We start from the raw sequence: 72089 nt of genomic DNA, 5'->3' as shown, positions 1-72089 counted from the left end.
TAGAGTGAGGAGACCTGTTGGTTGACCAACTGAAGGAAACGACGCCTCTCCTGCTTTGCTTACTTTTGGCCAGCATTCGTCTTCGGCTTACAGTAGCGTTTGCAGCTCTATTGGAAATCGAATTTCTATGTCCGTCCATAAAAAGCATCAACTTCTAGTGCCGCCATCCACCACAAGAGTAGGTAACCTGCTCGCTCTTTTCTCTATTGGGGGATCTAGGTATATCTTCCAACTCTCCTTCCTGCACACTGGCATACAAAGCAGCCTCATAAACTGCATTTTGTAACTGAACCTCCACAGTTTTCAAACCTAAGGGTGGATCAAAAGGCACCGGTATTCTCTAATCTAACTTGAATTCAGATCAATAATCAAGGGGCACAAGAAGAAGGCAAGAGCGCGGTTCCGGCTAAAACCAACTCTGCGAGGAAAGCAGAACTCAGCGGTGACTGATCCGCTCGAACCACACTACTTACTTAGGCTCACTTACGAGAGCTCCCCTGACTCTGATCTCTGATCTAGTAGATGCGAGAAATCAATCCAACTCCATCTGATCTTATGATCTTTGCAGAGGACAAAGGTACTAGGGATATTTCCTCCATTTATATTCGTAAGAAAGAACTCCCACTATTCGTTTGTATCAGCCGGGTCTTGGTGAATCAAAAAAAGGCGTAGATAATGCGCATTGCTTTTGAGTTCGATTTGAACTAACTAGTTTCCACGGTTCTCCAGGAACCTACCGTTTGTTTGGAGTATAGCCAAGTGGTAAGGCATCGGTTTTTGGTATCGGCATGCAAAGGTTCGAATCCTTTTACTCCAGATTATGAAGACCCGATCGGATTTGTCAAGAACGAGCTAACAACTACAGGGGAAGCGGCTCAGTATCAACATACCACCTGCCCGTCTTATCAATGACAATCATCCGTTTGGATGAGGCCATTCTAAGGGTTGTTTAGGATTGGTATCTGCTCTCTTCCCACGGAGTTCTTGTCCCCATGACCAGTATCAGCAGAGGCAAGACCTGTAAGCATCAAGCCAGCCAAGAAGTAGAAGTTGGTAAAGATGGCACAAACAAAAGAAGAAAGGAACTTGGTTGGTGATCTTACATACGGGAGGCCTTCTATAGAGTGAGGCAAATAGCGATTTTGCTATAGATACTGGGATCAGAAAATGGTAGTGGATGTGGACGCCGAACAGGTGGCACGAAATGCTCGTTCAACGGACGGAGTCATACCACCGCCTCCTCCTGCAAACGAGCAAGTTCTAAGCTTTATCGATCTTCTCCGGCTCACGAAACTCTGGTCTAATGCCCGCCTTTAGAAAGGACCTGTTTCTTCCTATTATTCATATCCGCTAGGGGTACGAAGGAGAAGGAGACCGGATGCGTTAAGCTAGTTGGTAAGAGTTCTTGTCATTATTGATAGTGGCCCTAGAGAAAGAGCTTACGCTGATTGTTCTAACTTCATTCATATTTGATTCCGCAACTGAGACCTTTTCCACATCTGTGCCAGGAGGGCAAGCGGTCAAAGCAGAAAGGGTTCTCGCTTCTCCGTCTGGAAGGACACCAAATGGACCAAATCCTATCGATCTTTCCTTACGACTCGACTTCAAAAAAAAGGCCGCAGAGGGCTAAAGGCAGTATCTTTAGTCTACCCAACTCCCTTGCTGCCTATTTCCTTTTATACGGTCATTCCGTGGGGCCACAAGCACCATCAATTGCATTATCCCCGGTACCACACATCACTCCAATCAGAATAAGCGGGAATGCTGGTTGGAAAGACAGAGAAATAGAATAATGAGAATCATATGGTCTGCTTGGGAAGATAAGCGAAGAAAGCTCTAAGGTTTCCCTTCCTGCATTCGGAGCTTATCAATTCGTCCCACGCTATATAGTGAAGCAAAGCTATCTATAAATCGAGCATATCTTTTATCCGGAAGGTAGTGGGCTTTCACCCGTACTCGCCCTTCCACTTCACACTTACTAAATTAGGCTGAGTGTATGCGCACATGAAAACAAACAGAAAACGAGTGAGCACTTTCTTTCTATAGACAACGGTCAAGTCTGCGATCCAAACAGTGATGAAAAGAATTCTCAAATCATTCGCGGATGGACGTGAAAGAAGGAAGAACCAAATGGCACTGCTTCCTCAAAGCGAGCTTCGGGTACCCGATCAAGGGACTAATGAAACACCAGTACATGTCATACAGAAGCTCCACTCATCCCTCCGCTAGCCCAACCTAAGTTTCTATCGGACTGAGCTATTCTTCAATCCAGTGCCCTAATCCTTTCGAACTTGGGTCCAGAAAATAGTGCTATTGTACAACCTGGGGAAGTCAAAGCACATTCTAAGTGGGCCGCATGGGTCGGCCCTTTCACCTCATTCTTTTCCGTTTCCACGCTCTGAAACCGGGTTCTTTCACTTCAATCTCTCTCATAATCAAGCTGAGATATGATGCTGTTTCATCCTAGAATTTTGAGAAATCCCTTGTTGGCTGGGACGGACCCTTAGTATAAGATAAGTCAACACAACAGGTTGTGTCAGTTTCTCAAAAGACATGGGCTCGCCTTTCGGGGTGACTAGCTGCATTCATTGGTTTTCTTTCTTCCACCAACTTCACAACCATCCTTCGTTGATGACAGGCAAGCTCAACCACAGTTTCCGTAGTTTGGTTCAATTCATTCGGCATTTCCATTTCCAATTGGTAAGTTCTATTTTCTCCGACCCAAGGAAGAAGATCACAAGCGGGAGTCCCCTCTAGGAAGAGATGCTTTCCAAAGGCCGTACGCTACTGTTGAATGGCCAAATAGGGATTGAAACAGAGTAAATAACTAGAGTATCCCGTCGTAGTGGTAGCTGCATTTACGCGACCGGGTCCGAGCCACGGGACAAGACCAAATTGGATTGGATTTGTCACATCCGCGGATGGAAGACCGTAGATTTCTCACTTTCCCTACTCGGAGAGCACGTGTATGTAGTCCGCCTGTATCTACTTATTTATTCGGAGAGCGCCATTAATAGGATTCAGAAGTCGTACAAGCTATGGCGGAGCCGTTTACCAATGCACCCAGTTCTCCTCATATTTGATTCTTTTTTTGGTATCATTGGTTCCACGTACGTCTTTTGGGCGAGCTTTCTTCACTGTCATCAAAACCAACGCTCAAACCGAAGCTTTCCGAGCAGTTGTTTATTTCTCACTTTAGCTGCTGTCGTTTTCCTCTTCCGAATTAAGCGAGTGAAAAACAAGGGGATCAGAAGAACAAACAATAAGAATGAGGGATTGAAGTCCGTTTCCTTCGTATCGTATTTCAACGGATCGGGTAGTTCTAGTCTTTTTTGATTACTCCTTCCTTTTTCCCATCATTTGACATAACATAATTAAGAAACTGTTTGATGGTCAACGGAACGAGTAGAGAAGAAAAATGCCCTTATTCCAAAGGAAGTGAGTGCCAAAGCGAAAATAGAGTAAAGAACAAAAGAACGAAATGCAAGGGTTGCATCCGCTGTTTCAAGTCCGGACGGTTCCTCCGCTAGGTTATTGAGTTGGCTCCCCCGTTATTCTTCATCAGACAACGCACACTTAATGGAAAAATGAGGTATCTTTTTGGAAAACTTCTCTACTTACGACTTTGTTAGCGCTTTGAGGGCTTCACTATGTTCTCTGAAATCTTGTATAAATAAGAAAGAAGTCTTTCTCAGGAGATGACTCTGCTGATACCGAGTTTCAATGCAAAATGGCTCCCGCTTCTTCTGAAAGAAAACAGGGGAAAAATCAATATGGAGCCGTCAGAGGCTTATCTGGCCGATATGACTTCCTGAAATTCTTTCCAGATAAAAACCTAAAATGGAGGGGTTGGGGCTTTGGCTCCAGGCTCAAACTCTATCTTGTGGTAGACTGCCCTCCTAGGGAGCGCTTGGGCAACTAACTTGTGGGGCATGACATCCCAAATTCATCATTTACATTAGGAATTTCCTGACAAAAAGTCTTATGTGTATTGGATCCGCTCTTCTGTTAGCATGAACACATGAATGAGATTCTTCTTATTCTTCCTAACATGAAATTTTGCATAGAATGATTGTTCATGTTCACGCCGCTGAGGTTGTTCCCACCATTGAAGTAAGAGTCTGGGTGTGTTTTTCTTACTAATACGGAGAGGGTTCCGAATGATAAAAACCAATCCAAAACTTCTTCGTTTCGTTGGTAGAACCCACGCCAACTCTTTTCTCTAAATAATAGAGAGATCTTTTGATAGTCTCACTTCTATCAATGCAATGAAAGAACTATCCCTTCCTATTTGTTTGTCCTAATGAGACAAAAAAGAGCCTCCTTCTTTACCACTTTAGGGGATGGGGGTGAAGGGGGGTTTACATACAACCGGGGCAAAGTGGTTTATGATTGAATCTCAGAGGCATTCTTATCATTTGGTAGATCCAAGTCCATGGCCTATTTCGGGTTCACTCGGAGCTTTGGCAACCACCGTAGGAGGTGTGATGTACATGCACTCATTTCAAGGGGGTGCAACACTTCTCAGTTTGGGCCTAATATTTCTCCTTTATACCATGTTCGTATGGTGGCGGGATGTTCTACGTGAATCCACGTTGGAAGGGCATCATACAAAAGCTGTACAATTAGGACCTCGATATGGTTCTATTCTCTTCATAGTCTCGGAGGTTATGTTCCTTTTTGCTTTTTTTTGGGCTTCTTCTCATTCTTCTTTGGCACCTACGGTAGAGATCGGAGGTATTTGGCCCCCAAAAGGGATTGGGGTTTTAGATCCTTGGGAAATCCCTCTTCTTAATACCCCTATTCTCCCTTCATCCGGAGCTGCCGTAACTTGGGCTCATCATGCTATACTCGCGGGGAAGGAAAAACGAGCAGTTTACGCTTTAGTAGCAACCGTTTCACTGGCTCTAGTATCCACTGGCTTTCAAGGAATGGAATATTACCAAGCACCCTCCACTATTTCGGATAGTATTTATGGTTCTACCTTTTTCTTAGCAACTGGCTTTCATGGTTTTCATGTGATTATAGGTACTCTTTTCTTGATCGTATGTGGTATTCGCCAATATCTTGGTCATCTGACCAAGAAGCATCACGTTGGCTTTGAAGCAGCTGCATGGTACTGGCATTTTGTAGACGTGGTTCGGTTATTCCCATTTGTCTCTATCTATTGGTGGGGAGGTATATGAAAGAAGGGAACGAATAAGTGGATTGAGGAATAAAAGCTCGAAGACAAAGAGAACTTCTCCGGGTACTCAAGATATTGTGTTTGGAGAGGTGTAGATTGTAGATTCCAGCCGAGAAGACCAGGAAAAGATAAGGATAAAGAATGTCATATATCTCAGGAGCTAGATCACTTCCCGATGAACAAGTCAGAATTGCCTCAACAAAAATGGATGGAATTGGACCGAAAAAAGCCATTCAGCTTCGTTATCGATTAGGTATCAGGTGCATAAAAAGGAAATCAAGTTTGGGAAATGCCACCAAGGAAATGATTTATGGACCATAGTCATTGCTAGATCTCTTATTGCTTTATTTTCCTGCATCCGGACAAGAAGATCTATTTCTCCCTTCGGGGTGACGCTAGCTGAACTTACTTAGAAATGGTCAATTTTGCCTGCCTTGGAGTAATGATTCCACCATTGGATCTTAGAAACGGAGAAGTCGAGGTCGAAGCCTATCATCAAGGCTATCTACAAATAAAGCATAATCGGAAATGAGCAAATACAAATAAACAAGATCCGGAAGAGTTTCCGCTTTCGCACGCACCTGGACCGCTGGATTATGTTGAAGAATAAGACCTCGCCATGGCAGACTCTAGCTTAAAGGTAATGAGCTGATGAAACCAGAGCAAGAGAGGCACCGAAGCAACTCGAGAGATACTTTCTTTGAAATCGGGATTTTGGGGGTCTCAATGGAAGGCAAGGTAGCGCTACTGAATCCCCGTCGTACTGAAGCTGCTCCTCTCGCTCTCGATAAAGACAAGGAGGTCATGAAGGAGCTGGAGGGGAAACGTGGGGAGGATGGGCTGGAACCTGAAAACGCTTGCTTGCGCCCCACCCCGGCCCTATCTTGCTCCAGCTTTACGGGGGTGATCGACGACGGCCACGCCGGGGAGATGAACGTCTCTTCAGGTATGAGATTATGTGGGAGACTTGAGCGCGTGTTGGACTCGCCCTACTATGGACATGAGATACATCTGGTCCCACTACCCCGTGTCATATTTAAAAGCTGGATCTTGTTGTTCATGGCCCCATTTCTCACTGCACTTAAAACAGAGCCCCCGGGTGTGTCGATATGTATGGAGGGCCGAATTCTTGTTGGCGTTGAGTGTACTAAGTCTAAGATCTGCTTACCCGTGTGTCCTAAGATACTGCTGCTTTCCTTGTAGCCATGTCTGAAGCAAACAGTGCCTGGGTAAGCTAGTTGATCCCACCCGAGAGCTCTAGCGATTCGTATAAGTGTTGGTTTGTCGACTAAGCAGTCGCCTTAGGAGCACGTCGTCAGTATCACACTTGTTATTCGCAAAATCTACCTTCCAAACGATTTCCAGAGGATCGAGCAAGAAAAGGAGATAGTCAATCTCTGTTTGAACCCGGTTGCTTTCTGCGCAGAGATGTTTGCTCGTGTCTGTCTTCCGGGTCATCTATAGAGGCTTCTGTTTGGATATAAAAACGGACGTATAGGTAGCTTTTAAGGTGATGTATCGTCTGCGGTTCTTCCCGCTGTACATCAATCGTTCACTAAATCGATGAGGAAGGTGAAAGTAGGGCCATCGACTGGGAAGCAAGCATGAAGGAAGAACTCTGGACTTTGGTTTCAAGCTGAACTATTTACTTCTTCTTAAACAATTTATTGCTTTCCATTCCACTGCTTCTGCACAAAGCCAACGAGCTTCAAACTTATTGCTACTTCCACTCCGTGAAGATTCTTGGTCGTCGTAGTAACACGTATCAAGCACCAGTTGAAAGACCCATTCTAGCTTAAAATCAGTCTTCTACATGATTCCTTATTTAGGAGCTTCCTGTGGTGAATTGGGATACCTAAGTATTTGAAAGCTACGGATACACCAAAAAGGTGGGCATATTGAGTCTCGAACTGCTTGCTTTATGCGGCTCAACTATTGCCAGTCAGTACGGATGCATTGGTACTCCGATCCGATATCATAACTTTATTCAATCTCATATCCAGATCCAGATTGGGAGCACGGTCGCGAGTCTGCACCTAAGGTGCCTCGCCTCTCGTGGGGAACGTATTGCATTTTATGCATTCTACCCCGCTTCAATGATTGCTATTGCCCCGCTTTTCTGACTCTTCTCTGCTTCTGAACTTGCCTGCTCTGTTTCTTCAGGTTCAGAGTTAACACCTTCAGGCGATCTTCCAAACTATAATTGTATTTGCCAACTGGAATTCGGGAAGTAGTAGCAACGACGAGATTTCTTGCATTTTAGTACTCGAAAGGATGGATAATTCAATACTGAACTGCCCGAATCAACCTGAATCAAAAAATGATTTCTCGAATTTTAGTATAGAAAGCAGATCGAAAACCCCTATTTAATTAGTTCTTTCGAGTCACTCACTGAAGAGGGAAAGAAAGATCAGGGGAAGAAGCGGGGTAGAGGAATTGGTCAACTCATCAGGCTCATGACCTGAAGACTGCAGGTTCGAATCCTGTCCCCGCCTTATCACACGTCAGACAGATACCCAGGATCCGAGTCCTGATCACCTGTTTTTTAATCCCTGTTGTTATGGAAAGTGTTGCTGTGTCAAATCAAGATTATGTGGGTGTTCAGCTTATTAAGCAATTCGTTCGTCCTCAATAGCTCAGTTCAGTAGAGCGATCGGCTGTTAACTGATTGGTCGTAGGTTCGAATCCTACTTGGGGAGATTTGATTCATTCTTTAATGTAAGAATAAAGAATGGAATTAAAGGGCTTTCTTTGACCCTTAGGAGTAGAGTAGGTAACCCGTTTGCTATCCTTATTTCTATTTCTATTGCATTTTCTATCTCATCGTATCACATTGTGTTCTACGATTCCACTTCGACAAAAGGAAAGAGCATACCTAAGTTCAATAGCTTTACGTCCGCTATCCCGATCATGATTTTCCTACCCTCAGGGGGAAAGTAAAGGCCCTTTCTTACTCGAAAGCCGTTCCAATCAAGGCAAGAGCCAGAAGTAGACCGACTTGTAGATCGGGTAGCAATAGGCTATGACATAGCTCACTTTACCAAGAACATAGGGCGTAAGATCAAGAGGTTCTTCCACCGAAAGATGGGGATCCTGTCTCTCCACAAGGGTTCCCTTTCTATCGAACTGGCCTTGGCGAGTCGCTTTAATTCCACTGGAGGGTTGTAGCTAGACCAATTCTCTACATTGTTATTATTGTCCTCCCGACCGATCGATCACATCCTAAACTCTGTATGTCAAGCTAAGAGTAACCATAGTCTCAGCAAATAGATAGTCTCCTTCCTTTGTTACCGGTCTTCTTATAATGCCGGGCCACGCCCAGAAGTTTCCCTAAGTGACATGGCTAATAGGAATATTACAGATTTACTCAGCGTCCATTTTTTATTCCCGTCCATATCTGTTACGGTTTGTTTCCTAGAGCAGCACTTAGGAGCAGTTGGAAAATAAACCACTTTCAACACCCGGGCGCTAAGAGACATAGGATCTTGTAGAATCCGCCAGGCTTGCCTAGCCAAGATAGCCAGATTCTCAATTTCAATGTCTCTAAATCCCATGCCTCCCTTATACTTCGGCATCGTCATCAAGTCCGACGAGACCCATGCCGTCTTCCTTCCTTTCTACTAAACAGAATTTGACCCTATTTCAGTACCACTTGATAAGCCCGGATCTGTCTGACCAATAGGAGATAGGTAGAAGAACAGCGCTAAGGATAGTTACTGAAAGGCAAGGCTTATATGAATGTGCTTTCTAACAGTCTTAGTCGATTGAAAGAAAGGATTGCTATCCAAGCACGATAATAAGAATATAGATAGAGCCTCTATAACTCGAGCAAATGCCATGAGTGAGACTCTAGGACTTTCAGCGTTCATCCTATTTATGATAAAGCGTGTACTGATGTAGTCGGCGAGCATCCCATGCTAGAGCAGAAGAGGTTCTTTCTAAATCGGAGTATCGGGACTCATTGAACTTCTTGCACATAAGATTCAAATTAGAGTGTTGAATTCAGATACCGTTTTTGGGATCGATCTTCCTTTCGGGTCATATATGGATGTTATCGAGAATGAATACCGCCCTGAGGTAGTGTTGTTTCTCTTTCCAGAGCAGTATAAGAAAATATCGTCGTTACTTTTCAGGTTGCCCGTGGTTGTGCCTGAAGTTGACGGTCGGTATACTCGCCAAGCCTACCACTGTGAGATATGTGCTCTAAATGGGAGGTATGGACAACCGCATGAGATTTATGTAGTGCATGAGTTGTTGTGGGGGAGTCAACCGATCTCTAACCAGATCTAGAAAAAGAGGTAGCTATGGTCGAGTATCCGATCTCTAACCAGCCTTCGGTGCCTCTCGAATAGGATTTGTCGTAGACATGTGCCAATGACGCTTCCTCGTCACATGTTGATACAAGTAAGATTGAGGGTAGAACCTTTCCCCTCGCGCAGTAGCGAATTCTATAAACGGATTGTTCTATTTCTAAATCATTTTAGGAATGAATGAGAATTGTGTATGCATTGTACCTCGCCTTAAAGGTCTATTTTCTCAGAAAAGCGGTTTGAACATATAGAGAATATGTTTTCTAGCACGAGCGAAATGAACATCACTGATCCAATACAAGATCAGACAGATTCAAACACCCGGCAGAAAAAAACCTTCTCTGGACATTGTATTGTAACAAGACTCCCGTCTAACCAATATAGTTCCACTCTTCATGGCAGTCTGCTTGCCGCACTTCTGATGTTAAGATCCTTCAATCTTTTTAAAACAGAGGAGGGGGATGGCTCGTACCACCGCCGGCAACCCAAACTACAGATAAGGAGGTTGCAGCCTTAAATCATAAACAATAATAACGTTGAAAGCAGGCGGACTATCTGCAGTATAGCGATTCTTTATTGTGGCAAACCCTTAGAGAATCAAAGTGGTTTCAAACCGCACCTATAATAGACTACACTATACATTGTCCCGCCCTTAAGTGAAGGATGTGGCATACCTTGATTGGTAATAGCCTACATGCAGGCTGTGTGGAGAGAAGGCTGACGTTAGATGACGACTCTAGTATAGTCTCAGAATACAGAATTCTCGACAAATTACGCCTCGAACTATATGTCCGAATTCCCCCTCAACGAATTATGTGGCACCCTTTAAGAGTATAAATCTCTTGCTTATAAATTCCAGGTGTAAAATAGCTCGTAAATTCATTAGGTAAAACATAGTTTTATAATATGCCCTCTTTCAGTATTGTATAAGGGGTAGTGTTACAGGTATAATCACGTTTGTAGTGATAAAGGTTGCAATCATGATTGCTAGTCCAATCGAAGCCATACGTTCTTTTTGAGCCAGATGCTCCATATCATATTGATTAACCTCAACTATTCGGCAAAAAGGTTCACAAGAAGGTTTATAATTGTTATAAACTATCTCCACGACATCTTCAGTCATCCAGTATGTGATTTTATTATAACCCTCTACTACGGAACTATAATGTTTGAATGGCTCGAACAAGTGGAGCTTCGTATCCTCTAGTGGTAGAGTAAGTGGATCTTGTGCACTAAATTTGTACCAAACAACTACCCCGATCCCTAATAAAACGAGGATATGGAAAGTGCAGAAACTACCCCCCTCGAATTTATGTGCATATGCCCTTGTTGTAACTTGAACTAATAGTCTTGTGTACCCTTCAGCAAATAGGGATTTCACCCCAGAACCATAATATGTGTTATGGATCTCATTCCACGACAGAGTTAACTTGTTTATACTCACTAAACCTAAAGAATTCATTATTCTATTCAAATTATTAACCGAATAATACCTATTTCTAATGGTAGACCACGGAATGGTCGAAGATGCAGGCCAATTTGCAAAAAAGGGCAGGGTTTTGTCAAACAATAACGATTTCTTAGGCGCCTTTACTATGCGAGTATTCGGTCTATCAAAAATAGTGTAATCAAAAGCACTTCCAGCTACGCGATGACTGATATCAAACCGGTATTTAGTAAAATACTCCCCTAAATACAGATAGATTATATAAGCTATCACGATTTCAGTTTCATATAGAGCAGCCCAACCTTGTATAGCACCTCCGAGAGCACACAATAAATCGATTAACGAAGCCCATGTCGCACTAATATCGACGATTTGATAATGTTTCAGAGCAGATATACATTGACAGCTAATTCTGTGGATTAAACTGTTGATCTTTGAACAACGACCGAAGATATTATTCATCTTCCCTAATGAAGTAGCGGAAGTATCTGACCCAGTTGAACCGTCATCACCACCGTCTGCCCCCGATCCAAGGACGATTCCTATAGCAATCAAATCCTCTTTACTAATTATAGCAAAACCTTTACCCTTTTCACTAGAAGTCGATTTGATCTCCATCTCTACTTCTTCTATGTCATCTCGCTTATTAGACGCTGAATGATTACTATCAATAATATATACCTCATCATTAGATATTGAATCTATATTATTCACATCGTAAGCGATTAATAACTTGAATATCCACCGCTAAAAAGGGGATAAAATGAAGGAAACGAAAGCGAAATGACTCAAAAACTGTCTCCCCACTCTGTTTATGAGACCCGTATACCTATGACGAATACTCAACCACCACTATATAAGAAAACACCTCTTTCTGCTTCTGGTAGTTATGCCAAGTATTTCAGAAATCTACTTATTGATAATAGGAGAGTTTATGAACCGTATGAGATGATACAAGAAATGGGGGCATTTAATGATTTCAACGGTTGGCTGAAGAAACTAAGCACGGCTAAACCGAAGTGCTGCGGCGTGGAGATTTCTAGTGCGTCACACTCGTTATCTTTGAGTGGGTATAGTGGTTATGAACGAAAATTCATTAGGTTTATGAAGGAGCGTAATCACGATTTCATTTATAAGACTAGCTGTTTCGATTACACTGAAAGGGCAAATCCTCATCTAGGAAATCCTGATGTCGTGAGGGAAATCAATTTTAATGAGAGAAAGTCTTGGCAGGAATTCGGGCGGAACCCAACATTTATATGGCATATGGCATATTTGAATCATCTCATGTGTTTAAGAACGATGAAGGAAATATTTTGGGATAAAGGAGTCTTTGATCGTCGTATTCCTGAATATAACACAGCGATACAACACTTGCATAACGAACTATCACACCAATTGCACTGGTTCCGGACGCATAGGGGTATCAATGCTCTAGCGATGAAGACTAAAGCCCTTGTCATAATGGATAATACGTCTGTGGGTTACAGATACGTGTATGGGAATCTACTCGCAAGTGTCCAGTTAGGCTGTTGTGGGACTATGACATTGTTGAGTATCACACAAGGTGATGCTGCGATTCTGGAACTCATATCAGGGATGGGTAATTTCATGGAAATTATGAGAAATTCTGAACCATTTCTAGGGTGGGCGACGGGTGGATCGTTATTAATTTCGTGGGAGAATATGCATTCAGATCTTATGGATCCTCCCACTGTAGGGGATGACATCCCTCATATCATATACGACAAAAACATCAACGACGGCCCCTTTGATGGCGGGATCGAAGATGGGGAGGGCGGCATACCTCTCCCTCCAGCAGCAGATGGTGGGGGTGAGGGTCCCGTGCCCGATAGCAATAGTAATAATGTGGGTTGGGGGAGTATTCTCATCGGATTTGGTCTAATAATTGGTGGAGTATGCATTGGGACTGGTGTAGTTCCTCCAGACCTAAATCTCTCAGAAATTCTCAGCAACATATTGAAAGGAGGGAACGAATAATAAAATGATTATGAGGCAAAAACAGATGAGGATGCAGTTTCAAATTCAATCAATTAAGATAGGTATTTCAGGAATAATTAGTATGGGAATGGATGGAAGCAATTCTAGAGTTTCTGATATCTTATATAGCATAAATAGGAATGGTAGAAGGAGCTATTGTATATACCTGAATAGTAGACCCGCATATCGGTTAGCGTCAACAGTAGAGACAATGTATAATAGCGACCCAAAGGGATGGGAGAGTCGGGGAGTCCTCCGTTTCCGTATGGAGCGCGCCGTTAAAGCAATTTTAGCTAATCGTTATGTGTTATCAAACATAGAGTGTTGTTCTCTAACAAAAATTCCTCACGCCTTCGAGGCTCTCCTCCACGGTGAATATAGACGAGGGTATTCACACCAATATTATGATGCGGAAACCCAAACTACTAATGTTTGGAGAGCGGGGTGCGGCGTAGATTTACTAGTATTGATGGCACTATCAAAACGTCTATTGGAATTGATAGGTCACCCGCACAACGTTTACGAGTTGGAAGATCTTGAGGAAGCTCACTATTCTTATATTAGTAAGATGTCAACGAATGTAAGAAGAGTGTACAAGATCGACTTCTCATTATGGAATGTGAAGAAGTATACTCTTCAGAAAGTTGTGTTAAGCTATGTAGATGGGTTGAGTAGCATGGAAGAAGCGCTGATCGGAATGTTGTTAAACAACCCCTTTTACTATCAGGATAAAGGGTGGGATGCGTCATGGGAGTATGTCCCAGAGATAGGAGAAATCTCTCGGGTGCTATTTCACGTTTACTTGAGGGCGCAATTTGACTCGAAGATATGGAAGGCATATCCAGGAGTTAGTTACTCACGGTTGGGTAGCGAAGTGATTATAGTAATCAAGGATGAAACATATATCGATCTGGAATCGTTGTTAGAAGATGTAGGTATTCCTGGGAAAATCGACTATCTCGATGAGGAGAATAGTACAACCCCTTGTCTGGTTTGTACCCCACATGAAAGAAAAGTCATCGTTTTAGCGGATGGGTGTATTGAAGTGGAGAACAGCGAGGATTATCTGTGATAGAAGGCTTCGTTACAATCCTAGCTATGCCATAGGGGTAAATAGCAATGTCGCACGTGTTTTTGCTGTTGTTAGATCCACGGCATAGATCTAAAAGATGGCTCCACATGCACAGAGGGTGGTATACCACTTCGTAAATAGAAGAAAGAATGGGAAGATTTGAGACGAACCACATTTCCAAGAGATTGATGTCTACTCCGTGTCCTGTAACCTCGAATCTAGTGGAAAAAGAAAAAGCTAGTTCCACTTCAACGCTGTTATCTGCATCGGGCGATACTCCTTCAACGAGAGTGAGTCGCTTAACACGGAACCACTTTCAGAAGCTTTATTGAGTTCGAGTTTTGATAGTTGCGAAGATCCGAGTTCGGCTACTTACGAAGAAGGGGAGACTACCCTATTCCTACCCCCACAGACAGACTAGCTAAGCGTGGTAGTTGAGTGAACAGGCTATCAAGAGATTTATGCCCTCTATCTGATAGTGGTAAATAGAAGCCGTAGGAATTTCCCCATCTATATACATTCGAACCGCTCTTCGTCATATTTCACTCTTCTAGAGGATAAAATACAACGATTTACTCACCCTATTCAGACAGTACCTAAACATGGAAGAGAGAGTCGATGATGCCTTCCCGTCAACATCCTGCAGCAATCGGCATAACGTCAAACAAGTGTTGTCGATTTGGCAGCGCTCGCTCGTAGGAAGCAAAAACGATCGCGTGCCTCATCCTTTGTCATGACTCTATTCCTAGGTCAAGGGCAAAACGAACCCTATGAGGACATAAGCACAAACCGACTTACCTGGGAGTGTATAAAACCGGGCCCCCGTTTTACACCATAACTCGAGTACCCGATAAATGGAAGGGATAACCTTCCTATGTCAGATGGAGTGTATAGATGACGGGAGGTTGGAGGGCTTGTTAGCACGCCTAGTGTACGGCCTTGTTGAGAAAGGTATAGATCGCCCCTTCTGATCTTTACGGTTATATGTTGACATCACCATTCACAATGTTATTATATATCTTTACCGGATAACTCTTACGGGCGAGGGCATTATTGATTTCAACCTAATAGGGCTACTCTAAAACCTACCGATTTATCATTTATCCTGCTCGACGATCAAAGACACATTAAAAACATCTCAATAAATCCCTTCTTAATACGAAAAAGAAAAAGGGGTGATGATGTGAGGGAAACGATAAAGGATGAGAGAAACGCATGTAGGATTAGGTTAGAACCTACATATAGACCCTGTACAGAGCTGTGCATTCATAATAATAATGTGGTTTACAAGGACTGCGCTCCTATCACCTTCATGCAGAGAGTCAGCGTACCAAAGACATAACTAGCAATACACTAAAAATCAATTACGGTTGTTTAGTTAGCGATCCTACTATCAATCAGACGTATTTGACTCGATTGACGGATTCGCTACTTCGACCTCCCCCCCTTCAACTTCTTGACACGAACAAGAATAAGTTTTCAGGATGTTGCTAACCGTGAAATTAGGTGTTTTCATTTCTGCAAAGTTTTCCTTATAAAAGAGGTCCATCTGGAAATTCATCCAATAGCGTTCTTGCGCTTTTTGCATTATAGCTGCGTACAGCATAATATCATGCATCATATAGTTCACATATTCCTGTTTTTTCTCTACTAGATTGTGTATTGACATCGTCTCGGTGTTACAAGCTTTAGAACTGTGTTGTCGGCAAAACATATCAAGCAACTCATCTTCCTGGATATAACATAAAAGATCATTAAAGTCCCGCACTTTGAAAAGTAATCGGTTATTAACTGCTGAATACACCCTCATATTGGAGATATTATTATATCTCGTAAGCGTTGAACATTTGAACTCATGTTTACGATGTATCAAACAATTCCTTAGTATACGATAACTATCATCTCTATCGAAATTCGTTAAATAAACGTGAATACTCCTTCTTTCATTTTTCACTCTCCTAGTTAAACCGGTCAACAAACTATATACTAACCGTCTACCTCCCTCGGTTAGACACTTAGCGAGAAGAGTTGAGTCATTAGCGGAAGAAAACATATGACTATCCTTCAAAACAGATACTTGATTACCTCTAACCTTCATAACAGTTGAGTAGTCAGTGGAAAACATATGATTATCCTTCAAAGCTAGAGGTTGATTAGCTCTAACCATAACGAACGCACCTGAATGTGGTATCTTAAACTGCTGATATCTATCTCTATATAAAAGTGTAAGCATATTAACAACAATGACTGGTTTGAGAGTTGGAACGTCCGGAACCTGCTTAACCTTCTTCACTTTTCGATTATAGTGAATTTTACAAGGAGAGAAGTCATTCTCATTCCTCTCCGCGACTATTTGATTATAAATCGACCGAATAGAGGGAATTGTGTTGCGCGTGTCTGGATATCCGCTCCAAATACTAGGAACCCTCATCCGATTAGAAAGTTTTAGATTAGAGTTCTGAATCGTCAGAGTCTCTTCAGCTGGAAGCTTCAGTTGATACTTATCCTATAGCTTAGTGATGTAGGGGTTTTTCCGAGTATCGGCTGTATTCGTTTTCTTTGGCCTTCTCGGTATACTAGAGACTAGGGTTTGTAGTCTTTCTGATATCTCCAACGAGTCATAAAGCATCTTATAAAGATCTGATGAAGATAAGCACTCACTAATCTCCTCTCTTTTCGAATGGGGCGCTAAAAATCTAAGACCCACTTTATAAACAGGTTTCTGATGATACTTCTCAGCAACTTGGATCATCTCTCTATACACTATATTGATTATATAATCAATCGGGAGGATTTGAGAAGGATCCGATTCATCATAGAGCCAGATGCTCGTTGATGTAGGAAGGGTATCATCAATTTCTGGACAGGAGCCTTTTTCCAAGTATAGCACTGGCACGATGGAAGCTGTCGTAAGATCGCCCTCCTTCGGGATTGGGATTCTTGGATAGATATATTTCTGTAATAGTATATAACATGCAACTGTATGTGCAACCCAATGATTAACCAATGGATAAACAGGTTTATACTCTACGCTAGCTATTGCAATCATACCTTTGACTGTATAATATTTCCATGACGTCAGATCGAAACGTTCGCTGAGTTCAGTGATAGCCCCAGTATCAATATTCAGAATACTAGTACAATAGTACCGGAATCTAAGACTTCGTCTCTGGAATAAGTCATTCATGGTATCACCTTATCCTTCTAATTTTGTGGCCGGTTTTGTGGTAAGCGTGATAGATTGAATCAACAAGCAGTAGTGTGATCTGCTGCTTGCGGTCAGTACTACGTGTGATCTCAATCATATTTCATGATGAAGATACCTCTAATGTTCCCACTAGATCTTAGACCCGCTAACCTCCACTCTTGCCTTTCAGTTTATTTCCCGCGATCCTAATCTTTAGTTCCACTTCTGACTGGATGGGAGAAGACCCTCCAAGGTGAGCTGGTTTCGGCCTTCTTTGTGAGCAGCTCCTAACTCGCTCGACGGGGTATGATCGCTACTGTTGATAGGTCGATCGGAAAAGAATAAGTTCCAGGACTGAACAGAAAGAAAGTACTCTAACACTTTCTTCGCCATTCTTTTCTATGAGGAGCTCTATTTTGCTAATAAAAATGTAATGCTACCTCCCTACGGCGATTCATAACTAGAAGAACTCGTTGGCACAACCGGACCTTATTAAAGGCCTCGGCCGTCTGATCGACTGAAAGATCTTATCTTGGAGTTCTAGTATGGGTCGTCGGCCCTTTCTCCTCCTCAGTAGGTGCAAACCCTGGTTCTGTAAATGATTATAACTGCCTTGGAGCTAGATAAGCAAACCTTCTTCTGTTTGAGTATGATGGATGTTACACCCACTGCCAGATACAAGCAAAAGCTTTCCAGCTAAGCTAGGAGTCAGAACGAACTCATGAAGCTATCCTTCTTCTTGGATCTCAAGATTCAAATGGAATTTTATCACCCCGGATTTTGGCTTTAATTTCCACTTTATACTTGAGTTAAGCAAGGCACCAGCATGGGAGAGAAGATAGCCCCTCGGGATCGCTTACTAGCCGGCCTGCTTGATTTATTTATGAGGTATCCAGATGGCACTGCACCGGCGAGGGAAAGGGAAGCTGATGAGAGGTAAGGGAAAAGTCCATTTAATGAATAGGTTCACTACAGACTGTACTATCTCTAGACCCCCTCTCTATACTCCCTCATAATATATGGATCCCCCGGATAATATTGATCCTCCAACAGCTGACATATCTTATCTAAACTCCCGGAAACCTGGGCATGGCTTTTTCGAACTTAGTTGATTTCGCAAGAAGCAACTTGAAAAGCACAAAGACTACATCTAAACAAACCTTACGTCTTCGTTCGGCTCATTCTTGCTTATCTCACCCTATTTCCTTACTTTAGCTTAGAAGTAGGCATATGGGAAGTTACACAAAGATGACTTATCGGTTGGCCTAAGCTTACTCGATTCCATTCTTTCCAATATCATATACGCCTAGTGAAATGCATCTATCTCCTCTCCTCCCCTTCTTTCTTTTTATCCATTTTATATACCTAGTCGAAGACTACTTCAGATTATAGGGCGGGCTTTTCTACCCATTGACCGGGACCGATCACTGTGTTTGACCGCTCTTGGTATTCAGACCTTGGACTTTTTCGCTAGGAGCTGATCCATTCTTTAAGAGCTCTATACATAAAGAGAAGGCGTATTCACTTAAAGGACTGTGAAATCTACCCTATGCCCCGAAAAGTCTAGGCACCTAAATAAAGTAAAGATGGGATCCCTGACCAATAGATTAAGCTATCCAATGAGTTAGGAACCTTTTTTCTTCCCCCTTCTCTTCTCCTCTTTGCTCGAGGGAATACGACGAGCACTCATCTCCAGCATTCAGGTGGTCCTATCATCTCTATTTCCTCCCGACATTTCCTTCTCTAGTCAGGGAAGCCATAATCAGTCAGTAAGAAGTATATCTATAGGGAGTTTCTAATAAGAGAACTGGATGTGCGAAACTTGTGTCAAGAGGGGTGTAGAAAGGAGAAAAAGCATAGTTCAAACTAGCCTCATCACAAAAAAAAGCCCATGATCAAATGTCTTCTTTGAGGTGGCACAAAGACGAAAGTAATTAGTTCAACAAGGCCGATGATAGAAGGGCTGGGCCTAATTAATTGTTCTGGTATAGAGATGAATGAGAGGATGGAGATAGCGCATTGAATGGTTTGAGGAAGTAGTTAAACAATGATAAAATTTTGCACAGATAATGCGGGATGAAAGTTCGATATGTTCCTAAAAATATGCTAATTTGAAAGGTAGGAATTTTTATGGTGACCTATGAAATATGAACTCGAAAATGCCAACCTCGAGAGGAGTAGGCGATCTCACTGCGTAATGCGAAAGTGCCCGTCTGGTCGAAGTAAGAAATAGCATTAGATACTGGTCAAACAGCAGACCCGAGCATATGGAGGACAAGTGGAAAGTGGATTCCAGGTTCGAGAGGTTCCTCCGTCTGCCTCGGCTCCAAGGCGGCTACCAAGCTCGTAAGCAAGCGGTCTGTTAATGATACTTAATGAAAAAGAGATCGGCTCTTGGATGATATATTTGGTTATAATAACACATTCCTTAGGTTAGAAACCGATTCAATCGACTACTTATTGAAATGAAATAAGAACCCTCTTTGGTAGAAGTTCTCATTGTGATTAGAATGACCAGCACGAAAGCAGTGATCTTCTAGGTCTGGCTCATAAATAGGCCTTGGCTCCGCGGCAAGTCCTTCTTAAGCATGTGATGGAGCTCAAAAACGGCGTTAGGCCGTGAGGGCAACTGATGACCATTCGGTCTATTGATAGGACAGTCACTACCGAAACCCCTTTCTATGTCCTTACGAAGATGGAATACGATCTTAAACTTAGACGAGTTGCTAACCGAAGGCAAAAACCAGGGATTTTTGGAGTATGTACCTCGATTTCCAACGGGAAATTCATATCTAATAGAGGACTAGATCGATGCTTTAATGCGAGGGCAGGGTATCTACTCGCTTTCTTGCCTTATCACGAGCTATTGAGAACGGATCTAAGGGCATCCCTACCTACAATCCTTCCTTGGTGCCCCATTCCTATCTTCTTTTCCAGCCATCAAACTTGTTCAATTCGTTTTCTTGAGATCTGTGGAATAGTGATATCATACTTGAATCCACATTCCCAGTATTTGAGGAAGAAGTAGAATCTTAGTCCTTTCGAATTTCTAAGTTGGGAATTTGATATCAACTAAATCAAGAAACTCAATTTCACTATGATATGACCACTGAACCCTTTGATGCAACATTTCTTGTTTCCAGAAGATCTCGGATGGTTTCTGAAGCTTCCATGATCTTGTAAAAGAAAGAAACCCTTTCTATAAGTCATGAAGACGTGGACCAAAAGACTAAGAAACTGCACAATCTATTGATTGACTGAAAAACTCAAGCTGAGTAACTTGCTTGAATGATCGCTCCGGCTCTGGGCCGTCTGATCTTCGGGATGCAGAATAGGGGATCGCTTGCCAACCGTTAGTTAGGACCAGTGAAAACCCACGCTTGGTGAAGGCGAAGTTCAGTTTGGAGATCTAACAATTCCTTATGTCGTGTATCCTCGATTGATGCAGCCTCAGATGCTTCAATTGTAGATTTGAGTATTGAGCGAAAGGTTACACCACCTATAGGTTCTGTATTACAGGCCAATCCTACTCCACTAGTACCAATAGGCGGCATAGGGGAAAAAGCACAACACCTAGGAATAGGAATCAACAACACAAAAACTTTCTGAGAAATTACCCAGCAAGAAAACGTATGCGCGTGGGCGCAACGGATTTCGCTCCCGTGCGCTCATCCCTTGCTTGTTCTTTCGGACTAGCACTCTTTCCCTCTCTTTGAAGTAGATTTCTCAGCTCCACGAGTCAAACGAAATAAGGCGAAAGGCCCACTACTTCTTCATTCATGGCTTATTGATTTGATTGATCCCCCTTTCGTATTCATTCGACCTGAGGTGAGGTTGGAACAAGAGTTTTCATAAAAAGAATGGTTCTTTTATGCAATTATGAACGGGCAGGCCTCTTGTGGATTCCTCCAACTCTATGAATGAAGGGGGGAGTATGAGGAAGGCCGATTTTCTTTCTATATGAAGATGAAAAAAGGATCCGGGTCAAACATTTCTTACTTTTGTTGAGTATGACTGAATGAGGAAGAGCTCCTTATGTGGTATCACTTTACCACCATCTGAAATGCGCGAAACTCCGATTGGTGGAAGCCAGTCCATGAAGATTCTCCCTTCTCTTACGTGAAATTCCCCTCTTTCGGTAAGCATCCAGTATCTCAGCAAATGAACATTTCTCTAAGCTTATCCTGTAGCTTATACGTCGTTTGAAAGCTGCTCCAAGGATCCAACGAATAGCTAAGGTTTGTTGACGATCCCTGGCTACAATCCCAGGAACATCATAAATAGTACCTGCGACTCCTACTTTGACCACTTCGCATATTGGCTTTATATTATCTATGGCGTCAACCATAAGTTTTATTACATCGCGTTCAGTTCGAGCTAGGCGGTGAAAAGTTTTATAAACAATAGCACGAACTCTCGTTCTTTTACCATCGATCATGCGAAAGTTTACCAATTTCTTGATCAATTCTTTTTGCTCACCATCAAAGTCCCCCATATAGCTGAGAATTTCCGAGCAATTGGAAGCCGCTTTCGATGACGAGGCCGATAAATTGATATTACGCGATCGTTACTGTCCATCTTTTTCAGCTCTGCTCCCGAAAAGAGAAAGGAAAGGAGACTGATCTTGACGTCGGCGTTGGTTTTTCCAACGAAACGAATATTTTTAGAACGGAACTTCACACTCAACAATTAGAAACCTAACTAGATCAACAGCGCCATTCTCGAATGTTTGACATATCTTCCAAAACCAATCTTAAGGATAGGATCATTTAAATGATCGAGATCACGAATCACACCTTTCTGCTAAGCTCCGGCTAAAGCGATTGTAGCAGCACCGGCACCTATTGATTTAGCTCCTTCTAACATGTCGAGTCGCGACATGACATTGTTTCACGAACTTCCATGACAAAATGCTAGTTGCCTCGTAACGCATACACTGGAGCGTTTGTCCCATCGACGAAGGCCGCTATACGCGTTTTCTGAAGAGCAACATTCTCTTATAACCAAACATCGCAAAGACAGAAAGGAGTATCCTGAACGTAAGGCCAATGGCTAGCATACTTCGCTGAACACTCACGATATTCAGCTAAAGCTGGATGCATATTAGATTAGATTATATTCTATTATATCTTGCCTTGGTAGAGCGAAACTTTGAACCCAACACAAGCAACTCTCCCGGTTTAGCGATATTGATGGGTTCCAGCCTCATTCCACTAGCCCTAAAAGCATTCTAAATATATAAAAGAGGGGGAATGGATTCTACAAGAAAAGGCGGGCAAAGGTAGTTCAGGGGTCAATTCTTGGAGCATAGCTCATTTCTAAGTCCCCAACCCATCTCGTGCTCGTGCTGTACGCGATCGAATCTTGCGGCCGGATAGAGCAATGGAATCACCGAGTCGTATGAAAAGAGGGCTCTTCTTTTTAATCTTAACACAAAGGCTAGCTCCCCTGGGGGTTGTCATATTACAATCATTTGTATTACTTTCCTACCAATCCTGAACTAGCTATGACCCTTATAGCGAGCCTCGCTTTACCGTTTCAGATAGAAACATATGGCGCTCCTAAAGTCGATTGGATACTTTCTTTTTTATTGAATTAAGCTAAGCCGTGGACTTTCTCACGTGAAGAACTCCTTCTTATGAGCTCATGGACTTGATCAATGCTAGTTCAAGTTCACGTCATATTAGGAAATTAGTTCATTAATTCGTTTATTTGCCAACGAAGAAGCCTTGCGCTACTCGGAAAGTACTGACTAGAGGGGGGGCGTGTGGATCCACAGTCCTAGCCATTCTCACAACGGGATAATAAAGCGAACAAAGACCATGAGAAGAGATTACAACATCCAGAACGAAGCCTGTCAAGCCAACCTTCCCTCACTGCGAAAATGCAACATCCGGCGTACTCATTGGCTTTGACCTCAGATTCATTACTTGCTAGAGAAGTAGTTTACATAACTGTCACAGCTCCAATGCGATAATCTTGTTAATCAGCAAAGTAGCTAGCCTAAATAAGGAGTTTACAATCGCTTGACTATAAAGTAAAGAGCGGCTAATGGGAGATTGCTTGAGTAGGCTCAGTAAGGGATTACCCGCGGGCAGGGTGAAAGAGCTTTCATTAATAGTATGAACTGGTGGATCAGCAAGATAGCTAGAGCTCCTTAAAGGAAAGCAAAATCCAATTCTATATTATATCAAACTATAAAGCAAAGATGAGGAAGCTGCGCCTTTACTCGCTCGAATTAGAGGAAAAAGGGGATATGCAGCAGTAACAGCTTTTCTTTCAATAGTAAGCAGGAAATGCGAATAAGAGAAGGGTAGAAGAAGCGATCCGCGCATTTCCTTATTTCACAACGGATTTGACTCGTTAGAGAAATCATTTCTTAGGTATGCTACATTCTTTGAAGAAAGAGTAGGTTCTGCTATTTAAGACTTAGAGGAAGTGATTTCCGGGAACTAGCAGACCAAGCCAATCAACAAGGAAAGCCTGTCAAGCAAGGAAGCCACCAAGCAAACCTTTAATAAGCATCTCTAGCGCAGTCACTTCTCTATAGAAAGAAAAAACCTGCAGTCAAGACTAGTCACATTAGTGAAACAAGTGATTCGCTGACATTCAATTCAAATAGAAAGAGTAGTCACAGCTGCGACAAGTTGCTCTAAGAGGAAGGAGTTGACTTACTTTCAATTCCTAATACAGCAAGAGCGGATTTTTTTCATGTAGCATTTCTACCCCTATAGGATTTCCCATCTTAACCGAGAATGGGTGCCCACCTTGTACGTACCGAGAATGGGTGCAGCCCACCCCATCTAAAGTAGCCTGAAATTCGTTCCTCTACAATCCAGAGCAGTCCGAACATGTACCGCGATCTGGACGGACAAAGAATGCCGTACACTTGAGTGACCCCCTTTTCTGTGACCACCACCAAATTCAAAAGAAGAGGTGAGATCACCCTGAAAAAATCCTTTGTAGCTCTTAAAATATGGGCCAACCTCTCCATTAATATTGATACTCACTGCACCTCCTTCTACCACTTGTTTAATCCAACCTCTCCACTTCTCACTAAAGAAAACCCTTTTTAAGCAAAACCTCTTGTAGAAAATCCCAATTCACCCTGTCATATGCTTTTTCAAAGTCTAGCTTTAGTATGACCCCCTCTTGTTTAGTCCTCCTAAGCTCATGAAACACCTCATGGATAGTGACCACCCCATCTAAAATATTTCCGTTTTTCATAAATGCCGTCTGACTCTTACTCACCACCTTATCTGCAACTCTCTCAAGCCTATTTGTCAGTACTTTAGTCACAATTTTCTAACAAACATAATATAAACATATTGGCCGATATTGCTTGATAGTTGCAGCATCTTTCGTTTTAGGAATCAGAGTAACCACCCCATAATTAAGTCTTCTAAGTTGCAACTCCTCAGCATGCGGGCTATCAAGCATTCTTTTGACCATCTCTTTAACCATCTCCCAAAAATGTTTCTAAAAGATTACTGGTAAGCCATCTGGGCCAGGAGCTGTATTGGTTTTCATCTCTTTAACTACTAACTCTATTTCCTCCATAGTGAAAGGCTTAGTCAACTCTTCATTGTCTAGTTCTGATAGCATGTGCTCTGTTGACCAAGGGGCTTCCACCAAGAGATATGTCCCCCCTGTCCTCTGAACCAAATAGTCTCTTATAGTAACTAGAAATGTGTTCTTGCAACTCTTTCTCATCTTGTATAACATTTCCTTCATGTTCCAAAGAAGCAATATTACATTTTATGTGTCTTCCATTGGCAGCACTATGGAAGAATGAAGTATTTGCATCTCCCTCAAGTAACCACTGACAAACTGACTGACAATGTGGACTGCATGAGCAATGTCAGGCCGGGTCACAGTGAGGTACACAAGGCTGCCTACAAGATGACGATAGCGAGTGGTATCCCTCAAGAGGAGTACCATCACTAGGGCGCAATTGGAGATGGAGCTCCATGGGTGTAGCGGCAGTGTGTGTATCAGTAAGACCTGAGCGTGAGATCAAATCCTGAGTATAGCGATGCTGAGAGAGATAGTAACCATCATTAGTTTGATCAACCTCAATTCCCAGAAAATAACTGAGAGAAAATCAATCTGACATCTTGAATTGCTCACTCAACTTTTTCTTCACAAAAGCAATGTACTTCTGATCATCTCCAGTGATCAACATATCATCAACATAGAGAAGAAGCAAGGTACGACCGCGGTCAGATGTATGAGTGAAAAGTGCAGGGTCATGCTCACTAGAAGAGAAACCAGCAGCTTGAACCACAGAGCTGAACCGCTCAAACCAAGCACGAGGTGGTTGCTTTTTTCCCATAGAGGGCCTTTCGAAGGCGACAAACATGACCATCAGGAACTTCAATACCCAGAGGTGGCTGCATATAGAAAAAACTCATGTAGATCACCATGAAGGAAAGCATTTTTTACATCCATTTGAGAGATTTGCCAAGATCGAGCTGCAGCCACAGCAATCAGAGTACAAACAGAAATTGAAACAACGCAACCGTACTATCTATTTACGAGAATTTGATTGCTGACAACACGACAACATCACGCTTCTCTTTCTTATTCTTATTTATATAACTGTCACTTTACCGGGCCGGAAAAGTGACACCGTCACGTCTCAGGGTCGTATGCCTGGAACAAGAAGGGTCATCGTACAATTTCGGCGATTACAAAAAAGAAGGAGGCGAGCTCCCTATCCCTCTTTGTCTTTCCACTTCCCTCGTTCAGGAACAAACACTTCGCCAAATTCTTTTGAGTCCCGGCCCGGTTTTTCCCCACTAACCAATTACGTTACGACCACTGAACAAACTTGGTTGACGAACATGGTTTATGCGCCGCTAATCTAGCGGCTTGTCGAGCATTTGACAAACTCACACCATCCATTTCAAATGGGATTTGTCCCGTGGACACACGAGCAATCCAACCCGTCGGATTTCCTTTTCCTCTTCCCATTCGAACTTCTGCGGGTTTCCCCGTAATAGGAAGATCTGCGAGAACTCTTACCCATATCTTACAATTTCTTCGGAATTGTCCGCTCATAGCACGATGGAATTGTCCGATTGTAGCCCGACGCGCTGCTTCAATGGCTCGATATGAAAGACGACCAGCTCTACAACTTTTGGTGCCATATCTTCCAAAACCAAGTTGTGTACCATCCGGTTCGCGACCCCTACTACATCTGCATTTAAAATATTTACTATATTTCGTACGTTTCGGATATAGCACGTCCCTTCTTATTTTGACTATATGAGATCCGCACTTTGACACCTGAAATTCCGTTACGAGTAGATACTTCCGCAGGAGCATAATCGATTTTCTGGTTAAATACATTACAAGATGTTTTTCCATACTTTCCGCATTCAGTTCTAGCTATTTCCGCACCCCCTAATCGACCAGAACAACAAATACGTATCCCCTCCACCCCTTTTGGCATTATTAATGGAATATCCTTCACTATTTTACTAAAAATGGAACGAAATGAGATTGGATTGTTCCTCAGTTGAAAAGAGATGTCTTGAGCAATCAGAGAAGCACTTTGATAAACAGATTTGATCTTTACCGACTCAATTAAGGTATTAGTGTTTGTTCTATTAGACAAAAAAGATCGCATTTTTAGCACTTCGTTCAAATCAGAGTTGTACCCGTACGGAATTATCCTCTTTCTCAGTATGATCTCTATCATCATCTCTATTCCCTTTATCAATTTTCCTATCCTACCTAGGTCTATGAATTTCTCTATCAATTCCATTACCTTATCCTTACCCATGAGGTTCCTACATTTGATCCTAAATTGAGCTAGGAGTTGTTTCCGGGCATACTCAAAAAAAGGGTTATTATACACCCCAACCCCATCCCTTGGAAAAAAGAAGGTAGCACCGAAGAAAGGAAAGAGCGATATGGTGGTTTTTGTTGTTCCCGCGAAGCGAAGATCATTCGCTTGGTGAATGAAGTGGATCAACCTCTTTTTGGCTCGGGCCAAACACTTTTTATCGCTGGTAGAGCTTTCTAAAAAAAAAGCGATGCGAGAGCGTATTCTCTTATCTAAGCTTCCTCCCTTCGCTCCCCCCATCGTAGATGGTTCAGCCACACCCGGTGCCACGAAATGATTGAGAACTAGGACGGGGTCGAAATGCATTTTATTCTTAGTATTAAAAAAGTATTGCATGACCGAATAATTCAAGGAGGGGCGCACAGCGGGGAGGGTCCTTTTTAGTAGATGACTCGTCGGGCCGTCAGAGCGGGACTTCTTTGGTAAAAATAACTGGATTCTATTCCTTTTTAGTAAGGAGGCGGCATTTCCCATAAGGAAAGGTATGTCATTTACAACCCCGGCGTATTGAGGCCGCTTGAAGGCCCCGCTCACCCGAAGTGATTTATCCAAATTCTTCTTTCTCGATGGTGATCGGTCATGGTATCCATAACGTTGCATCTTTTTCGGCCAAATCCGGATTTCGTTTTGCTTCTCCCGGTCGATCGACTCGACTCTTTTCCCTGCCCCCTGGCCTCTCACTTCGTTTCATTCTTCCTCTGTACCCTCGCTTGAATGAAGACACCCGATCGGCCCGACTTTCCCAAATGTCGGCCACCAGCCCTTTTCCTGTAGTACGGGTCTTGATTTCTTGTCTTGTTTTCGTTTTAGTCGTGGTGATCGCCCGGGAAGAAAGAAATGAATGAATGTCCTTTTGGGAAAATGTAGAATAATACACCTACCGAGACGAAAGCCAAGGGCGAGTTTCGTAGGTGGACGTATCGAACTAAAATAAGATCTAAGATTGACATCTTGATACAATGATTTACCATAATAATAAATAGAGTCAATGGTGACAGAGCCGTGGGAAGAGCCGCTTCTTTTTTGCGGCGGGGGCTTCCATTCACCAGCGCAGACTACATACACGTGCTCTCTGAACCGTGCTAGATAGTCACCCATCACACGGCTCTCAAACCCAACCTGTGGTGGATCCCGGGGGACAAAGCAAAGTCAAAGCGCTTGATCCTTTGCCCCATACTTTGAGATCTTCCTCCCCGCCGATCAAGCAGCAACGCAGCTCGTGATAGGCTTAGCTTAAGCCGCTAACGTTCGGTTCGGATAAGTAAAGTCCCTTCGGTCGGTTCGCTCAGGTGGTCTTCCCTTATTTTCCCTAACGTTCAGAGTTGTTCTGGTTTGAGAAAGGAGCACCGCCAAGTCCACTAGGGGCGCCCTGAATGAATAAGAAATGGACAGCTGAGGTCAGGCTTGCATGAAAAAAGAAGATAATAAGTTAGATGTACACACCTGAGGTTGGTAAGAACTGAGGGACAATGCCCCCCTCACTGGGCCCATCAGCGAAAGCAACTGCTACTTAATCGTAGGTTTGCTTTCGTGCAAGGCCCCCGCTGCTGGAACAGGCGGTTGTCATTTTCAAGTAAACGCCCCGCCCCCTTTCTTTGCCCGCCGGCCGCCTAGCTCGTTATTCTTTGAGATCTGGATAGAGTCTCGCTTCGGGGCGGGGGAAGCATGGATTCGATAGATCTATCGAATCCATGCTGCAAGCAGCAAGCGTAGGCTAAAAAGGCAATAGTCTAACGTTGGGGTAGGGCGCGCCAAAACAACCGGGGGCCCCGGAGGGGTCAGTACAAAAGTACTATATTCTTTCCACTTACTTTCATTGGCTAGCTGCCTTTTGTAGCGCGCGTACTCTGATCCTCTTCTACGAATCTACAACTCTCTTTACTGAGCGAGACTTCATCTATATCCCTAAAAGTGGATTTGGATTCCCATTTATTCTTTGAATGACAGCTTCAACTAGGCTCCACCTTAGAGAGGGTTTTCGGTTTGAATCAAGATAGGGTCAGGGGCGCGTCGGAACGGTAGCTGCTTAGTCTCATCCGAGAGTCCAATCTCTTTGTACTGCGCTTGCTTTTGTGTCTTTGAATAAAAAAGAAAGAAGGGGGTCGATTTAGGCTCCTTCCCTTCCACTGCATAGCTACGCTATCAGGTACTACGAGCCCTCTGCCCCACGCATCTAACCAGCTCGCGTGGTTCACCGGTTCCACCGAAAACTCTCATTTGTTGAAGCGGAGCATAGTGTGGCGTCGAGCGAGAAAGGTCTCTTTTTTGGTTTATTCACTGATCTGAAATGAAACTTAGCACTTGTTTTTTTATTGATTCCTGGGGCTAGGCGTTCGCAGAATCAGTCTATCCGAACCGCAGACGCACTTTTCAGATCAGTGACGGCCTCTCCAGCAGAGCTGGGCGCCGGGGCCCTGGATGCGCTAGCGATCGGCACATTAGGGGAGTAATTGCCCGGGTTTCTCGGCCTGGTATCCTTATCCTCGCGTTCATGATATCTACATTCAACTGTGCCCCGGAGACACGGTCGAAGCACGCCCGCCCCGTGTGCGTCTTTCACGACATGCTCTGGTCCCGGGTTTCTTCCTGTGGTCTTCTAGCGTTAGAAGAAGTCGTGTCCGTCCCGGACATCTGCAACGTCCTCTCACGCCTTTTTTGGGGGGACAAACAAAGATCAGGAAAAGACGGACCGAACCCATTCGGTGACTTTCGCGGTCGCCCTCACTGAACCGACTTGGATCTGAACTACGATTCAGATCAAGTCTTACCGAAATTGGATTTCCTTTTCGTGCCATATGTCGCTTATACTTTACTTTTTCCCCTTTCCGCCCTTTCCTCTATTTGTTCGATAGGGTCTTCGTTTTATTCGAATTCTAAACCCATTGTCGTCCACAGTTTCCTTGTCGACGCGAAGGGGCCAGCAGCCCCCAAACCAAAGTCTGAGATCAGAACTCATACCGCAGTTGTGGCTTGAAGGCCGCATGCAAGTTCTTCAATATTTAGAGAGTATGTGTTAGTACGAGATCGCGCTATCAACTTATTTCATCTTTCTCGATGATTAGGACAAAATTGTATCCCTTAGGAACCATACATGCACCTTTGTTTGGATGCCGATCGAACATTGTTACAATACGAAATACTTGAAGGCCACACGCAATTGACTCACCTACATTTTATGCTCCCACCCTTTTGTAGAAAAAGCCTCTGCCTCTGGGGAAGTGCTCACATCAACTCCAATTTGGATGGAGCTTCTCGATGGGTTAGAGCGTTTGCGAACCAAAAAGGGGAAAAACCCATCCTCCAAAGTAGTGAAGTGAGCCAGTACAATAAGACAATAGGTCTCATGGGCCAAGCCTGCTATCAGGCAGTGAGTGGGAATCAATCCTGAAAGAGAGAAGGTCTAGTGCTCTCAGAAAATATTTGATTCGCCGAAAAATTGGCTTTATCAGACCAATCCATGTTCAGAAGCCTTCCATCAAAAGTCAGTGGTCTAGGCCGCTTTCCTTGACTTTGAGTTGGATCTCATTCTTCTTCCCGGCACAAAAAGAGGGTAGACTTCATCCGAGACACATGGGTTCTTTTGCTTCCTTCAAAGAACTCGTCTTTGAGCCTCTAAAAAGAAGGGCATAGTATCCCAGCCACCTAGACCACCTAAAAGGAAGGAATTGGTCTTTAGCTTTGAGTGATCCAATCATTGGTGAATGGGTTCAGTAAGGTAGAAGGAAAGGGCCCCTCTCGACCTGGGAAATTCACAGCAGGAAAGACTGGCGCCGATCAGCGAAAGCGAACCCTTCAGTACATCGCGTTCAGCCCTCCCTCAAAATCCCATTTGTTTTATTGAGGAATCACTCTTGATCCTCTAAAGGCTCTTCTCCGTCTATAACTCAAAGTCCATCTGTCTCTCGTGGAAGCGCTTTAGAGTGCCTAGAAGATCCAGCAAACGGGGGTGCCAATGCTGTCCCAAGACCAGATCACGGTAGGTAGCTGCTTTAAAGAGGTTGGGAGACAGACTGGTGAACAATCTTCTTCTTGTTTTCTCCGACCTAGAGCACTCTTTTTTTCAATCGTACGAAGAAACTCCGTGAAAAACCCAGCTATCACTCCTATGAGACGGCTAACTCCCAACTCCCGATACATTCTTTAGAGTCGACCAAAGGACTCGTTGGTTTGGACATAGTTTCTTTGTTCCTGTGTTTCTGTTTTGCTCTCCCCCTTTTTTCACTTAGTTTAGTTGGAATGGAAAGAGAACTTCCTTCAGTTTTTCTTTTTTTTTTGTTGCCTGGTTCCAAGACCGAACCAGGCAACAAAAAAAAAAGAAAAACTGAAGGAAGTTCTCTTTCCATTCCAACTAAACTAAGTGAAAAAAGGGGGAGAGCAAAACAGAAACGCAGGAACAAAGAAACTATGTCCAAACCAACGAGTCCTTTGGTCGACTCTAAAGAATGTATCGGGAGTTGGGAGTTAGCCGTCTCATAGGAGTGATAGCTGGGTTTTTCACGGAGTTTCTTCGTACGATTGAAAAAAAGAGTGCTCTAGGTCGGAGAAAACAAGAAGAAGATTGTTCACCAGTCTGTCTCCCAACCTCTTTAAAGCAGCTACCTACCGTGATCTGGTCTTGGGACAGCATTGGCACCCCCGTTTGCTGGATCTTCTAGGCACTCTAAAGCGCTTCCACGAGAGACAGATGGACTTTGAGTTATAGACGGAGAAGAGCCTTTAGAGGATCAAGAGTGATTCCTCAATAAAACAAATGGGATTTTGAGGGAGGGCTGAACGCGATGTACTGAAGGGTTCGCTTTCGCTGATCGGCGCCAGTCTTTCCTGCTGTGAATTTCCCAGGTCGGGAGGGGCCCTTTCCTTCTACCTTACTGAACCCATTCACCAATGATTGGATCACTCAAAGCTAAAGACCAATTCCTTCCTTTTAGGTGGTCTAGGTGGCTGGGATACTATGCCCTTCTTTTTAGAGGCTCAAAGACGAGTTCTTTGAAGGAAGCAAAAGAACCCATGTGTCTCGGATGAAGTCTACCCTCTTTTTGTGCCGGGAAGAAGAATGAGATCCAACTCAAAGTCAAGGAAAGCGGCCTAGACCACTGACTTTTGATGGAAGGCTTCTGAACATGGATTGGTCTGATAAAGCCAATTTTTCGGCGAATCAAATATTTTCTGAGAGCACTAGACCTTCTCTCTTTCAGGATTGATTCCCACTCACTGCCTGATAGCAGGCTTGGCCCATGAGACCTATTGTCTTATTGTACTGGCTCACTTCACTACTTTGGAGGATGGGTTTTTCCCCTTTTTGGTTCGCAAACGCTCTAACCCATCGAGAAGCTCCATCCAAATTGGAGTTGATGTGAGCACTTCCCCAGAGGCAGAGGCTTTTTCTACAAAAGGGTGGGAGCATAAAATGTAGGTGAGTCAATTGCGTGTGGCCTTCAAGTATTTCGTATTGTAACAATGTTCGATCGGCATCCAAACAAAGGTGCATGTACGGTTCCTAAGGGATACAATTTTGTCCTAATCATCGAGAAAGATGAAATAAGTTGATAGCGCGATCTCGTACTAACACATACTCTCTAAATATTGAAGAACTTGCATGCGGCCTTCAAGCCACAACCGCGGTATGAGTTCTGATCTCAGACTTTGGTTTGGGGGCTGCTGGCCCCTTCGCGTCGACAAGGAAACTGTGGACGACAATGGGTTTAGAATTCGAATAAAACGAAGACCCTATCGAACAAATAGAGGAAAGGGCGGAAAGGGGAAAAAGTAAAGTATAAGCGACATATGGCACGAAAAGGAAATCCAATTTCGGTAAGACTTGATCTGAATCGTAGTTCAGATCCAAGTCGGTTCAGTGAGGGCGACCGCGAAAGTCACCGAATGGGTTCGGTCCGTCTTTTCCTGATCTTTGTTTGTCCCCCCAAAAAAGGCGTGAGAGGACGTTGCAGATGTCCGGGACGGACACGACTTCTTCTAACGCTAGAAGACCACAGGAAGAAACCCGGGACCAGAGCATGTCGTGAAAGACGCACACGGGGCGGGCGTGCTTCGACCGTGTCTCCGGGGCACAGTTGAATGTAGATATCATGAACGCGAGGATAAGGATACCAGGCCGAGAAACCCGGGCAAGTACTCCCCTAATGTGCCGATCGCTAGCGCATCCAGGGCCCCGGCGCCCAGCTCTGCTGGAGAGGCCGTCACTGATCTGAAAAGTGCGTCTGCGGTTCGGATAGACTGATTCTGCGAACGCCTAGCCCCAGGAATCAATAAAAAAACAAGTGCTAAGTTTCATTTCAGATCAGTGAATAAACCAAAAAAGAGACCTTTCTCGCTCGACGCCACACTATGCTCCGCTTCAACAAATGAGAGTTTTCGGTGGAACCGGTGAACCACGCGAGCTGGTTAGATGCGTGGGGCAGAGGGCTCGTAGTACCTGATAGCGCAGCTATGTAGTGGAAGGGAAGGAGCCTAAATCGACCCCCTTCTTTCTTTTTTATTCAAAGACACAAAAGCAAGCACAGTACAAAGAGATTGGACTCTCGGATGAGACTAAGCAGCTACCGTTCCGACGCGCCCCTGACCCTATCTTGATTCAAACCGAAAATCCTCTCTAAGGTGGAGCCTAGTTGAAGCTGTCATTCAAAGAATAAATGGGAATCCAAATCCACTTTTAGGGATATAGATGAAGTCTCGCTCAGTAAAGAGAGTTGTAGATTCGTAGAAGAGGATCAGAGTACGCGCGCTACAAAAGGCAGCTAGCCAATGAAAGTAAGTGGAAAGAATATAGTACTTTTGTACTGACCCCTCCGGGGCCCCCGGTTGTTTTGGCGCGCCCTACCCCAACGTTAGACTATTGCCTTTTTAGCCTACGCTTGCTGCTTGCAACATGGATTCGATAGATCTATCGAATCCATGCTTCCCCCGCCCCGAAGCGAGACTCTATCCAGATCTCAAAGAATAACGAGCTAGGCGGCCGGCGGGCAAAGAAAGGGGGAGGGGCGTTTACTTGAAAATGACAACCGCCTGTTCCAGCAGCGGGGGCCTTGCACGAAAGCAAACCTACGATTAAGTAGCAGTTGCTTTCGCTGATGGGCCCAGTGAGGGGGGCATTGTCCCTCAGTTCTTACCAACCTCAGGTGTGTACATCTAACTTATTATCTTCTTTTTTCATGCAAGCCTGACCTCAGCTGTCCATTTCTTATTCATTCAGGGCGCCCCTAGTGGACTTGGCGGTGCTCCTTTCTCAAACCAGAACAACTCTGAACGTTAGGGAAAATAAGGGAAGACCACCTGAGCGAACCGACCGAAGGGACTTTACTTATCCGAACCGAACGTTAGCGGCTTAAGCTAAGCCTATCACGAGCTGCGTTGCTGCTTGATCGGCGGGGAGGAAGATCTCAAAGTATGGGGCAAAGGATCAAGCGCTTTGACTTTGCTTTGTCCCCCGGGATCCACCACAGGTTGGGTTTGAGAGCCGTGTGATGGGTGACTATCTAGCACGGTTCAGAGAGCACGTGTATGTAGTCTGCGCTGGTGAATGGAAGCCCCCGCCGCAAAAAAGAAGCGGCTCTTCCCACGGCTCTGTCACCATTGACTCTATTTATTATTATGGTAAATCATTGTATCAAGATGTCAATCTTAGATCTTATTTTAGTTCGATACGTCCACCTACGAAACTCGCCCTTGGCTTTCGTCTCGGTAGGTGTATTATTCTACATTTTCCCAAAAGGACATTCATTCATTTCTTTCTTCCCGGGCGATCACCACGACTAAAACGAAAACAAGACAAGAAATCAAGACCCGTACTACAGGAAAAGGGCTGGTGGCCGACATTTGGGAAAGTCGGGCCGATCGGGTGTCTTCATTCAAGCGAGGGTACAGAGGAAGAATGAAACGAAGTGAGAGGCCAGGGGGCAGGGAAAAGAGTCGAGTCGATCGACCGGGAGAAGCAAAACGAAATCCGGATTTGGCCGAAAAAGATGCAACGTTATGGATACCATGACCGATCACCATCGAGAAAGAAGAATTTGGATAAATCACTTCGGGTGAGCGGGGCCTTCAAGCGGCCTCAATACGCCGGGGTTGTAAATGACATACCTTTCCTTATGGGAAATGCCGCCTCCTTACTAAAAAGGAATAGAATCCAGTTATTTTTACCAAAGAAGTCCCGCTCTGACGGCCCGACGAGTCATCTACTAAAAAGGACCCTCCCCGCTGTGCACCCCTCCTTGAATTATTCGGTCATGCAATACTTTTTTAATACTAAGAATAAAATGCATTTCGACCCCGTCCTAGTTCTCAATCATTTCGTGGCACCGGGTGTGGCTGAACCATCTACGATGGGGGGAGCGAAGGGAGGAAGCTTAGATAAGAGAATACGCTCTCGCATCGCTTTTTTTTTAGAAAGCTCTACCAGCGATAAAAAGTGTTTGGCCCGAGCCAAAAAGAGGTTGATCCACTTCATTCGCCAAGCGAATGATCTTCGCTTCGCGGGAACAACAAAAACCACCATATCGCTCTTTCCTTTCTTCGGTGCTACCTTCTTTTTTCCAAGGGATGGGGTTGGGGTGTATAATAACCCTTTTTTTGAGTATGCCCGGAAACAACTCCTAGCTCAATTTAGGATCAAATGTAGGAACCTCATGGGTAAGGATAAGGTAATGGAATTGATAGAGAAATTCATAGACCTAGGTAGGATAGGAAAATTGATAAAGGGAATAGAGATGATGATAGAGATCATACTGAGAAAGAGGATAATTCCGTACGGGTACAACTCTGATTTGAACGAAGTGCTAAAAATGCGATCTTTTTTGTCTAATAGAACAAACACTAATACCTTAATTGAGTCGGTAAAGATCAAATCTGTTTATCAAAGTGCTTCTCTGATTGCTCAAGACATCTCTTTTCAACTGAGGAACAATCCAATCTCATTTCGTTCCATTTTTAGTAAAATAGTGAAGGATATTCCATTAATAATGCCAAAAGGGGTGGAGGGGATACGTATTTGTTGTTCTGGTCGATTAGGGGGTGCGGAAATAGCTAGAACTGAATGCGGAAAGTATGGAAAAACATCTTGTAATGTATTTAACCAGAAAATCGATTATGCTCCTGCGGAAGTATCTACTCGTAACGGAATTTCAGGTGTCAAAGTGCGGATCTCATATAGTCAAAATAAGAAGGGACGTGCTATATCCGAAACGTACGAAATATAGTAAATATTTTAAATGCAGATGTAGTAGGGGTCGCGAACCGGATGGTACACAACTTGGTTTTGGAAGATATGGCACCAAAAGTTGTAGAGCTGGTCGTCTTTCATATCGAGCCATTGAAGCAGCACGTCGGGCTACAATCGGACAATTCCATCGTGCTATGAGCGGACAATTCCAAAGGAATTGTAAGATATGGGTAAGAGTTCTCGCAGATCTTCCTATTACGGGGAAACCCGCAGAAGTTCGAATGGGAAGAGGAAAAGGAAATCCGACGGGTTGGATTGCTCGTGTGTCCACGGGACAAATCCCATTTGAAATGGATGGTGTGAGTTTGTCAAATGCTCGACAAGCCGCTAGATTAGCGGCGCATAAACCATGTTCGTCAACCAAGTTTGTTCAGTGGTCGTAACGTAATTGGTTAGTGGGGAAAAACCGGGCCGGGACTCAAAAGAATTTGGCGAAGTGTTTGTTCCTGAACGAGGGAAGTGGAAAGACAAAGAGGGATAGGGAGCTCGCCTCCTTCTTTTTTGTAATCGCCGAAATTGTACGATGACCCTTCTTGTTCCAGGCATACGACCCTGAGACGTGACGGTGTCACTTTTCCGGCCCGGTAAAGTGACAGTTATATAAATAAGAATAAGAAAGAGAAGCGTGATGTTGTCGTGTTGTCAGCAATCAAATTCTCGTAAATAGATAGTACGGTTGCGTTGTTTCAATTTCTGTTCGTACTCTGATTGCTGTGGCTGCAGCTCGATCTTGGCAAATCTCTCAAATGGATGTAAAAAATGCTTTCCTTCATGGTGATCTACATGAGTTTTTTCTATATGCAGCCACCTCTGGGTATTGAAGTTCCTGATGGTCATGTTTGTCGCCTTCGAAAGGCCCTCTATGGGAAAAAAGCAACCACCTCGTGCTTGGTTTGAGCGGTTCAGCTCTGTGGTTCAAGCTGCTGGTTTCTCTTCTAGTGAGCATGACCCTGCACTTTTCACTCATACATCTGACCGCGGTCGTACCTTGCTTCTTCTCTATGTTGATGATATGTTGATCACTGGAGATGATCAGAAGTACATTGCTTTTGTGAAGAAAAAGTTGAGTGAGCAATTCAAGATGTCAGATTGATTTTCTCTCAGTTATTTTCTGGGAATTGAGGTTGATCAAACTAATGATGGTTACTATCTCTCTCAGCATCGCTATACTCAGGATTTGATCTCACGCTCAGGTCTTACTGATACACACACTGCCGCTACACCCATGGAGCTCCATCTCCAATTGCGCCCTAGTGATGGTACTCCTCTTGAGGGATACCACTCGCTATCGTCATCTTGTAGGCAGCCTTGTGTACCTCACTGTGACCCGGCCTGACATTGCTCATGCAGTCCACATTGTCAGTCAGTTTGTCAGTGGTTACTTGAGGGAGATGCAAATACTTCATTCTTCCATAGTGCTGCCAATGGAAGACACATAAAATGTAATATTGCTTCTTTGGAACATGAAGGAAATGTTATACAAGATGAGAAAGAGTTGCAAGAACACATTTCTAGTTACTATAAGAGACTATTTGGTTCAGAGGACAGGGGGGACATATCTCTTGGTGGAAGCCCCTTGGTCAACAGAGCACATGCTATCAGAACTAGACAATGAAGAGTTGACTAAGCCTTTCACTATGGAGGAAATAGAGTTAGTAGTTAAAGAGATGAAAACCAATACAGCTCCTGGCCCAGATGGCTTACCAGTAATCTTTTAGAAACATTTTTGGGAGATGGTTAAAGAGATGGTCAAAAGAATGCTTGATAGCCCGCATGCTGAGGAGTTGCAACTTAGAAGACTTAATTATGGGGTGGTTACTCTGATTCCTAAAACGAAAGATGCTGCAACTATCAAGCAATATCGGCCAATATGTTTATATTATGTTTGTTAGAAAATTGTGACTAAAGTACTGACAAATAGGCTTGAGAGAGTTGCAGATAAGGTGGTGAGTAAGAGTCAGACGGCATTTATGAAAAACGGAAATATTTTAGATGGGGTGGTCACTATCCATGAGGTGTTTCATGAGCTTAGGAGGACTAAACAAGAGGGGGTCATACTAAAGCTAGACTTTGAAAAAGCATATGACAGGGTGAATTGGGATTTTCTACAAGAGGTTTTGCTTAAAAAGGGTTTTCTTTAGTGAGAAGTGGAGAGGTTGGATTAAACAAGTGGTAGAAGGAGGTGCAGTGAGTATCAATATTAATGGAGAGGTTGGCCCATATTTTAAGAGCTACAAAGGATTTTTTCAGGGTGATCTCACCTCTTCTTTTGAATTTGGTGGTGGTCACAGAAAAGGGGGTCACTCAAGTGTACGGCATTCTTTGTCCGTCCAGATCGCGGTACATGTTCGGACTGCTCTGGATTGTAGAGGAACGAATTTCAGGCTACTTTAGATGGGGTGGGCTGCACCCATTCTCGGTACGTACAAGGTGGGCACCCATTCTCGGTTAAGATGGGAAATCCTATAGGGGTAGAAATGCTACATGAAAAAAATCCGCTCTTGCTGTATTAGGAATTGAAAGTAAGTCAACTCCTTCCTCTTAGAGCAACTTGTCGCAGCTGTGACTACTCTTTCTATTTGAATTGAATGTCAGCGAATCACTTGTTTCACTAATGTGACTAGTCTTGACTGCAGGTTTTTTCTTTCTATAGAGAAGTGACTGCGCTAGAGATGCTTATTAAAGGTTTGCTTGGTGGCTTCCTTGCTTGACAGGCTTTCCTTGTTGATTGGCTTGGTCTGCTAGTTCCCGGAAATCACTTCCTCTAAGTCTTAAATAGCAGAACCTACTCTTTCTTCAAAGAATGTAGCATACCTAAGAAATGATTTCTCTAACGAGTCAAATCCGTTGTGAAATAAGGAAATGCGCGGATCGCTTCTTCTACCCTTCTCTTATTCGCATTTCCTGCTTACTATTGAAAGAAAAGCTGTTACTGCTGCATATCCCCTTTTTCCTCTAATTCGAGCGAGTAAAGGCGCAGCTTCCTCATCTTTGCTTTATAGTTTGATATAATATAGAATTGGATTTTGCTTTCCTTTAAGGAGCTCTAGCTATCTTGCTGATCCACCAGTTCATACTATTAATGAAAGCTCTTTCACCCTGCCCGCGGGTAATCCCTTACTGAGCCTACTCAAGCAATCTCCCATTAGCCGCTCTTTACTTTATAGTCAAGCGATTGTAAACTCCTTATTTAGGCTAGCTACTTTGCTGATTAACAAGATTATCGCATTGGAGCTGTGACCGTTATGTAAACTACTTCTCTAGCAAGTAATGAATCTGAGGTCAAAGCCAATGAGTACGCCGGATGTTGCATTTTCGCAGTGAGGGAAGGTTGGCTTGACAGGCTTCGTTCTGGATGTTGTAATCTCTTCTCATGGTCTTTGTTCGCTTTATTATCCCGTTGTGAGAATGGCTAGGACTGTGGATCCACACGCCCCCCCTCTAGTCAGTACTTTCCGAGTAGCGCAAGGCTTCTTCGTTGGCAAATAAACGAATTAATGAACTAATTTCCTAATATGACGTGAACTTGAACTAGCATTGATCAAGTCCATGAGCTCATAAGAAGGAGTTCTTCACGTGAGAAAGTCCACGGCTTAGCTTAATTCAATAAAAAAGAAAGTATCCAATCGACTTTAGGAGCGCCATATGTTTCTATCTGAAACGGTAAAGCGAGGCTCGCTATAAGGGTCATAGCTAGTTCAGGATTGGTAGGAAAGTAATACAAATGATTGTAATATGACAACCCCCAGGGGAGCTAGCCTTTGTGTTAAGATTAAAAAGAAGAGCCCTCTTTTCATACGACTCGGTGATTCCATTGCTCTATCCGGCCGCAAGATTCGATCGCGTACAGCACGAGCACGAGATGGGTTGGGGACTTAGAAATGAGCTATGCTCCAAGAATTGACCCCTGAACTACCTTTGCCCGCCTTTTCTTGTAGAATCCATTCCCCCTCTTTTATATATTTAGAATGCTTTTAGGGCTAGTGGAATGAGGCTGGAACCCATCAATATCGCTAAACCGGGAGAGTTGCTTGTGTTGGGTTCAAAGTTTCGCTCTACCAAGGCAAGATATAATAGAATATAATCTAATCTAATATGCATCCAGCTTTAGCTGAATATCGTGAGTGTTCAGCGAAGTATGCTAGCCATTGGCCTTACGTTCAGGATACTCCTTTCTGTCTTTGCGATGTTTGGTTATAAGAGAATGTTGCTCTTCAGAAAACGCGTATAGCGGCCTTCGTCGATGGGACAAACGCTCCAGTGTATGCGTTACGAGGCAACTAGCATTTTGTCATGGAAGTTCGTGAAACAATGTCATGTCGCGACTCGACATGTTAGAAGGAGCTAAATCAATAGGTGCCGGTGCTGCTACAATCGCTTTAGCCGGAGCTTAGCAGAAAGGTGTGATTCGTGATCTCGATCATTTAAATGATCCTATCCTTAAGATTGGTTTTGGAAGATATGTCAAACATTCGAGAATGGCGCTGTTGATCTAGTTAGGTTTCTAATTGTTGAGTGTGAAGTTCCGTTCTAAAAATATTCGTTTCGTTGGAAAAACCAACGCCGACGTCAAGATCAGTCTCCTTTCCTTTCTCTTTTCGGGAGCAGAGCTGAAAAAGATGGACAGTAACGATCGCGTAATATCAATTTATCGGCCTCGTCATCGAAAGCGGCTTCCAATTGCTCGGAAATTCTCAGCTATATGGGGGACTTTGATGGTGAGCAAAAAGAATTGATCAAGAAATTGGTAAACTTTCGCATGATCGATGGTAAAAGAACGAGAGTTCGTGCTATTGTTTATAAAACTTTTCACCGCCTAGCTCGAACTGAACGCGATGTAATAAAACTTATGGTTGACGCCGTAGATAATATAAAGCCAATATGCGAAGTGGTCAAAGTAGGAGTCGCAGGTACTATTTATGATGTTCCTGGGATTGTAGCCAGGGATCGTCAACAAACCTTAGCTATTCGTTGGATCCTTGGAGCAGCTTTCAAACGACGTATAAGCTACAGGATAAGCTTAGAGAAATGTTCATTTGCTGAGATACTGGATGCTTACCGAAAGAGGGGAATTTCACGTAAGAGAAGGGAGAATCTTCATGGACTGGCTTCCACCAATCGGAGTTTCGCGCATTTCAGATGGTGGTAAAGTGATACCACATAAGGAGCTCTTCCTCATTCAGTCATACTCAACAAAAGTAAGAAATGTTTGACCCGGATCCTTTTTTCATCTTCATATAGAAAGAAAATCGGCCTTCCTCATACTCCCCCCTTCATTCATAGAGTTGGAGGAATCCACAAGAGGCCTGCCCGTTCATAATTGCATAAAAGAACCATTCTTTTTATGAAAACTCTTGTTCCAACCTCACCTCAGGTCGAATGAATACGAAAGGGGGATCAATCAAATCAATAAGCCATGAATGAAGAAGTAGTGGGCCTTTCGCCTTATTTCGTTTGACTCGTGGAGCTGAGAAATCTACTTCAAAGAGAGGGAAAGAGTGCTAGTCCGAAAGAACAAGCAAGGGATGAGCGCACGGGAGCGAAATCCGTTGCGCCCACGCGCATACGTTTTCTTGCTGGGTAATTTCTCAGAAAGTTTTTGTGTTGTTGATTCCTATTCCTAGGTGTTGTGCTTTTTCCCCTATGCCGCCTATTGGTACTAGTGGAGTAGGATTGGCCTGTAATACAGAACCTATAGGTGGTGTAACCTTTCGCTCAATACTCAAATCTACAATTGAAGCATCTGAGGCTGCATCAATCGAGGATACACGACATAAGGAATTGTTAGATCTCCAAACTGAACTTCGCCTTCACCAAGCGTGGGTTTTCACTGGTCCTAACTAACGGTTGGCAAGCGATCCCCTATTCTGCATCCCGAAGATCAGACGACCCAGAGCCGGAGCGATCATTCAAGCAAGTTACTCAGCTTGAGTTTTTCAGTCAATCAATAGATTGTGCAGTTTGTTAGTCTTTTGGTCCACGTCTTCATGACTTATAGAAAGGGTTTCTTTCTTTTACAAGATCATGGAAGCTTCAGAAACCATCCGAGATCTTCTGGAAACAAGAAATGTTGCATCAAAGGGTTCAGTGGTCATATCATAGTGAAATCGAGTTTCTTGATTTAGTCGATATCAAATTCCCAACTTAGAAATTCGAAAGGACTAAGATTCTACTTCTTCCTCAAATACTGGGAATGTGGATTCAAGTATGATATCACTATTCCACAGATCTCAAGAAAACGAATTGAACAAGTTTGATGGCTGGAAAAGAAGATAGGAATGGGGCACCAAGGAAGGATTGTAGGTAGGGATGCCCTTAGATCCGTTCTCAATAGCTCGTGATAAGGCAAGAAAGCGAGTAGATACCCTGCCCTCGCATTAAAGCATCGATCTAGTCCTCTATTAGATATGAATTTCCCGTTGGAAATCGAGGTACATACTCCAAAAATCCCTGGTTTTTGCCTTCGGTTAGCAACTCGTCTAAGTTTAAGATCGTATTCCATCTTCGTAAGGACATAGAAAGGGGTTTCGGTAGTGACTGTCCTATCAATAGACCGAATGGTCATCAGTTGCCCTCACGGCCTAACGCCGTTTTTGAGCTCCATCACATGCTTAAGAAGGACTTGCCGCGGAGCCAAGGCCTATTTATGAGCCAGACCTAGAAGATCACTGCTTTCATGCTGGTCATTCTAATCACAATGAGAACTTCTACCAAAGAGGGTTCTTATTTCATTTCAGTAAGTAGTCGATTGAATCGGTTTCTAACCTAAGGAATGTGTTATTATAACCAAATATATCATCCAAGAGCCGATCTCTTTTTCATTAAGTATCATTAACAGACCGCTTGCTTACGAGCTTGGTAGCCGCCTTGGAGCCGAGGCAGACGGAGGAACCTCTCGAACCTGGAATCCACTTTCCACTTGTCCTCCATATGCTCGGGTCTGCTGTTTGACCAGTATCTAATGCTATTTCTTACTTCGACCAGACGGGCACTTTCGCATTACGCAGTGAGATCGCCTACTCCTCTCGAGGTTGGCATTTTCGAGTTCATATTTCATAGGTCACCATAAAAATTCCTACCTTTCAAATTAGCATATTTTTAGGAACATATCGAACTTTCATCCCGCATTATCTGTGCAAAATTTTATCATTGTTTAACTACTTCCTCAAACCATTCAATGCGCTATCTCCATCCTCTCATTCATCTCTATACCAGAACAATTAATTAGGCCCAGCCCTTCTATCATCGGCCTTGTTGAACTAATTACTTTCGTCTTTGTGCCACCTCAAAGAAGACATTTGATCATGGGCTTTTTTTTGTGATGAGGCTAGTTTGAACTATGCTTTTTCTCCTTTCTACACCCCTCTTGACACAAGTTTCGCACATCCAGTTCTCTTATTAGAAACTCCCTATAGATATACTTCTTACTGACTGATTATGGCTTCCCTGACTAGAGAAGGAAATGTCGGGAGGAAATAGAGATGATAGGACCACCTGAATGCTGGAGATGAGTGCTCGTCGTATTCCCTCGAGCAAAGCGGAGAAGAGAAGGGGGAAGAAAAAAGGTTCCTAACTCATTGGATAGCTTAATCTATTGGTCAGGGATCCCATCTTTACTTTATTTAGGTGCCTAGACTTTTCGGGGCATAGGGTAGATTTCACAGTCCTTTAAGTGAATACGCCTTCTCTTTATGTATAGAGCTCTTAAAGAATGGATCAGCTCCTAGCGAAAAAGTCCAAGGTCTGAATACCAAGAGCGGTCAAACACAGTGATCGGTCCCGGTCAATGGGTAGAAAAGCCCGCCCTATAATCTGAAGTAGTCTTCGACTAGGTATATAAAATGGATAAAAAGAAAGAAGGGGAGGAGAGGAGATAGATGCATTTCACTAGGCGTATATGATATTGGAAAGAATGGAATCGAGTAAGCTTAGGCCAACCGATAAGTCATCTTTGTGTAACTTCCCATATGCCTACTTCTAAGCTAAAGTAAGGAAATAGGGTGAGATAAGCAAGAATGAGCCGAACGAAGACGTAAGGTTTGTTTAGATGTAGTCTTTGTGCTTTTCAAGTTGCTTCTTGCGAAATCAACTAAGTTCGAAAAAGCCATGCCCAGGTTTCCGGGAGTTTAGATAAGATATGTCAGCTGTTGGAGGATCAATATTATCCTGGGGATCCATATATTATGAGGGAGTATAGAGAGGGGGTCTAGAGATAGTACAGTCTGTAGTGAACCTATTCATTAAATGGACTTTTCCCTTACCTCTCATCAGCTTCCCTTTCCCTCACCGGTGTAGTGCCATCTGGATACCTCATAAATAAATCAAGCAGGCCGGCTAGTAAGCGATCCCGAGGGGCTATCTTCTCTCCCATGCTGGTGCCTTGCTTAACTCAAGTATAAAGTGGAAATTAAAGCCAAAATCCGGGGTGATAAAATTCCATTTGAATCTTGAGATCCAAGAAGAAGGATAGCTTCATGAGTTCGTTCTGACTCCTAGCTTAGCTGGAAAGCTTTTGCTTGTATCTGGCAGTGGGTGTAACATCCATCATACTCAAACAGAAGAAGGTTTGCTTATCTAGCTCCAAGGCAGTTATAATCATTTACAGAACCAGGGTTTGCACCTACTGAGGAGGAGAAAGGGCCGACGACCCATACTAGAACTCCAAGATAAGATCTTTCAGTCGATCAGACGGCCGAGGCCTTTAATAAGGTCCGGTTGTGCCAACGAGTTCTTCTAGTTATGAATCGCCGTAGGGAGGTAGCATTACATTTTTATTAGCAAAATAGAGCTCCTCATAGAAAAGAATGGCGAAGAAAGTGTTAGAGTACTTTCTTTCTGTTCAGTCCTGGAACTTATTCTTTTCCGATCGACCTATCAACAGTAGCGATCATACCCCGTCGAGCGAGTTAGGAGCTGCTCACAAAGAAGGCCGAAACCAGCTCACCTTGGAGGGTCTTCTCCCATCCAGTCAGAAGTGGAACTAAAGATTAGGATCGCGGGAAATAAACTGAAAGGCAAGAGTGGAGGTTAGCGGGTCTAAGATCTAGTGGGAACATTAGAGGTATCTTCATCATGAAATATGATTGAGATCACACGTAGTACTGACCGCAAGCAGCAGATCACACTACTGCTTGTTGATTCAATCTATCACGCTTACCACAAAACCGGCCACAAAATTAGAAGGATAAGGTGATACCATGAATGACTTATTCCAGAGACGAAGTCTTAGATTCCGGTACTATTGTACTAGTATTCTGAATATTGATACTGGGGCTATCACTGAACTCAGCGAACGTTTCGATCTGACGTCATGGAAATATTATACAGTCAAAGGTATGATTGCAATAGCTAGCGTAGAGTATAAACCTGTTTATCCATTGGTTAATCATTGGGTTGCACATACAGTTGCATGTTATATACTATTACAGAAATATATCTATCCAAGAATCCCAATCCCGAAGGAGGGCGATCTTACGACAGCTTCCATCGTGCCAGTGCTATACTTGGAAAAAGGCTCCTGTCCAGAAATTGATGATACCCTTCCTACATCAACGAGCATCTGGCTCTATGATGAATCGGATCCTTCTCAAATCCTCCCGATTGATTATATAATCAATATAGTGTATAGAGAGATGATCCAAGTTGCTGAGAAGTATCATCAGAAACCTGTTTATAAAGTGGGTCTTAGATTTTTAGCGCCCCATTCGAAAAGAGAGGAGATTAGTGAGTGCTTATCTTCATCAGATCTTTATAAGATGCTTTATGACTCGTTGGAGATATCAGAAAGACTACAAACCCTAGTCTCTAGTATACCGAGAAGGCCAAAGAAAACGAATACAGCCGATACTCGGAAAAACCCCTACATCACTAAGCTACAGGATAAGTATCAACTGAAGCTTCCAGCTGAAGAGACTCTGACGATTCAGAACTCTAATCTAAAACTTTCTAATTGGATGAGGGTTCCTAGTATTTGGAGCGGATATCCAGACACGCGCAACACAATTCCCTCTATTCGGTCGATTTATAATCAAATAGTCGCGGAGAGGAATGAGAATGACTTCTCTCCTTGTAAAATTCACTATAATCGAAAAGTGAAGAAGGTTAAGCAGGTTCCGGACGTTCCAACTCTCAAACCAGTCATTGTTGTTAATATGCTTACACTTTTATATAGAGATAGATATCAGCAGTTTAAGATACCACATTCAGGTGCGTTCGTTATGGTTAGAGCTAATCAACCTCTAGCTTTGAAGGATAATCATATGTTTTCCACTGACTACTCAACTGTTATGAAGGTTAGAGGTAATCAAGTATCTGTTTTGAAGGATAGTCATATGTTTTCTTCCGCTAATGACTCAACTCTTCTCGCTAAGTGTCTAACCGAGGGAGGTAGACGGTTAGTATATAGTTTGTTGACCGGTTTAACTAGGAGAGTGAAAAATGAAAGAAGGAGTATTCACGTTTATTTAACGAATTTCGATAGAGATGATAGTTATCGTATACTAAGGAATTGTTTGATACATCGTAAACATGAGTTCAAATGTTCAACGCTTACGAGATATAATAATATCTCCAATATGAGGGTGTATTCAGCAGTTAATAACCGATTACTTTTCAAAGTGCGGGACTTTAATGATCTTTTATGTTATATCCAGGAAGATGAGTTGCTTGATATGTTTTGCCGACAACACAGTTCTAAAGCTTGTAACACCGAGACGATGTCAATACACAATCTAGTAGAGAAAAAACAGGAATATGTGAACTATATGATGCATGATATTATGCTGTACGCAGCTATAATGCAAAAAGCGCAAGAACGCTATTGGATGAATTTCCAGATGGACCTCTTTTATAAGGAAAACTTTGCAGAAATGAAAACACCTAATTTCACGGTTAGCAACATCCTGAAAACTTATTCTTGTTCGTGTCAAGAAGTTGAAGGGGGGGAGGTCGAAGTAGCGAATCCGTCAATCGAGTCAAATACGTCTGATTGATAGTAGGATCGCTAACTAAACAACCGTAATTGATTTTTAGTGTATTGCTAGTTATGTCTTTGGTACGCTGACTCTCTGCATGAAGGTGATAGGAGCGCAGTCCTTGTAAACCACATTATTATTATGAATGCACAGCTCTGTACAGGGTCTATATGTAGGTTCTAACCTAATCCTACATGCGTTTCTCTCATCCTTTATCGTTTCCCTCACATCATCACCCCTTTTTCTTTTTCGTATTAAGAAGGGATTTATTGAGAGGTTTTTAATGTGTCTTTGATCGTCGAGCAGGATAAATGATAAATCGGTAGGTTTTAGAGTAGCCCTATTAGGTTGAAATCAATAATGCCCTCGCCCGTAAGAGTTATCCGGTAAAGATATATAATAACATTGTGAATGGTGATGTCAACATGTAACCGTAAAGATCAGAAGGGGCGATCTATACCTTTCTCAACAAGGCCGTACACTAGGCGTGCTAACAAGCCCTCCAACCTCCCGTCATCTATACACTCCATCTGACATAGGAAGGTTATCCCTTCCATTTATCGGGTACTCGAGTTATGGTGTAAAACGGGGGCCCGGTTTTATACACTCCCAGGTAAGTCGGTTTGTGCTTATGTCCTCATAGGGTTCGTTTTACCCTTGACCTAGGAATAGAGTCATGACAAAGGATGAGGCACGCGATCGTTTTTGCTTCCTACGAGCGAGCGCTGCCAAATCGACAACACTTGTTTGACGTTATGCCGATTGCTGCAGGATGTTGACGGGAAGGCATCGTCGACTCTCTCTTCCATGTTTAGGTACTGTCTGAATAGGGTGAGTAAATCGTTGTATTTTATCCTCTAGAAGAGTGAAATATGACGAAGAGCGGTTCGAATGTATATAGATGGGGAAATTCCTACGGCTTCTATTTACCACTATCAGATAGAGGGCATAAATCTCTTGATAGCCTGTTCACTCAACTACCACGCTTAGCTAGTCTGTCTGTGGGGGTAGGAATAGGGTAGTCTCCCCTTCTTCGTAAGTAGCCGAACTCGGATCTTCGCAACTATCAAAACTCGAACTCAATAAAGCTTCTGAAAGTGGTTCCGTGTTAAGCGACTCACTCTCGTTGAAGGAGTATCGCCCGATGCAGATAACAGCGTTGAAGTGGAACTAGCTTTTTCTTTTTCCACTAGATTCGAGGTTACAGGACACGGAGTAGACATCAATCTCTTGGAAATGTGGTTCGTCTCAAATCTTCCCATTCTTTCTTCTATTTACGAAGTGGTATACCACCCTCTGTGCATGTGGAGCCATCTTTTAGATCTATGCCGTGGATCTAACAACAGCAAAAACACGTGCGACATTGCTATTTACCCCTATGGCATAGCTAGGATTGTAACGAAGCCTTCTATCACAGATAATCCTCGCTGTTCTCCACTTCAATACACCCATCCGCTAAAACGATGACTTTTCTTTCATGTGGGGTACAAACCAGACAAGGGGTTGTACTATTCTCCTCATCGAGATAGTCGATTTTCCCAGGAATACCTACATCTTCTAACAACGATTCCAGATCGATATATGTTTCATCCTTGATTACTATAATCACTTCGCTACCCAACCGTGAGTAACTAACTCCTGGATATGCCTTCCATATCTTCGAGTCAAATTGCGCCCTCAAGTAAACGTGAAATAGCACCCGAGAGATTTCTCCTATCTCTGGGACATACTCCCATGACGCATCCCACCCTTTATCCTGATAGTAAAAGGGGTTGTTTAACAACATTCCGATCAGCGCTTCTTCCATGCTACTCAACCCATCTACATAGCTTAACACAACTTTCTGAAGAGTATACTTCTTCACATTCCATAATGAGAAGTCGATCTTGTACACTCTTCTTACATTCGTTGACATCTTACTAATATAAGAATAGTGAGCTTCCTCAAGATCTTCCAACTCGTAAACGTTGTGCGGGTGACCTATCAATTCCAATAGACGTTTTGATAGTGCCATCAATACTAGTAAATCTACGCCGCACCCCGCTCTCCAAACATTAGTAGTTTGGGTTTCCGCATCATAATATTGGTGTGAATACCCTCGTCTATATTCACCGTGGAGGAGAGCCTCGAAGGCGTGAGGAATTTTTGTTAGAGAACAACACTCTATGTTTGATAACACATAACGATTAGCTAAAATTGCTTTAACGGCGCGCTCCATACGGAAACGGAGGACTCCCCGACTCTCCCATCCCTTTGGGTCGCTATTATACATTGTCTCTACTGTTGACGCTAACCGATATGCGGGTCTACTATTCAGGTATATACAATAGCTCCTTCTACCATTCCTATTTATGCTATATAAGATATCAGAAACTCTAGAATTGCTTCCATCCATTCCCATACTAATTATTCCTGAAATACCTATCTTAATTGATTGAATTTGAAACTGCATCCTCATCTGTTTTTGCCTCATAATCATTTTATTATTCGTTCCCTCCTTTCAATATGTTGCTGAGAATTTCTGAGAGATTTAGGTCTGGAGGAACTACACCAGTCCCAATGCATACTCCACCAATTATTAGACCAAATCCGATGAGAATACTCCCCCAACCCACATTATTACTATTGCTATCGGGCACGGGACCCTCACCCCCACCATCTGCTGCTGGAGGGAGAGGTATGCCGCCCTCCCCATCTTCGATCCCGCCATCAAAGGGGCCGTCGTTGATGTTTTTGTCGTATATGATATGAGGGATGTCATCCCCTACAGTGGGAGGATCCATAAGATCTGAATGCATATTCTCCCACGAAATTAATAACGATCCACCCGTCGCCCACCCTAGAAATGGTTCAGAATTTCTCATAATTTCCATGAAATTACCCATCCCTGATATGAGTTCCAGAATCGCAGCATCACCTTGTGTGATACTCAACAATGTCATAGTCCCACAACAGCCTAACTGGACACTTGCGAGTAGATTCCCATACACGTATCTGTAACCCACAGACGTATTATCCATTATGACAAGGGCTTTAGTCTTCATCGCTAGAGCATTGATACCCCTATGCGTCCGGAACCAGTGCAATTGGTGTGATAGTTCGTTATGCAAGTGTTGTATCGCTGTGTTATATTCAGGAATACGACGATCAAAGACTCCTTTATCCCAAAATATTTCCTTCATCGTTCTTAAACACATGAGATGATTCAAATATGCCATATGCCATATAAATGTTGGGTTCCGCCCGAATTCCTGCCAAGACTTTCTCTCATTAAAATTGATTTCCCTCACGACATCAGGATTTCCTAGATGAGGATTTGCCCTTTCAGTGTAATCGAAACAGCTAGTCTTATAAATGAAATCGTGATTACGCTCCTTCATAAACCTAATGAATTTTCGTTCATAACCACTATACCCACTCAAAGATAACGAGTGTGACGCACTAGAAATCTCCACGCCGCAGCACTTCGGTTTAGCCGTGCTTAGTTTCTTCAGCCAACCGTTGAAATCATTAAATGCCCCCATTTCTTGTATCATCTCATACGGTTCATAAACTCTCCTATTATCAATAAGTAGATTTCTGAAATACCTGGCATAACTACCAGAAGCAGAAAGAGGTGTTTTCTTATATAGTGGTGGTTGAGTATTCGTCGTAGGTATACGGGTCTCATAAACAGAGTGGGGAGACAGTTTTTGAGTCATTTCGCTTTCGTTTCCTTCATTTTATCCCCTTTTTAGCGGTGGATATTCAAGTTATTAATCGCTTACGATGTGAATAATATAGATTCAATATCTAATGATGAGGTATATATTATTGATAGTAATCATTCAGCGTCTAATAAGCGAGATGACATAGAAGAAGTAGAGATGGAGATCAAATCGACTTCTAGTGAAAAGGGTAAAGGTTTTGCTATAATTAGTAAAGAGGATTTGATTGCTATAGGAATCGTCCTTGGATCGGGGGCAGACGGTGGTGATGACGGTTCAACTGGGTCAGATACTTCCGCTACTTCATTAGGGAAGATGAATAATATCTTCGGTCGTTGTTCAAAGATCAACAGTTTAATCCACAGAATTAGCTGTCAATGTATATCTGCTCTGAAACATTATCAAATCGTCGATATTAGTGCGACATGGGCTTCGTTAATCGATTTATTGTGTGCTCTCGGAGGTGCTATACAAGGTTGGGCTGCTCTATATGAAACTGAAATCGTGATAGCTTATATAATCTATCTGTATTTAGGGGAGTATTTTACTAAATACCGGTTTGATATCAGTCATCGCGTAGCTGGAAGTGCTTTTGATTACACTGTTTTTGATAGACCGAATACTCGCATAGTAAAGGCGCCTAAGAAATCGTTATTGTTTGACAAAACCCTGCCCTTTTTTGCAAATTGGCCTGCATCTTCGACCATTCCGTGGTCTACCATTAGAAATAGGTATTATTCGGTTAATAATTTGAATAGAATAATGAATTCTTTAGGTTTAGTGAGTATAAACAAGTTAACTCTGTCGTGGAATGAGATCCATAACACATATTATGGTTCTGGGGTGAAATCCCTATTTGCTGAAGGGTACACAAGACTATTAGTTCAAGTTACAACAAGGGCATATGCACATAAATTCGAGGGGGGTAGTTTCTGCACTTTCCATATCCTCGTTTTATTAGGGATCGGGGTAGTTGTTTGGTACAAATTTAGTGCACAAGATCCACTTACTCTACCACTAGAGGATACGAAGCTCCACTTGTTCGAGCCATTCAAACATTATAGTTCCGTAGTAGAGGGTTATAATAAAATCACATACTGGATGACTGAAGATGTCGTGGAGATAGTTTATAACAATTATAAACCTTCTTGTGAACCTTTTTGCCGAATAGTTGAGGTTAATCAATATGATATGGAGCATCTGGCTCAAAAAGAACGTATGGCTTCGATTGGACTAGCAATCATGATTGCAACCTTTATCACTACAAACGTGATTATACCTGTAACACTACCCCTTATACAATACTGAAAGAGGGCATATTATAAAACTATGTTTTACCTAATGAATTTATGAGCTATTTTACACCTGGAATTTATAAGCAAGAGATTTATACTCTTAAAGGGTGCCACATAATTCGTTGAGGGGGAATTCGGACATATAGTTCGAGGCGTAATTTGTCGAGAATTCTGTATTCTGAGACTATACTAGAGTCGTCATCTAACGTCAGCCTTCTCTCCACACAGCCTGCATGTAGGCTATTACCAATCAAGGTATGCCACATCCTTCACTTAAGGGCGGGACGTTGTATAGTGTAGTCTATTATAGGTGCGGTTTGAAACCACTTTGATTCTCTAAGGGTTTGCCACAATAAAGAATCGCTATACTGCAGATAGTCCGCCTGCTTTCAACGTTATTATTGTTTATGATTTAAGGCTGCAACCTCCTTATCTGTAGTTTGGGTTGCCGGCGGTGGTACGAGCCATCCCCCTCCTCTGTTTTAAAAAGATTGAAAGATCTTAACATCAGAAGTGCGGCAAGCAGACTGCCATGAAGAGTGGAACTATATTGGTTAGACGGGAGTCTTGTTACAATACAATGTCCAGAGAAGGTTTTTTTCTGCCGGGTGTTTGAATCTGTCTGATCTTGTATTGGATCAGTGATGTTCATTTCGCTCGTGCTAGAAAACATATTCTCTATATGTTCAAACCGCTTTTCTGAGAAAATAGACCTTTAAGGCGAGGTACAATGCATACACAATTCTCATTCATTCCTAAAATGATTTAGAAATAGAACAATCCGTTTATAGAATTCGCTACTGCGCGAGGGGAAAGGTTCTACCCTCAATCTTACTTGTATCAACATGTGACGAGGAAGCGTCATTGGCACATGTCTACGACAAATCCTATTCGAGAGGCACCGAAGGCTGGTTAGAGATCGGATACTCGACCATAGCTACCTCTTTTTCTAGATCTGGTTAGAGATCGGTTGACTCCCCCACAACAACTCATGCACTACATAAATCTCATGCGGTTGTCCATACCTCCCATTTAGAGCACATATCTCACAGTGGTAGGCTTGGCGAGTATACCGACCGTCAACTTCAGGCACAACCACGGGCAACCTGAAAAGTAACGACGATATTTTCTTATACTGCTCTGGAAAGAGAAACAACACTACCTCAGGGCGGTATTCATTCTCGATAACATCCATATATGACCCGAAAGGAAGATCGATCCCAAAAACGGTATCTGAATTCAACACTCTAATTTGAATCTTATGTGCAAGAAGTTCAATGAGTCCCGATACTCCGATTTAGAAAGAACCTCTTCTGCTCTAGCATGGGATGCTCGCCGACTACATCAGTACACGCTTTATCATAAATAGGATGAACGCTGAAAGTCCTAGAGTCTCACTCATGGCATTTGCTCGAGTTATAGAGGCTCTATCTATATTCTTATTATCGTGCTTGGATAGCAATCCTTTCTTTCAATCGACTAAGACTGTTAGAAAGCACATTCATATAAGCCTTGCCTTTCAGTAACTATCCTTAGCGCTGTTCTTCTGCCTATCTCCTATTGGTCAGACAGATCCGGGCTTATCAAGTGGTACTGAAATAGGGTCAAATTCTGTTTAGTAGAAAGGAAGGAAGACGGCATGGGTCTCGTCGGACTTGATGACGATGCCGAAGTATAAGGGAGGCATGGGATTTAGAGACATTGAAATTGAGAATCAGGCTATCTTGGCTAGGCAAGCCTGGCGGATTCTACAAGATCCTATGTCTCTTAGCGCCCGGGTGTTGAAAGTGGTTTATTCTCCAACTGCTCCTAAGTGCTGCTCTAGGAAACAAACCGTAACAGATATGGACGGGAATAAAAAATGGACGCTGAGTAAATCTGTAATATTCCTATTAGCCATGTCACTTAGGGAAACTTCTGGGCGTGGCCCGGCATTATAAGAAGACCGGTAACAAAGGAAGGAGACTATCTATTTGCTGAGACTATGGTTACTCTTAGCTTGACATACAGAGTTTAGGATGTGATCGATCGGTCGGGAGGACAATAATAACAATGTAGAGAATTGGTCTAGCTACAACCCTCCAGTGGAATTAAAGCGACTCGCCAAGGCCAGTTCGATAGAAAGGGAACCCTTGTGGAGAGACAGGATCCCCATCTTTCGGTGGAAGAACCTCTTGATCTTACGCCCTATGTTCTTGGTAAAGTGAGCTATGTCATAGCCTATTGCTACCCGATCTACAAGTCGGTCTACTTCTGGCTCTTGCCTTGATTGGAACGGCTTTCGAGTAAGAAAGGGCCTTTACTTTCCCCCTGAGGGTAGGAAAATCATGATCGGGATAGCGGACGTAAAGCTATTGAACTTAGGTATGCTCTTTCCTTTTGTCGAAGTGGAATCGTAGAACACAATGTGATACGATGAGATAGAAAATGCAATAGAAATAGAAATAAGGATAGCAAACGGGTTACCTACTCTACTCCTAAGGGTCAAAGCAAGCCCTTTAATTCCATTCTTTATTCTTACATTAAAGAATGAATCAAATCTCCCCAAGTAGGATTCGAACCTACGACCAATCAGTTAACAGCCGATCGCTCTACCGAACTGAGCTATTGAGGACGAACGAATTGCTTAATAAGCTGAACACCCACATAATCTCGATTTGACACAGCAACACTTTCCATAACAACAGGGATTAAAAAACAGGTGATCAGGACTCGGATCCTGGGTATCTGTCTGACGTGTGATAAGGCGGGGACAGGATTCGAACCTGCAGTCTTCAGGTCATGAGCCTGATGAGTTGACCAATTCCTCTACCCCGCGTCTTCCCCTGATCTTTCTTTCCCTCTTCAGTGAGTGACTCGAAAGAACTAATTAAATAGGGGTTTTCGATCTGCTTTCTATACTAAAATTCGAGAAATCATTTTTTGATTCAGGTTGATTCGGGCAGTTCAGTATTGAATTATCCATCCTTTCGAGTACTAAAATGCAAGAAATCTCGTCGTTGCTACTACTTCCCGAATTCCAGTTGGCAAATACAATTATAGTTTGGAAGATCGCCTGAAGGTGTTAACTCTGAACCTGAAGAAACAGAGCAGGCAAGTTCAGAAGCAGAGAAGAGTCAGAAAAGCGGGGCAATAGCAATCATTGAAGCGGGGTAGAATGCATAAAATGCAATACGTTCCCCACGAGAGGCGAGGCACCTTAGGTGCAGACTCGCGACCGTGCTCCCAATCTGGATCTGGATATGAGATTGAATAAAGTTATGATATCGGATCGGAGTACCAATGCATCCGTACTGACTGGCAATAGTTGAGCCGCATAAAGCAAGCAGTTCGAGACTCAATATGCCCACCTTTTTGGTGTATCCGTAGCTTTCAAATACTTAGGTATCCCAATTCACCACAGGAAGCTCCTAAATAAGGAATCGTGTAGAAGACTGATTTTAAGCTAGAATGGGTCTTTCAACTGGTGCTTGATACGTGTTACTACGACGACCAAGAATCTTCACGGAGTGGAAGTAGCAATAAGTTTGAAGCTCGTTGGCTTTGTGCAGAAGCAGTGGAATGGAAAGCAATAAATTGTTTAAGAAGAAGTAAATAGTTCAGCTTGAAACCAAAGTCCAGAGTTCTTCCTTCATGCTTGCTTCCCAGTCGATGGCCCTACTTTCACCTTCCTCATCGATTTAGTGAACGATTGATGTACAGCGGGAAGAACCGCAGACGATACATCACCTTAAAAGCTACCTATACGTCCGTTTTTATATCCAAACAGAAGCCTCTATAGATGACCCGGAAGACAGACACGAGCAAACATCTCTGCGCAGAAAGCAACCGGGTTCAAACAGAGATTGACTATCTCCTTTTCTTGCTCGATCCTCTGGAAATCGTTTGGAAGGTAGATTTTGCGAATAACAAGTGTGATACTGACGACGTGCTCCTAAGGCGACTGCTTAGTCGACAAACCAACACTTATACGAATCGCTAGAGCTCTCGGGTGGGATCAACTAGCTTACCCAGGCATTGTTTGCTTCAGACATGGCTACAAGGAAAGCAGCAGTATCTTAGGACACACGGGTAAGCAGATCTTAGACTTAGTACACTCAACGCCAACAAGAATTCGGCCCTCCATACATATCGACACACCCGGGGGCTCTGTTTTAAGTGCAGTGAGAAATGGGGCCATGAACAACAAGATCCAGCTTTTAAATATGACACGGGGTAGTGGGACCAGATGTATCTCATGTCCATAGTAGGGCGAGTCCAACACGCGCTCAAGTCTCCCACATAATCTCATACCTGAAGAGACGTTCATCTCCCCGGCGTGGCCGTCGTCGATCACCCCCGTAAAGCTGGAGCAAGATAGGGCCGGGGTGGGGCGCAAGCAAGCGTTTTCAGGTTCTAGCCCATCCTCCCCACGTTTCCCCTCCAGCTCCTTCATGACCTCCTTGTCTTTATCGAGAGCGAGAGGAGCAGCTTCAGTACGACGGGGATTCAGTAGCGCTACCTTGCCTTCCATTGAGACCCCCAAAATCCCGATTTCAAAGAAAGTATCTCTCGAGTTGCTTCGGTGCCTCTCTTGCTCTGGTTTCATCAGCTCATTACCTTTAAGCTAGAGTCTGCCATGGCGAGGTCTTATTCTTCAACATAATCCAGCGGTCCAGGTGCGTGCGAAAGCGGAAACTCTTCCGGATCTTGTTTATTTGTATTTGCTCATTTCCGATTATGCTTTATTTGTAGATAGCCTTGATGATAGGCTTCGACCTCGACTTCTCCGTTTCTAAGATCCAATGGTGGAATCATTACTCCAAGGCAGGCAAAATTGACCATTTCTAAGTAAGTTCAGCTAGCGTCACCCCGAAGGGAGAAATAGATCTTCTTGTCCGGATGCAGGAAAATAAAGCAATAAGAGATCTAGCAATGACTATGGTCCATAAATCATTTCCTTGGTGGCATTTCCCAAACTTGATTTCCTTTTTATGCACCTGATACCTAATCGATAACGAAGCTGAATGGCTTTTTTCGGTCCAATTCCATCCATTTTTGTTGAGGCAATTCTGACTTGTTCATCGGGAAGTGATCTAGCTCCTGAGATATATGACATTCTTTATCCTTATCTTTTCCTGGTCTTCTCGGCTGGAATCTACAATCTACACCTCTCCAAACACAATATCTTGAGTACCCGGAGAAGTTCTCTTTGTCTTCGAGCTTTTATTCCTCAATCCACTTATTCGTTCCCTTCTTTCATATACCTCCCCACCAATAGATAGAGACAAATGGGAATAACCGAACCACGTCTACAAAATGCCAGTACCATGCAGCTGCTTCAAAGCCAACGTGATGCTTCTTGGTCAGATGACCAAGATATTGGCGAATACCACATACGATCAAGAAAAGAGTACCTATAATCACATGAAAACCATGAAAGCCAGTTGCTAAGAAAAAGGTAGAACCATAAATACTATCCGAAATAGTGGAGGGTGCTTGGTAATATTCCATTCCTTAAAAGCCAGTGGATACTAGAGCCAGTGAAACGGTTGCTACTAAAGCGTAAACTGCTCGTTTTTCCTTCCCCGCGAGTATAGCATGATGAGCCCAAGTTACGGCAGCTCCGGATGAAGGGAGAATAGGGGTATTAAGAAGAGGGATTTCCCAAGGATCTAAAACCCCAATCCCTTTTGGGGGCCAAATACCTCCGATCTCTACCGTAGGTGCCAAAGAAGAATGAGAAGAAGCCCAAAAAAAAGCAAAAAGGAACATAACCTCCGAGACTATGAAGAGAATAGAACCATATCGAGGTCCTAATTGTACAGCTTTTGTATGATGCCCTTCCAACGTGGATTCACGTAGAACATCCCGCCACCATACGAACATGGTATAAAGGAGAAATATTAGGCCCAAACTGAGAAGTGTTGCACCCCCTTGAAATGAGTGCATGTACATCACACCTCCTACGGTGGTTGCCAAAGCTCCGAGTGAACCCGAAATAGGCCATGGACTTGGATCTACCAAATGATAAGAATGCCTCTGAGATTCAATCATAAACCACTTTGCCCCGGTTGTATGTAAACCCCCCTTCACCCCCATCCCCTAAAGTGGTAAAGAAGGAGGCTCTTTTTTGTCTCATTAGGACAAACAAATAGGAAGGGATAGTTCTTTCATTGCATTGATAGAAGTGAGACTATCAAAAGATCTCTCTATTATTTAGAGAAAAGAGTTGGCGTGGGTTCTACCAACGAAACGAAGAAGTTTTGGATTGGTTTTTATCATTCGGAACCCTCTCCGTATTAGTAAGAAAAACACACCCAGACTCTTACTTCAATGGTGGGAACAACCTCAGCGGCGTGAACATGAACAATCATTCTATGCAAAATTTCATGTTAGGAAGAATAAGAAGAATCTCATTCATGTGTTCATGCTAACAGAAGAGCGGATCCAATACACATAAGACTTTTTGTCAGGAAATTCCTAATGTAAATGATGAATTTGGGATGTCATGCCCCACAAGTTAGTTGCCCAAGCGCTCCCTAGGAGGGCAGTCTACCACAAGATAGAGTTTGAGCCTGGAGCCAAAGCCCCAACCCCTCCATTTTAGGTTTTTATCTGGAAAGAATTTCAGGAAGTCATATCGGCCAGATAAGCCTCTGACGGCTCCATATTGATTTTTCCCCTGTTTTCTTTCAGAAGAAGCGGGAGCCATTTTGCATTGAAACTCGGTATCAGCAGAGATCATCTCCTGAGAAAGACTTCTTTCTTATTTATACAAGATTTCAGAGAACATAGTGAAGCCCTCAAAGCGCTAACAAAGTCGTAAGTAGAGAAGTTTTCCAAAAAGATACCTCGTTTTTCCATTAAGTGTGCGTTGTCTGATGAAGAATAACGGGGGAGCCAACTCAATAACCTAGCGGAGGAACCGTCCGGACTTGAAACAGCGGATGCAACCCTTGCATTTCGTTCTTTTGTTCTTTACTCTATTTTCGCTTTGGCACTCACTTCCTTTGGAATAAGGGCATTTTTCTTCCCTACTCGTTCCGTTGACCATCAAACAGTTTCTTAATTATGTTATGTCAAATGATGGGAAAAAGGAAGGAGTAATCAAAAAAGACTAGAACTACCCGATCCGTTGAAATACGATACGAAGGAAACGGACTTCAATCCCTCATTCTTATTGTTTGTTCTTCTGATCCCCTTGTTTTTCACTCGCTTAATTCGGAAGAGGAAAACGACAGCAGCTAAAGTGAGAAATAAACAACTGCTCGGAAAGCTTTGGTTTGAGCGTTGGTTTTGATGACAGTGAAGAAAGCTCGCCCAAAAGACGTACGTGGAACCAATGATACCAAAAAAAGAATCAAATATGAGGAGAACTGGGTGCATTGGTAAACGGCTCCGCCATAGCTTGTACGACTTCTGAATCCTATTAATGGCGCTCTCCGAATAAATAAGTAGATACAGGCGGACTACATACACGTGCTCTCCGAGTAGGGAAAGTGAGAAATCTACGGTCTTCCATCCGCGGATGTGACAAATCCAATCCAATTTGGTCTTGTCCCGTGGCTCGGACCCGGTCGCGTAAATGCAGCTACCACTACGACGGGATACTCTAGTTATTTACTCTGTTTCAATCCCTATTTGGCCATTCAACAGTAGCGTACGGCCTTTGGAAAGCATCTCTTCCTAGAGGGGACTCCCGCTTGTGATCTTCTTCCTTGGGTCGGAGAAAATAGAACTTACCAATTGGAAATGGAAATGCCGAATGAATTGAACCAAACTACGGAAACTGTGGTTGAGCTTGCCTGTCATCAACGAAGGATGGTTGTGAAGTTGGTGGAAGAAAGCAAACCAATGAATGCAGCTAGTCACCCCGAAAGGCGAGCCCATGTCTTTTGAGAAACTGACACAACCTGTTGTGTTGACTTATCTTATACTAAGGGTCCGTCCCAGCCAACAAGGGATTTCTCAAAATTCTAGGATGAAACAGCATCATATCTCAGCTTGATTATGAGAGAGATTGAAGTGAAAGAACCCGGTTTCAGAGCGTGGAAACGGAAAAGAATGAGGTGAAAGGGCCGACCCATGCGGCCCACTTAGAATGTGCTTTGACTTCCCCAGGTTGTACAATAGCACTATTTTCTGGACCCAAGTTCGAAAGGATTAGGGCACTGGATTGAAGAATAGCTCAGTCCGATAGAAACTTAGGTTGGGCTGGCGGAGGGATGAGTGGAGCTTCTGTATGACATGTACTGGTGTTTCATTAGTCCCTTGATCGGGTACCCGAAGCTCGCTTTGAGGAAGCAGTGCCATTTGGTTCTTCCTTCTTTCACGTCCATCCGCGAATGATTTGAGAATTCTTTTCATCACTGTTTGGATCGCAGACTTGACCGTTGTCTATAGAAAGAAAGTGCTCACTCGTTTTCTGTTTGTTTTCATGTGCGCATACACTCAGCCTAATTTAGTAAGTGTGAAGTGGAAGGGCGAGTACGGGTGAAAGCCCACTACCTTCCGGATAAAAGATATGCTCGATTTATAGATAGCTTTGCTTCACTATATAGCGTGGGACGAATTGATAAGCTCTGAATGCAGGAAGGGAAACCTTAGAGCTTTCTTCGCTTATCTTCCCAAGCAGACCATATGATTCTCATTATTCTATTTCTCTGTCTTTCCAACCAGCATTCCCGCTTATTCTGATTGGAGTGATGTGTGGTACCGGGGATAATGCAATTGATGGTGCTTGTGGCCCCACGGAATGACCGTATAAAAGGAAATAGGCAGCAAGGGAGTTGGGTAGACTAAAGATACTGCCTTTAGCCCTCTGCGGCCTTTTTTTTGAAGTCGAGTCGTAAGGAAAGATCGATAGGATTTGGTCCATTTGGTGTCCTTCCAGACGGAGAAGCGAGAACCCTTTCTGCTTTGACCGCTTGCCCTCCTGGCACAGATGTGGAAAAGGTCTCAGTTGCGGAATCAAATATGAATGAAGTTAGAACAATCAGCGTAAGCTCTTTCTCTAGGGCCACTATCAATAATGACAAGAACTCTTACCAACTAGCTTAACGCATCCGGTCTCCTTCTCCTTCGTACCCCTAGCGGATATGAATAATAGGAAGAAACAGGTCCTTTCTAAAGGCGGGCATTAGACCAGAGTTTCGTGAGCCGGAGAAGATCGATAAAGCTTAGAACTTGCTCGTTTGCAGGAGGAGGCGGTGGTATGACTCCGTCCGTTGAACGAGCATTTCGTGCCACCTGTTCGGCGTCCACATCCACTACCATTTTCTGATCCCAGTATCTATAGCAAAATCGCTATTTGCCTCACTCTATAGAAGGCCTCCCGTATGTAAGATCACCAACCAAGTTCCTTTCTTCTTTTGTTTGTGCCATCTTTACCAACTTCTACTTCTTGGCTGGCTTGATGCTTACAGGTCTTGCCTCTGCTGATACTGGTCATGGGGACAAGAACTCCGTGGGAAGAGAGCAGATACCAATCCTAAACAACCCTTAGAATGGCCTCATCCAAACGGATGATTGTCATTGATAAGACGGGCAGGTGGTATGTTGATACTGAGCCGCTTCCCCTGTAGTTGTTAGCTCGTTCTTGACAAATCCGATCGGGTCTTCATAATCTGGAGTAAAAGGATTCGAACCTTTGCATGCCGATACCAAAAACCGATGCCTTACCACTTGGCTATACTCCAAACAAACGGTAGGTTCCTGGAGAACCGTGGAAACTAGTTAGTTCAAATCGAACTCAAAAGCAATGCGCATTATCTACGCCTTTTTTTGATTCACCAAGACCCGGCTGATACAAACGAATAGTGGGAGTTCTTTCTTACGAATATAAATGGAGGAAATATCCCTAGTACCTTTGTCCTCTGCAAAGATCATAAGATCAGATGGAGTTGGATTGATTTCTCGCATCTACTAGATCAGAGATCAGAGTCAGGGGAGCTCTCGTAAGTGAGCCTAAGTAAGTAGTGTGGTTCGAGCGGATCAGTCACCGCTGAGTTCTGCTTTCCTCGCAGAGTTGGTTTTAGCCGGAACCGCGCTCTTGCCTTCTTCTTGTGCCCCTTGATTATTGATCTGAATTCAAGTTAGATTAGAGAATACCGGTGCCTTTTGATCCACCCTTAGGTTTGAAAACTGTGGAGGTTCAGTTACAAAATGCAGTTTATGAGGCTGCTTTGTATGCCAGTGTGCAGGAAGGAGAGTTGGAAGATATACCTAGATCCCCCAATAGAGAAAAGAGCGAGCAGGTTACCTACTCTTGTGGTGGATGGCGGCACTAGAAGTTGATGCTTTTTATGGACGGACATAGAAATTCGATTTCCAATAGAGCTGCAAACGCTACTGTAAGCCGAAGACGAATGCTGGCCAAAAGTAAGCAAAGCAGGAGAGGCGTCGTTTCCTTCAGTTGGTCAACCAACAGGTCTCCTCACTCTAGCATTTCTTCTTTGTTCGGTCGCAAGGCAGGGAAATGGAGGATTTGTTTCTTCTCTGTCCTTTACCGCATCGATGGATTCAATTTCAGTGGATAGAGCTCAACCTGTTGCCATCGTCATTTCAATCACAATTCACTTGGTAGGTAGACGCTTGTTCCGACCTCCATAGTGGCACTTTGACCTTTTCTCAACAACATCTACTTCTAATCTGCTTGAACGGCCCTCTTGTCATTTGACCCAGAATTGAACGAGATGACACCCACCAATATCTTCCAACACAGGATCTCCCTTACAGGGCCGTCCTTCTCTCTTTCTTCCCAAGAACATCGGGGGTCTGTTCTCTGAACGAGTCAGCACCAGCCCCGTTACCAATACGGGGATCTCGGCCATGAGAACTTGTAGAACTTGTCTCTTGAATTGCATCCCCCCCTAGGCCGACCAGCTAAGTAGGACCCACTTAGCAAAACAGGTCTATAGGGCGCTAGGGAAGGGGTATAGAATGGTACTTGAATCTATCTATAGACATAGGATCCCCCAGCCACAGGAATCCATTGGTTTCTGTCTCAATTCGTCATTTAAACTGAAACTAACCACGAAGGGAAAAGAAAAGAAGGATTCTAGTTTGCCACTACTTGGACTCAACTTGGACTTTCGGAGGAGAAAACCATTTCCATTAATATATGACTCAGTCATAGCCAAGAGATCATCATTCTAATAACAAGGATCTAGTTTATATATCTCGAATTGGGTTCCATAAGATGCCAAAATAGTGGAAGTACCATCACGTCTACCTAAAGCAAATGGTTTCTATAGATTGAGAAATGGTTTCTATAGAATGAGATATAGTCGAATGTACCTTGAATACTTCACGTGCATTCTTCGCTTATAAATTTAGCCAAGATCCAAACATCTCAATCTCTTCATACGTTCTTCCTGTTGAACTCTTCTTTTCGCTCAACAAATGCAAGTTCGTCAGGGTTTGGTTACTAGTTTTCTTGGAAGGGTTTTCTCCCTTGATCTTTTCCCTTGTTTTATGATTGGAATGAAAGTAGGATTGTTTATCCAATCCAAACTATTTATTGAGGGAAAGTAAGATCAATAGTTGGCCCTATTGTCTGTGCTCTGTTCTGTTAAGGATTTCTGTATTGGAAACATAGGCATCCTGCTATTCCCTGCTCTAGTTTCAGTTCAGTCATAAACCTATTGCCCGGGTCCTTTGATACTTGATTTCCTGGGTCAACGGTACCTAGATTCCCCTTTGGCTTGATCTTACCTTGGATTTCTGATTGGAATACAGATTGGATAAACAAGAGGAACTTGGAAAAGAGGGTTGGCCAAAGCATAACGATAGTGCATTCAATCGATTCCACTCTAGTTTTTCATATCTTTTCCCTCAATAAATAGTTTATATATGAAAGAAAGTGCCAACTTATTGTTCTTGGAATGCTGATTTCCATGGATTTCTTCTTGGCATATCCCCCCTGATTTGATGACCTGGCTAAAACACCTATTCCTTTTTTCTGGAATTGCTGCCGAAAGCATGTTTGCAGCATCCATAGCAATACGTGTTAGTACTCAATTTCTTTGATTTTCATTTGATGAAGTGAAGACACTTATCTATATACCATTTATAGAGTGGTAGAGTAATCTTGCAATGCGGCATGAATTGGATGACTTAATAGTTTTCTGCAGTTTAGTACTAACATGCCTGTGTGGTGAACTAACTACCTTGGGAAGCAACAAATATGCCCCCAATCACGCTGCCTATGTGAACAAATTCTAAAACTTTGCATAAGCAGCTTAATTAAGTAGAAAAACCTAATCGATAGCCTACTACTTATACTTCTTACTTTCACTTTGATTTATACTTTGACTTTCGATACCTCTCCCCTAGTGTACTCGAGAGCTTGAAGGGGAAGACAGACTAGAAGACTTCCACACCATAACTTCCTTCCTTGGCTGACTGCCTGGCCTTCAAGAAACTCGAAAAACTGTAATAACTCACTTCACTATGATAACTATCTTTCGAACAGGACTACTACTTAAAGGCTAAAAAGACCTACCGCGACTGGCTCACTTGCTTGAAGGACTAATGAAAACACGTCGAACTAGCTAAAAGGACGTAAGCTAACAGCGAAACTCAAACAAAAACGGATGCTGACTCCGATATAGATATTGAGGATTTTCTACAAGCCGCCGCCTCACCCTGCTCGCTTACTTCCCACATGCTTGCTTAACTCACTATCTTTTGGGGTAATACACTGTATAGATAGGAAAGAGATAAATGAAAGAAAAAGAAGATAGAAATGAATTGATAGAGTCAGATGATGTCACTAGCTTCAATGAAAGGACTAACGAGAACTTTGAAAGTTCTTCCTATCAGCATTAGTCAGCTTTCGAGTCCTTCAAGCGAGTGCCGCAGGGAAAGGAAGAGTATTTCATCATGGCCATTTATTAGGACTACTTGGATAAGTTAGGACAGTTTCTCTAAGGCCAGCTGTTGAGTTAGTCGGTTCATAGGTTGTCGTAAAATATGGGTGTAGGAAGCCTGGACTCTGATTACCGATTATGAAAGCGAGGACTCTTTTTCTCTCTCCCCATTAACGGAAAACTATCTTAACCTCCTTCAGCAAGTTCGTTATCTACAAGTAAGTTAGAGAATTCCTGTTGTCAAGCTAGTTATCTTATACAAGACTTTTCTATAAGGCCTGCAAGCAGGTTCAGGTGGAAGCAGGAAAGTAACACCACCTGGTTTTCTCACGGGTGTAACTCTTTCTCTTTTGCCCTTTATGCCAGCCTGTTCCCTAAGTAGGATAAGTTCATTGTGTTATTACAGGTAGTATTGCTCTCAAAGCTAGGAAGGAAAGGTAAGGAGCAAGCTTATTTACTAAGATCCTAGCGAGTGGAATACTTTGAACGAGCAGGGGAGCGAGCGGAGTACTTTACGCAAGTAGTGGTTTACCAGGAACTCGTATAAGAGCTAGTCATATAGTCCTTGAAGCATTATTCCTTTTATCGGTAGGGCTGTTAGCAAGGAGTTTGAAGCTTGAGTACTTTCAGCTTTCCTGTTTTAGCTAGGAATGAAGTTGGTTCAGAGGTGTCAAGTAGAGAGGTTAGATCTTCTCTTCCTTCTCATACTGCGAGTAATATCTCTACTACACTTTCCACTTTATGTTGATCAGTTTGAGCATGAGCAGCTCGTTCAGGAGCAGCCGCCCGTGGAACTCTTGTTTTGAGGAAGCAATGAACATTGTCTTTTTCCATTCTCAATAAATGAGGAAGGAGGGGTGAGGTCCTCACTTGCGAGTGAGGCAAGGCTTTCTTTTATAATACATCCTACCCGATTTTGGTTGACGATTGCGTTCTATTCCAATTATTCACTTGTTTTTCTTGTCACTGTGGCGAGACCAGATGAGAGAGAGAACTATTTTCCATTTCCAGACAGACCCCGAGCCGAGGTTGGAACAATTCTGTATTTTCTTGTTGGTTCCTTCTTTATTATTTATTCCAAGTTTTTCTCTTCCATTCGGTTCATTAGCTTTAGGAAAAATAGAAGCTGCGGAAATGCTCGCTTCTAAAAGGCTTAAAGGCTCTGATCAAGGCAATGAACATTTTGCACTTGGAAACTAATAAGAAAGGAATTCAAATCATAGTTCAATACAGACTTTTTCTCTTTTAAGAAGGGTGAAACTTTCCTTCCAATACTTGTGCGCTCTACCCATCTCTACTGAACAAACCCACTACACATCGAGTGGCAGGGTATGTGTGTAGGCCTTTTCAAGGACATTCGAAACAACATGTCGATAAATTGCTATAGAAAGTGGGGCTAGATCGAGAGTTCTGACCTTTTCGTGGGTTGGGTGATCTTCAAACTCTTGTTTTTCTAGCGAAAGAACGCCCTTCTGAGCGATGATCTCCTACAAGCGAGTATAGTAAGGTTGACTTCAATTGAGACAGAAATGTCACTGGTCAGCTCCTTAGCGTGACAATTAACACCACTTTCTTATTACCTAAGAGATTAGATAAGGGAAGAAGGCAGGCCAAAGCTTATAGATTCGGAGATCGTACTTCTAACGCTTTGTCTGAGTCAGTCCTACGACCCCTTCCGGCTGAGACACGAATCCTAGCCTATCTGAGTCGCAGAATGAAGGGCTCTTCAGAAGGCGCCACCCAAGTCTCCTTTGATACTTCGGAGTCAGGAATTTTTTTTCCAAGGAAGGCGGATTTTCTGCGTTCCGCAGCACGAACAGGGTGTACAGAAGATCGATGTGCCATCTTTCTAACCACCTTCATTTGTTGTATGATCAGTAGGGAAGGGAGCCTTTGATAAAGGGACCCCCAACCAAGAAATCTACTGTCTCAGAGCGACAGTCAAGCTCGTATCGCGGAACTAGAACATTTCTTTGATTGATAGGTCAGATAGGAAGCAGGCAAGCAAACCAAGTTATAGGTTTGGAAGTTAGAACTCAGAAAGGTTGTCCTGTGACTACCTTTGAAGTCTTTGGGTAGGACATCAGGCTAAGGTCTTATGATGAGCCACGCGCATATGAGGTTTACTGCAGCCCTAAAGCTCTGTCCCCTATCCTACCACTAGATCTCCTATGCCGGAACATGAACAGAGAAAGCTGTGAGTGTAGTCTTAGGAACGAACCCGGGGTTGCTCTCGCAAAAAGATTGTACTAAAGAAAGCTAGAAAGCTCAATTCCAAGCTTTAAACCTCTGGTCCACGGGTCGGTGAACGAATGGGTTTTGGGAAATAGAGAACATGCACTCGATTGAACAAAGGTGGCACCGGAATGAATAGCCCACTTGTTTCGGGCAAGAATGAATGGGACTGATCGACTCGAGTTACCGAGCGACCTCCACTCTTCGACTCGAGCTTTCGCTTCTGCTTTTCTCTTGTTTTGATTTATTAGCTTTTTAGGGAAAGAAGAGGGTCTGAAATACAACTATGTCTACGAGTGCCGCGAATGAACCTTCGGTTCTTCCCAAGAACAAGGAGACACGAACTAAATAACTCGTATCAGGCTACGGGAATAGTGAACGGGAAGAAGGAACTAGTGAGGCTTTCGTTGGTCAAACAATATGCCCTCCTCACTTGAGGAGAGTGAAGGTCATGACTTATTGAAGCAGAACGTCAATTGGCCAAGAGAAGGGGAACTCCTTTCGTCGGTAACTATTGAATTGCCTATCTAACAGTGGAGCGAAGCGGAACGTTGAACGGGAAACTCGTGTCATCGGTTATCCAATTTCCCTCCTTTCTGTTTCGACAAAGAAAACGTTTAGGTATCGGTAATAGGATTCCCACTATGATTTGCAGAAAAAGATAGATTCTATAATAATCCATAAATAATATATAGAATCAGGCTCCGTAATCAAGTGCTCGCTGTGAGAAGAAGATCTACAGGCATGTACCCATTTCTCCCTGCAAAATAAGTTTGAACCCGAGTGAGTATGGACCATACGCTCATCTTTCTTCTCAATCTACACCTCGTTCCGCGAGAGACCTATCCTCGTTTCGAAATAAAGGACCGTAGTGAGGATCGATCCCGGATAAGCGAGTCAGTGTAGGGACAGAGGCTGATGATTCTAAAGGTGATTTCTAACTACAAGATGACTTTATTTGAAAACGGAATCCAAATATCAACAAAAAGATGAATGGAAAGTCTTGTCGATATGAATTGATCTTCAACCCAATGACAATGCTTCGATTTCGATCTTGACTTCTTTCTTGGATGCCTGAAGTTTGTGTTCGCATTTCATCAAAGGAAAAGTGGGCTGTACCCACATGAAGAAAAGAGTTGCTCGTGTAAAAGCAATATCTTCTATTTGACTTATCTAGCCGTGTCTTGTCTTGCACATACTCGGCTCGGTGAATGGTTCATCTTCGATTGGCATGGTCCTTTGGATGTAAGAGATCTCGTTTGCTGGCCGGGCCCTTCCATGAGTTTAGATCTCTATGTATGAATCTCTTATGAAATCCCATACTTTTTATCATTTCAGAACGATCAGCATACTGTGTGACTTCTGCGTGACAGTTCTTGCATTTCGTTTGTTGCTTTGCATGAACATTTAGATATTGGAAAGCGAACTCCCTGAATTAGGAATTTCATAGATAGAGAAGGACGGGCAAAAAGAGAGAGACTGACTAACTACCCGGATCAATGCTGATTGACGACTGAATAAATAGCCGGAAGCAACAACTGCACGAGAGAGAAAGAGCGGATCCAACTAAGGAAATGCAGTACCTGTTCTGTCGGAGCTAATCATGCAAAGCTAGCGTAGCGCCAGCCGTCGAAGTGAATGAATTCGAAAGAACGCAGAAGTAAGGAAATGAGACGACTCTTTCTTGAACAATTTCATAAGCAGATCTTCCCCTCCACACCAATCACGAGTTTTTTTTTATTCCTCTCGTATATCGTCGTCACGCCCTTAATGATAGGTTTTGAAAAAGATTTTTCATGTCATTCCCATTTAGGTTCGATTCGGATCCCTCTGTTGTTTCCCTTTCCTCCCGAACCTTTTCCTCGAAATGATAAAGAATCTGGTACACTCGAATTGTATTATTTAAGTGCTTATTGCTTGCCAAAAATCCTACTTCTACAATTGGTAGGTCACCGGGTTATTCAAATAAGTCATGTTTTCTGTGCTTTTCCCATGTTACAACTTCCGTACCAATTCGATCGATCCGGAATGGATCGGTTAAACATTCTATTAGGGAGCCCGGTCTTGACTCTTCTGTGTGGTATTCATTCTCGTTCGGCTCTTGGAATCACATCCAGCAGTGGTTGGAACAGCTCGCAAAATCCAACCACTTCACCTACTTTATTGCCCCCAACCGTTTCCCGTACCTCTATAGAAACAGAAGGGTTTCATGTTCTTTCATCGATTGGGTATTCCTCTCCTTTTGTATCTCTTTATCCAATTTCGGTCTCGATTAGTTCACAAGATTGAATGGCCATAGCCATAGAAGAAGCTTCTCCTCCGGGGCGGGGGGACCGCCTGACAATTACAAAGAAACCTTTCAAAAGTGGATTTTGTGCTCTGAATATAAGGATTTCCCTGGTTTAAGGTGCAAGATAGACTCACTTCTTTCATTCCTGGAACCTGGGGAGATCCTATTCATGGTACGCACGTTCCCCCGGGACTTTTCTCTGCTCGAGATCTTGGAGCCCAAGGATATCCGAAATATCATTTCTCACTCGCACAAGCAGTGGAAGCCACCCAAAAGGGGGGGCTAGTAATTAATTAGTTTTTTTGGTAGGTTTGTATTGTTTCTCGAATTGGTAGGTTTCTCGAAGTAGTTTTAGTAGGTTTCTCAGGAAATAGAGATGCCGAGGCCCCTACTTACCTTATGGGTAGGTAGGGGGAAGGAAGAGTGGGTCAGAGGGCTTCCTTCACAGTGCATACCTCTCTTTCTCTTTTTAGTTTTTCTGGCGGACCGGTCGCGCAAGATCTTTGGTCTTCCCCCGGAACCGATGAAAAAGCGGGTCGCTTCTTATGGACTCGCTCAGAATGATTCTTTTATATCTAAGGAAAGGGGATGACATTATCGCCATTGATTGAATTCGTACGTCTATCGCTATCCCGGGCCGAGGAGAGGGGGTTTCGGAAGCCGTGCCCTTGTTGGTAAAGGAAGTAGGTTTTGCTTTTGAAGGTAGGTATTTCTGGAAGCAAGGAAAATAAAGAAGGAAGCAGGTACCGGTCTAGGGGTTGCCGAGGATACGGATAGTTGAAAAGATAGGATTGCAAAACTGGAAAGACCCGGAAGCAAGGATAAGAAAACAAGGAAGTTGGTTCTCGGTTGGTTGGCAAGCAAAGGGGGAAAGCTGGTTAAACAAAACTAGGGATAGCTAGCAGGTATTTTCTAAAGGTTCAAAAAGAAGGTATTTCAAAAGGGCTTTGGCAAAGGAGGTTCACCTTGCCTGCTTTCCTTGTCCTCCGTTCATCGATATCCTATACTGGATACCTTTGCCTTTTCCGAGTGGAGGCAGTAGGCTATTCTCGTTCTTAGCTTTATACGCCGAAACATGCCATTGCTTTGCCTTTGCCGAAACTGTTCCGTTGACATCCTTTGCCGTAGAACTTATCTTCTTGGAAAACGGAGGATATTACCTTTGATTTTGTTAGAGGAGGTAGGAAGCCGAGCATTGGGAACTAGCCGTTATAGGGTTTCGGAAAAAAGGGTTGATAACTCCCTTTGCTTTGTCAATTAAGAAAAATAGAATGTGCTTACCTTCGTGATATTCCCTTTTCTTTGATCCTTTCGGTTTTGAACTGCGCTTTGCCCGTACTAGGTCTTGAAACTTAGCTTCAACCTCTCTGTAGGAATGAAGGTTCTTGTCATGCAATTTATCGTATGATAATGAATCGAGTTTCGAAACACGGTTGTTGTAGGGAGTTATTTCTTTCTTAAAGGAAGGCTCTCTGCTCCATTGGGTGACGATTCAATGGTTCTATTCATCCTATTCCTAGGTCGATCCGTTAACTTGGGTTTTGTTTACCAGTTGGTTAGGTCAACTTGTGGCATAGCTGTATTGGACGCGATACGGTGAACGAGTCCCTTTTTGCTTTCCGATACTTTCTTGAAGGAATAGCATCTGAGTACAATAGTGTAGAGTTCCCCGCACTAAACATTGCAAAGAGTCTAAAAGAGGTGAAAGAGCTATAAAGAACTAAGGAAGAAGCCATTTGTAGCACTAAGAGGAAGATGTCTCACAACCAGCCTACGGATAATACATGCCGATATAGGAATGAAGCATGCATAAACTCGTAAGTCAATAGTGAATTTGGTTGCATCGAAGGCGGATAAATTCAATAATGAGGGCCGCCCGCAGATGATAGCAATTCGTCTTCACTAAGAGCTAACGACTAGAAATCTAGCAAATAGGACGCTTTGTCAATTGAATTAGTAAGTTATCCTGGTCTAGAGGGTGTTCTTCCTCCCCACTCTAGAGGCTAAACCAGTTAGAAAAGCGTCCCCCGGGAGTTTCGCAGTAGTAGATGACGTTCCTGGTACTAGTAGTCCATAGAACTAAGATTTGCATGCATGGTGGGTAACAGCATTGTATCTATCTTTTGCAGTCTGTAAATACGTATCCCAAAGTTGTAGATTCTGCTTCTTAAGGGCTGGGTGTCAAAGTCCTCAGTAGGTGGTTTGGTCCTTCAAATGCCTATCTGTTGTAGTAGTCCCCAAAGGCGGAGCTTTATTAGTTGTAGGTGGACGGACCTCAAGTCCTTTCCTTTCTCTAACGCTAATACCGCGGCCTGTCATGATTGCTGTCAAAGATGAAGGCCATACTGTAGTCATAAGATTGCGTGTCGTGTCGTTATTCTGTATCGTGTACAGATTCTCATATGTGTTGTCATTCCAGTACAGCTAATCCGTGAACAGCTAACC

The 72089-nt window shown here is 43.2% G+C and overlaps 1 protein-coding gene and 2 non-coding genes across 3 annotated transcripts; 1 reads left to right on the top strand and 2 right to left on the bottom strand.

Annotated features, from left to right (window-relative positions):
• Window positions 1-7606: 7606 nt before the first annotated feature.
• On the top strand, window positions 7607-7680 carry TRNAM-CAU (transfer RNA methionine (anticodon CAU)). Its single transcript has one exon. It is a non-coding gene; the product is annotated as a tRNA-Met (tRNA).
• Window positions 7681-26469: 18789 nt separating this feature from the next.
• On the bottom strand, window positions 26470-28153 carry LOC125552319 (small ribosomal subunit protein uS3m). The gene is given in 2 exon segments (XM_048715826.2): window positions 26470-27239; window positions 27242-28153. Coding segments are annotated over 2 exon segments (996 nt in total). The 3' UTR covers window positions 26470-27155.
• A 26652-nt stretch (window positions 28154-54805) lies between these two features.
• TRNAN-GUU (transfer RNA asparagine (anticodon GUU)) lies at window positions 54806-54879 on the bottom strand. The gene has a single exon. It is a non-coding gene; the product is annotated as a tRNA-Asn (tRNA).
• Window positions 54880-72089: the final 17210 nt, after the last annotated feature.

This window comes from Triticum urartu, chromosome 7A, assembly GCF_056163025.1.
Source record: "Triticum urartu cultivar PI428250 chromosome 7A, HENAU_Tu73, whole genome shotgun sequence".
NCBI lineage: Eukaryota > Viridiplantae > Streptophyta > Magnoliopsida > Poales > Poaceae > Triticum > Triticum urartu.
The sequence above is the reverse complement of the archived record's forward strand: the minus strand, read 5'-3'. Positions and strand labels throughout refer to the sequence as shown.